Source organism: Gadus morhua, unplaced genomic scaffold (assembly GCF_902167405.1).
Source record: "Gadus morhua unplaced genomic scaffold, gadMor3.0, whole genome shotgun sequence".
Lineage (NCBI taxonomy): Eukaryota > Metazoa > Chordata > Actinopteri > Gadiformes > Gadidae > Gadus > Gadus morhua.
Genome location: NW_021964002.1, coordinates 1 through 62194, shown reverse-complemented (window position 1 = coordinate 62194; position 62194 = coordinate 1). Strand labels below are relative to the sequence as shown.

General features: G+C 53.4%; 3 protein-coding genes across 4 annotated transcripts; all 3 read right to left on the bottom strand.

Moving 5' to 3' along the window:
- Positions 1–315: 315 nt before the first annotated feature.
- rnf216 (ring finger protein 216) lies at positions 316–18796 on the bottom strand (the record flags this gene model as incomplete). Its single annotated transcript, XM_030350095.1, is given in 15 exon segments — positions 316–413; positions 6187–6265; positions 6572–6720; positions 6910–7047; positions 7983–8033; positions 8469–8602; positions 10005–10116; positions 10409–10527; positions 10530–10569; positions 10969–11071; positions 11176–11252; positions 12163–13512; positions 15042–15169; positions 16217–16355; positions 18629–18796. Coding segments are annotated over 14 exon segments (2651 nt in total), but the record flags the coding sequence as incomplete, so codon positions are not given.
- Positions 18797–23775: 4979 nt separating this feature from the next.
- smurf1 (SMAD specific E3 ubiquitin protein ligase 1) lies at positions 23776–54292 on the bottom strand. 2 transcript variants are annotated; one of them, XM_030350093.1, is made up of 18 exons: positions 54029–54292; positions 48567–48605; positions 48376–48484; positions 47990–48123; positions 44237–44302; positions 43961–44036; positions 42983–43194; positions 42324–42408; positions 38645–38791; positions 33226–33433; positions 29154–29257; positions 28903–29017; positions 28587–28765; positions 28365–28502; positions 27213–27333; positions 26860–27061; positions 25938–26022; positions 23776–25775 (listed from the first exon to the last, which is right to left on the bottom strand). In XM_030350093.1, exons 1-18 carry the CDS (start codon positions 54081–54083, stop codon positions 25676–25678), a joined length of 2175 nt encoding a protein of 724 aa, XP_030205953.1. In that variant the 5' UTR covers positions 54084–54292; the 3' UTR covers positions 23776–25675. The 2 variants fall into 2 exon arrangements, with proteins under 2 accessions (XP_030205953.1, XP_030205954.1); XM_030350094.1 differs by having other exon boundaries at positions 25938–26013.
- A 2470-nt stretch (positions 54293–56762) lies between these two features.
- On the bottom strand, positions 56763–58281 carry wipi2 (WD repeat domain, phosphoinositide interacting 2; the record flags this gene model as incomplete). Its single annotated transcript, XM_030350096.1, is given in 4 exon segments — positions 56763–57389; positions 57470–57567; positions 57867–57974; positions 58117–58281. Coding segments are annotated over 4 exon segments (484 nt in total), but the record flags the coding sequence as incomplete, so codon positions are not given.
- Between the last annotated feature and the right edge of the window lie 3913 nt (positions 58282–62194).

The window sequence follows — 62194 nt, the reverse complement described above, 5'->3', positions numbered from 1 at the left end:
GCGGGCTGTCCCGATGCCTGGGCTGAACCCTGCTGAGGGGCAGGAAGTGGATCTCTTCCACTTCCTGCCTCTCAGCACCAGGAAGTGAGAAGACCGGCGGACCGCTCACAACAGGAAGCGCCGCCGGCCACGGGACGCAGGAAGCAGCCGGCAGCGCTGCTTCCTGGCCCGTTGTCCGGGGAACCGAAGAGTTCACAATAAGAAGGGGGGGGGGGAGACCACACCGAGGGTAGGGTCAACAGGGAGCGGGGGTCAACAGGGAGGGGGGGTCAGGTTGCGGGTGGGTGCGTGCGTGCGTGCGTGCGTGCGTCTTACAACAGCACCCTCATACGGATCTCATCCCTCTCCAGGACCTGGTCACATGTCTTCCCCACGTGTTGTTTCCACTGAACATGGCACTTCCTGCAGCTCTCCTACACACACACAGAGAGACACACACACACACACACACACGCACACAGAGACACGCGCACAGAGACACACACATGATTCATTAAATGGGGCAGGGTTAGTGTACGTCCATGCCCCCCCCCGCCGCCCCCCCTGCAGGCTGTCTGGCTGCTGCAGGATAAACCACGCTCTCGTCTGGGTGTGGCTCTCAGCGCTCACTGCAGAGAGCAACGCGCGCTCCGTTGCCTAGTAACAGCAACTCAATGCCACAACACCCCCCCCCCCCCCCCCCAAGTCTGTGAAGGACATCTGGGTCACAGTCTAACACACACACACACACACACACACACACACACACACACACACACACACACACACCTTTCTTAGAGCAGCATCTGAAGGCGTGTGGCGGTCTGAGTGCCCCCCACTCTCCGCATGCTAAACCTTAGCTAAGTGGCGCCGCCATGAATATTTGAGGCGCTCATCCAGTATTGACTACGGTGGCCCATGGCGCTGGAAGCAGCGCTCCATCATCCATGTCACCATGGCAACCTGCTGACCTGGGCAGGAAGTGCCATGGAGCCATCTTCTTCCTCAGGAGAAGCACGCCATCTTCCCCTTTCGTGCGTGCGTGCGTGTGTGTACACAGCAGCACGTTAACAGGAGTCAATGGAACCTTTCCACATAAAACATGTAAAAGCTGTTTGTGTCCCCCCCACCCCCCCCCCATGAACTGGTCAGCCGGCCCCTCCTCAGGGCACTCGGCCCGGCGATACACAAGGGGCGAGCAGGAGAGAGGGCGCCGGAGGGAGAGAACAGCGTGGCTGAGGTCGCCCCCTGCTGGTGAACCAGAGCAGCAGGCGTCAGCCAGCGACCGCCACACAGCCTCACTGACAACCTCTTATAGTGCGGCCAGAAATACACCGCGCCAGGCCACGCCCACTTTCAAATGCACCTGTGCTGGGTGTGGGCGTGGCCTGGGCAGGGCGTGTTTGACATGCGAGGGCTTTAACAATGCTCTGACTCAGGCAGCGATGGTCCGTAGTGGATCTGATAGACAACAACTCAACCATGGAAGGTATACCCTACCCCCTGCTATGAGAACAACCTACCCCTACCCCCCGCTATGAGAACAACCTACCCCTACCCCCCGCTATGAGAACAACCTACCCCCGCTATGAGAACAACCTACCCCCTGCTATGAGAACAACCTACCCCTACCCCCCGCTATGAGAACAACCTACCCCCTGCTATGAGAACAACCTACCCACCGCTATGAGAACAACCTACCCCTACCCCCCGCTATGAGAACAACCTACCCCCCGCTATGAGAACAACCTACCCCCTGCTATGAGAACAACCTACCCCTACCCCCCGCTATGAGAACAACCTACCCCCCGCTATGAGAACAACCTACCCTTACCCCCTGCTATGAGAACAACCTACCCCCCGCTATGAGAACAACCTACCCCTACCCCCCGCTATGAGAACAACCTACCCTACCCCCTGCTATGAGAACAACCTACCCCTACCCCCCGCTATGAGAACAACCTACCCCCCGCTATGAGAACAACCTACCCCCTGCTATGAGAACAACCTACCCCTACCCCCCGCTATGAGAACAACCTACCCCCTGCTATGAGAACAACCTACCCCCCGCTATGAGAACAACCTACCCCTACCCCCCCGCTATGAGAACAACCTACCCCCCGCTATGAGAACAACCTACCCCCGCTATGAGAACAACCTACCCCCCGCTATGAGAACAACCTACCCCCCCGCTATGAGAACAACCTACCCCTACCCCCCCGCTATGAGAACAACCTACCCTACCCCCGCTATGAGAACAACCTACCCCCCCCGCTATGAGAACAACCTACCCCTACCCCCCGCTATGAGAACAACCTACCCCTACCCCCCGCTATGAGAACAACCTACCCCTACCCCCCGCTATGAGAACAACCTACCCCTACCCCCGCTATGAGAACAACCTACCCCTACCCCCCGCTATGAGAACAACCTACCCCCCGCTATGAGAACAACCTACCCCCCGCTATGAGAACAACCTACCCCCCGCTATGAGAACAACCTACCCCCCGCTATGAGAACAACCTACCCTACCCCCCGCTATGAGAACAACCTACCCTACCCCCCCGCTATGAGAACAACCTACCCCTACCCCCCGCTATGAGAACAACCTACCCCTACCCCCCGCTATGAGAACAACCTACCCCTACCCCCCGCTATGAGAACAACCTACCCTACCCCCCGCTATGAGAACAACCTACCCTACCCCCCGCTATGAGAACACCCTACCCCTAACCCCCGCTATGAGAACACCCTACCCTACCCCCCGCTATGAGAACACCCTACCCCTAACCCCCGCTATGAGAACACCCTACCCTACCCCCCGCTATGAGAACACCCTACCCCTACCCCCCGCTATGAGAACACCCTACCCCTACCCCCCGCTATGAGAACAACCTACCCTACCCCCCGCTATGAGACAAACCTACCCCTACCCCCCGCTATGAGAACAACCTACCCCACCCCCCGCTATGAGAACAACCTACCCCTACCCCCCGCTATGAGAACAACCTACCCCTACCCCCCGCTATGAGAACAACCTACCCCTACCCCCCGCTATGAGAACAACCTACCCCCCGCTATGAGAACAACCTACCCCCCGCTATGAGAACAACCTACCCCCCGCTATGAGAACAACCTACCCCCCGCTATGAGAACAACCTACCCCCCGCTATGAGAACAACCTACCCCCCGCTATGAGAACAACCTACCCCCCGCTATGAGAACAACCTACCCCCCGCTATGAGAACAACCTACCCCCCGCTATGAGAACAACCTACCCCCCGCTATGAGAACAACCTACCCCTCCCCCCCGCTATGAGAACAACCTACCCTACCCCCCGCTATGAGAACAACCTACCCTACCCCCCGCTATGAGAACAACCTACCCTACCCCCCGCTATGAGAACACCCTTCATACAGTGGTCCCCTTAATGCTCTGATACATTCTGGATAAACCCCATCGCCGTCGTTACTGTACTGCCCGTCCCACCTCCTGGCATCCTCCATGACACACGCTTCCTGTTCCCCCCCCCCCCCCCCGCCTCTCTCTCTCCCCCCCCCCCCCCCTCCTTCTCCCCATCCCTTCTGCAGCAGCCCTTATTTGGCAGCACCAGACCGGAGCGGCCGTTCTGATTGGGAGGCTGCAGTGAGTGCATTGTGTGCGTGCATGCGGTCGTGTGTGCGTGCATGCGGTCGTGTGTGCGTGCATGCGGTTGCGTGTGTGTATGCAGTCGTGTGTGCGTGCATGCGTTCGTGTGTGCGTGCATGCGGTCGTGCACATTTGTGTGTGTGTGCAGCATGGTAACGTAAGAGGTAAGAGGGGGGGGGAGGGGGAGAGATGTCTAGAAAAGAAAGATGAGAGCAGAAAAGAGTGAAACGACTGGGCGCTCCGCCCGACGTCCCCAGAGCCCTGCAGACGCCCCCAGAGCCCCGCAGACGCCCCCAGAGCCCCGCAGACGCCCCCAGAGCCCCGCAGACGCCCCCAGAGCCCCGCAGACGCCCCCAGAGCCCCACAGACGCCCCCAGAGCCCCACAGACGCCCCCAGAGCCCCACAGACGCCCCCAGAGCCCCACAGACGCCCCCAGAGCCCCACAGACGCCCCCATAGCCCTACAGACACCCCACAGACGCCCCCAGAGCCCTACAGACGCCCCCAGAGCCCCGCAGACGCCCCCAGAGCCCCGCAGACGCCCCCAGAGCCCCGCAGACGCCCCCAGAGCCCCACAGACGCCCCCAGAGCCCTACAGACGCCCCACAGACACCCCCAGAGCCCTACAGACGCCCCCAGAGCCCTACAGACACCCCACAGACGCCCCCAGAGCCCTACAGACGCCCCCAGAGCCCCACAGACGCCCCCAGAGCCCTACAGACGCCCCACAGACGCCCCCAGAGCCCTACAGACGCCCCCAGAGCCCTACAGACGCCCCACAGACGCCCCCAGAGCCCTACAGACGCCCCACAGACGCCCCCAGAGCCCTACAGACGCCCCCAGAGCCCTACAGACGCCCCCAGAGCCCTACAGACGCCCCCAGAGCCCTACAGACACCCCCAGAGCCCTACACACCCCAGTGCAGCGCTCAGACCGGCAGCGTGGCCACAGAGCATGGCGGCTCCAATGGCAGACACTCTAAAGCCTTCACAGCTAGGAGGAACACACGCATAATGAAATCCACATGTGTTATTTTTCTGTGTGTGTGTGTGTGTGTGTGTGTGTGTGTGTGTGTGTGTGTGTGTGTGTATGTGTGTGTGTGTGTGTGTGTGTGTGTGTAAAAAGGGGAGAGAAAAGAGAAACTGGGTCAAATGATCTAAAGCACATTTGAAATGGAGAGAGGGGGGGGGCGGTGGGACTGAGCTAGACCAATCACAAGCCGGGCAAAGACAACGGTGGAATGCAGGTCCTACCAATGTCCAAGGAGCGCGGGCAGAAGGTGGGCGGCTTCCAGGAAGTGTGTCAGTTACATAATGTAGTCCCGCCCCTCCCTGTTCTGGCAACCAACCAGCTGCATGGAATTACAGTACTACAACTGGAGAGAGAGAGAGAGAGAGAGAGAGACAGAGAGACAGAGAGACAGAGAGAGAGAGAGAGAGAGAGAGAGAGAGAGAGAGAGAGAGAGAGAGAGAGAGAGAGAGAGAGAGAGAGAGAGAGAGAGAGAGAGAGAGAGAGAGAGAGAGAGAGAGAGAGAGAGAGAGAGAGAGAGAGAGAGAGAGAGAGAGAGAGAGAGAGAGGCGCCCTCCTCTAATACCAGCTCTGCTCCCTGGGGGGGGGGGGACCACCTCAGGAAGGACAGATTACCTCCAACTAAAACCAAAGACATCTGGATGCTTCTCACTCTGTGTGCCTCCTCCTTTCATTCCAAGTATGGGCGTGTGACTGTTACAAAGCACTGCAGCCATGCAGGTTCACTGGTGGAGCCCTGAGGGTGAACCTCTGGCGCCACCTACAGGCCAAAGGCACCCAGAGAGTCGCACATGGGCAGAAGGCAGGAGGCCTGCACATGGGCAGAAGGCAGGAGGCCTGCACATGGGCAGAAGGCAGGAGGCCTGCACATGGGCAGAAGGCTGGAGGCCTGCACATGGGCAGAAGGCTGGAGGCCTGCACATGGGCAGAAGGCCTGCACATGGGCAGAAGGCAGGAGGCCTGCACATGGGCAGAAGGCTGGGGTCTGCACATGGGCAGAAGGCTGGAGATTGGGGAATTTAAATTTTTTACATCTGTAGAAAATGTTACTGAAAGATTCAGAAAGGCTTCATATTTTGTTGCTGAATGTTTGCATGTTGTTTAAACCACTGTGGATGCCATCTTGGGAAGGGCACCCTCTAAAATGACCTGGATTAATAAAGGATTAGTATTATTAGTGCTACTAATACGGTCAAAGTTAGCCCACAGTTCTCTCCCTTTGGTTTCCCCGTTCTGTGAACTCAGCTCCCTGAAATTACAAGATAAGGAGCACTTTAAAACGCTGATGGCAGATCTGGGATCAGTGATGAAGAACAGATCTGGGAGTGTTCCTCCCTCCATACATTCCTCAGACATGGGGAGGACAGGTTAGGAGGGGGGCCGCAGAGGGGGGGCGCCCATCTCCCCTCTGAACGCTGCCGTCCCTATGAAGGTAGCGTCGTCACGGGAACCCCTCATCAACAGAGTCAGTCAGTCAGTCAGTCAGTCAGTCAGTCAGTCAGTCAGTGAGTGAGTGAGTGAGAGTGTACCTTGCGACAACGGGGGTTGGGGCAGCTGAACAGAGACATGGCCTTGTCCAACAGGGCAGGGAAGTTGCAGAAGGGACACCTGCAGAGAGAAGGAGGGGAGGGAGGAGGAGACGGGTGAAGGAACATCAACAGATCCGTGAAGGCTTTGAATGGACACCGTGGTTAAGGCCTCTACAAATCAGAGGGACACGGAAACCAGTGGTCCAGTGCTGGGATCATCCCAGTCCCCCCATCACCCAGCGGTGCAGTGCCTGGATCATCCCAGTCCCCCCCCCCCCCCCCCCCCTGGGTGGTCTCCTGCCGTCATAGTGAGGTCAAAGGGCACCATGGAGTCTCCTCCAATAGAAGGCTGCGTCCACGCCAGAGGACGCAGCCTCGTCCTTACCGTACGAGCTCATCGGCGCAGGTGGCGGCCACGGCCTCCTCAGCCTGCCTCTCGTAGTACTTGATCAGGATGTTCTCCGGCAGAACCTTCTCCAGCTCACACACCGGGTAGGAGCAGGGACACCCCCCCGACATGCAGCTGAGCTCCGACTGCGCACACGCACACACACACACACACACACACACACACACACACACACACACACACACACACACACACACACACACCTTATGACAGCAGAACTAGATATCTGCGTCCCAGCAGCGTGTTCCCAACGGGTGCTTCTGAGGAACGTGTAGTGCGTGTAGGTGCGTGTATGTGTAGTGGTAAAGGCCTACCTGTCCAGAGCCGAACACGGCCTCCTGAGCGTATTTGACCAGGCACTCTTGGCAGAAGAGGTGGCCGTCGGAGCACTGAGTCATCTTCTCGAAGGCAAACTCCCCGAAGCAGCAGCCGCACTCGATGAGCTGTCCGTCCTGGGGGCAGGTCAGAGTCAGCCGCGGGCCAGAGGTATGGAGGGGGGGTGAGGGACCTTAAAGCCTGCATGCACGTTGCGCAGAGATGCTCCACATTACAGCTCAGGCCTATCCCTGTAGGGGCTAGGTGGATCGCTAATCCGATGCGTCAGCCCGATCTTCATACATGTGGAACAACAGATGTCTGGCCCTGCCTCCTCTCTCCGATAGGCAGTAAACATCAACCTCACAGGAGCCGCCGTCACGTGACTGCCACCTAGTGTCAGCTCCCAACCTCACAGCCACGAGACTGAGGGCAGCAGCTCCCCGCACCGGCACCAGTACAGGCACCAGTACAGGCACCAGTACCGTACCAGTACAGGCACCAGTACTGTACAGGCACCAGTACAGGCACCAGTCCTGTACCAGTACTGTACCAGTCCTGTACCAGTACAGGTACCAGTCCAGGTACCAGTACTGTACCAGTCCAGGTACCAGTACAGGTACCAGTACAGGTACCAGTACAGGTACCAGTACAGGTACCAGTAACCATATGTTGTTTCTTACGACACATGTCGACATTGAAAGTCGCTCTGGATGAAAGCGTCTGCTACATGCCCTCAATGTAAAGGTAAAGGTAGGTCCAGCTGAATGGAGCTGCACCGATCACTGAGCCTGATGAAGCGTCCGCTACATGCCCTCAATGTAAAGGTAAAGGTAGGTCCAGCTGAATGGAGCTGAACCGATCACTGAGCCTGATGAAGCCCTGAGGCTACGATGCTGCCAATAGCCTCGTTATTGATACAGTTAGGGTATGAATACAGTTGGTTTCTTTATGTGATATCTAGGTATACATATGGACATGTAAGGCCTTCCAGAGAGTCGGCTGAGAGGGAGCATACAGTAATACAGCGTGCACCTCACAGAGCAGCCAGCCATGGTCAACCCATCCTCACCATCTTGTACTCGTCCTCGTTGACCTGCAGAGCCAGCAGGAAGTCCTCATGCTGTGAGGAGAAGAACCACAATCAGACCGCCATCAGGAAGGACAGGAACACAGTGCTGGGAGACCAGGGGGACACCAGAGAGAGACCAGGGAGAGACCAGGGGGGGACCAGGGAGAGACCAGGGGGGGACCAGGGAGAGACCAGGGAGACACCAGAGAGACACCAGGGAGAGACCCGAGGGAGAGACCAGAGAGACCAGGAGGGACCAGAGAGAGACCAGGGAGAGACCAGGGGGACACCAGAGAGAGACCAGGGAGTGCCCCCAGGGAGAGACCAGAGAGTGACCAGGGGGAGACAGGAGAGAGTGAGGGAGTGAGGGAGAGAGAGAGTGAGTGAGTGAGGGAGAGAGAGAGAGAGTGGGAGTGAGTGGAAGTGAGTGTGAGTGTGAGTGAGTGGGAGTGTGAGGGAGGGAGGGAGGGAGGGAGCTGGGGTCACCTCGGCGGACTCCTTGGCCCTCCGCTGGTAGAAGGCCAGCTCGGCCTGCAGCGAGGGCTCCAGCGTCCCGTAGGTCCGGAAGTACCGCCGGTCGTTCTCCAGGAAGTACATCCTCTTTTCCAACTTCACATTGCCTGGGGAGAGACACAAGGAGGGTGAGACAGGTGGAGAGACACGTGGAGGGTGAGACAGGTGGAGAGACACGAGGAGGGTGAGACAGGTGGAGAGACACGTGGAGGGTGAGACAGGTGGAGAGACACGAGGAGGATGAGACAGGTGGAGAGACACGTGGAGGGTGAGACAGGTGGAGAGACACGTGGAGGGTGAGACAGGTGGAGAGACACGTGGAGGGTGAGACACGTTGAGGAGAGAGACAAGTGGAGGGGAGAGACGGGTGGAGAGGAGAGACAGGTGGAGAGACAGGTGGAGAGGAGAGACAGGTGGAGAGACAGGTGGAGGGGAGAGACCGGTGGAGAGACAGGTGGAGGGGAGAGATAGGTGGAGAGACAGGTGGAGGGGAGAGACAGTTGGAGGGTGAGACAGGTGGAGAGACAGTTGGAGAGACAGGTGGAGACACGTGGGGGGGAGACAGTTGGAGGGTGAGACAGGTGGAGGGAGGGGGAGAGACAGGTGGAGGGTGAGACAGTTGGAGGGTGAGACAGTTGGAGGGGAGAGACAGTTGGAGGGGAGAGACAGTTGGAGAGGAGAGACAGGTGGAGAGACAGTTGGAGAGGAGAGACAGGTGGAGGGGAGAGACAGGTGGAGAGACAGGTGGAGAGACAGTTGGAGAGGAGAGACAGGTGGAGAGGAGAGACAGGTGGAAAGACAGGTGGAGGGGAGAGACAGTTGGAGAGACAGGTGGAGAGACAGATGGAGGGGAGAGACAGGTGGAGGGGAGAGACAGGTGGAGGGGAGAGACAGTTGGAGGGTGAGACAGCAGGAGGGAGGGGGAGAGACAGGTGGAGGGAGGAGGAGAGACAGGTGGAGAGACAGGTGGAGGGTGAGACAGTTGGAGGGTGAGACAGTTGGAGGGGAGAGACAGTTGGAGAGGAGAGACAGGTGGAGAGACAGTTGGAGAGGAGAGACAGGTGGAGAGACAGGTGGAGGGGAGAGACAGGTGGAGAGACAGTTGGAGAGGAGAGACAGGTGGAGAGGAGAGACAGGTGGAAAGACAGGTGGAGGGGAGAGACAGTTGGAGAGACAGGTGGAGAGACAGATGGAGGGGAGAGACAGGTGGAGGGGAGAGACAGTTGGAGGGTGAGACAGCAGGAGGGAGGTGGAGAGACAGGTGGAGGGAGGGGTACAGACAGGTGGAGGGAGGGGTAGAGACAGGTGGAGGGAGGGGTACAGACAGGTGGAGGGAGGGGTAGACAGGTGGAGGGAGGGGTAGAGACAGGTGGAGAGTGAGACAGGTGGAGAGTGAGACAGGTGTAGGTGAAGCAGCAGCTCAGCACCCTGGTTCAGTACCCCCCAGTGGCTGCTGTACCCCCGTCCCCTGAGGTGACCCCCTCCCGAGATACTGCTGCTGTACTGCACCGTGCTCAAACTGGAGGTCCACGTAGCAGCGCTCTGACGCCATCCTACTCCGCCGTCTCTTCCCCGGGGGGTCTCCAGAGTCCTGCCACTTCTTCAGAGCTCCACATAAGGCCTGGGGGACAGGGGGGCAGGGTCAGGACAGAGTCTCCAGAGGTACCCCGGGTCCACAGAGACCCAGACATCCCCAATAGGTAACAGGCAGCCAGGGAGAACCTGGTCCAGCACTGTGGACTAGGTGGTGGACCAGGTGGTGGACCAGGTGGTGGACCAGGTGGTGCCCCATCCCAACCCCTGGGGGAGCAGGGGAGAGCTCCACAGAGACAGGCCACTGCTCATGTAAAGGACAGGTCACCCACTGTCTGCAGGCCTCAGCAGCGCCCCCTGGGGCGTGGCGAGCCGCGTACCTTGCGTGTGATTGCATAGTGTCCCTTGAGTGCGTTGAGGACCCACTTGAGGTCCTGGCAGCTGAGCATCCTGAAGTCGGCCATCAGCAGGTCAGTGGCCTGCATCAGGGCCTCAGGGGAACGACGCCAAGACGGCTGAGGTCGAACAGGTCCTCCGTCACCTAGCGGCACACGCACCATCAGCTACCTACAGGCCTCCACCCTCCCAGCCCTACCACACCATCAGCTACCTACAGGCCTCCACCCTCCCAGCCCTACCACACCATCAGCTACCTACAGGCCTCCACCCTCCCAGCACTACCACACCATCAGCTACCTACAGGCCTCCACCCTCCCAGCCCTACCACACCATCAGCTACCTACAGGCCTCCACCCTCCCAGCCCTACCACACCATCAGCTACCTACAGGCCTCCACCCTCCCAGCCCTACCACACCATCAGCTACCTACAGGCCTCCACCCTCCAAACACTACACGCACCATCAGCTACCTACAGGCCTCCACCCTCCCAGCCCTACCACACCATCAGCTACCTACAGGCCTCCACCCTCCCAGCCCTACCTCAGCCTCCTGCTCTCCAGACTCCAGCAGGATGCTGGTGGGGGCGGGGGGAGCAGCCTGTCTCCTGGGATAGGCTGGGTTCTCCAGCAGCATGTTACAGATCCTGATGGGATAGGGACAGGGTCAGTACACACACACACACACACACACACACACACACACACCCCCACCCGTTACCCATAGCAGCGCTGCAGAAGTCATCCTTACACATTCAGGTCGGTGACGTTGTTCTGCTGGATGAGTTGAGCCACATGGTCGCTCTGCACATCAGGGAAGAGATCCAGCTGGAGAGGACAGGATTACTGACACCATGTACACCACCAGGTTCACCCACTGCACCCCACCCCCTGGACACACCCAGTGGGCGTGGCCCCCGGTCCACTAACCCTCTGAAGGGCCCCTCTGGTCCACTAACCCTCTGAAGGGGGTCCACTAACCCCCTGAAGGGCCCCTCTGGTCCACTAACCCTCTGAAGGGCCCCTCTGGTCCACTAACCCCCTGAAGGGCCCCTCAGGTCCACTAACCCCCTGAAGGGCCCCTCTGGTCCACTAACCCCCTGAAGGGCCCCTCTGGTCCACTAACCCCCTGAAGGGCCCCTCTGGTCCACTAACCCTCTGAAGGGCCCCTCTGGTCCACTAACCCTCTGAAGGGCCCCTCTGGTCCACTAACCCCCTGAAGGGCCCCTCTGGTCCACTAACCCCCTGAAGGGCCCCTCTGGTCCACTAACCCCCTGAAGGGCCCCTCTGGTCCACTAACCCTCTGAAGGGCCCCTCTGGTCCACTAACCCTCTGAAGGGCCCCTCTGGTCCACTAACCCTCTGAAGGGTCAGAGGGGCCCCCTCTGAAGGGCCCCTCTGGTCCACTAACCCCCTGAAGGGCCCCTCTGGTCCACTAACCCCCTGAAGGGCCCCTCTGGTCCACTAACCCTCTGAAGGGCCCCTCTGGTCCACTAACCCTCTGAAGGGCCAGAGGGGCCCCCTCTGAAGGGCCCCTCTGGTCCACTAACCCCCTGAAGGGCCCCTCTGGTCCACTAACCCCCTGAAGGGCCCCTCTGGTCCACTAACCCTCTGAAGGGCCCCTCTGGTCCACTAACCCCCTGAAGGGCCCCTCTGGTCCACTAACCCCCTGAAGGGCCCCTCTGGTCCACTAACCCCCTGAAGGGCCCCTCTGGTCCTTCTGGCCTGCTGCTACTCACCACTCCGGCCATCAGGGCTCTGACGTGGGGTGGAAGCTCGGGTCGGGCCCCCCCGGGTCCGTCCTGCGGCGCCGAGGGGCCCGGCCTGGCCTCCTCCAGCCTGGGAATGTCTGCTGGGGCCGGCACCGGGGGGGCCGGCAACACGGGGGCCGCTGGAGCCCTGGCTGGGGTCGGGTTTGCAGCCGGAGCCAGAATGAAATGCGCCTGCCTGAGGATGGGGGGTCTGGGGCGGACCAGGGCGGCGAGGGGGGCCCCGGCCTGGGGGGGGGCACTGGGGGCCCCGGCCTGGGGGGGGGGGTTGAGCTGGGCCTCTCCGGGGGCCTGGCTCCCCAGCCTGATACGGTGGCCCACCTCAGGGGGGCCCAGTCTCTCTGGGGCGGCGGCTATCAGCACCGCCGGGGGGGCCGCAGGTCTGACCTGGGGGGCGCGTGGGGCCGGGGCCTGGGCTGGGGCCTGGGGTGGGGCCTGGGGTGGGGCAAATGTGTGCACTGTCGCCACAATGTGGATAGGGCCCCCCCCGCGGGGCTGGGGCAGGGCAGCCTGGGGCCCCGTGGGGGGGCCGGGCACAGCGGGGCCCTGCAGCATCCCGGGCTGCGGGGCGGCGGCCGGCTGGCCCTGGGCCCCTCCCATCTGGATCCGCTGGGTCTGGGTGGAGGCGCTAGTGCTAGCGGTGCTAGTGCTAGCCTGAGGGCTGTGGCGAGCGGCGCTAGTGCTAGCGGTGCTAGTGCTAGCCTGAGGGCTGTGGCGAGCGGCGCTAGTGCTAGCGGTGCTAGTGCTAGCCTGAGGGCTGTGGCGAGCGGCGCTAGTGCTAGCGGTGCTAGTGATAGCCTGAGGGCTGTGGCTAGCGGCGCTAGTGCTAGCGGTGCTAGTGCTAGCCCGAGGCCTGTGGCTAGCGGCGCTAGTGCTAGCGGTGCTAGTGCTAGCCCGAGGCCTGTGGCTAGCGGTGCTAGTGCTAGCGGTGCTAGTGCTGGCCTGAGGGCTGTGGTGAGCGGTGCTAGTGCTAGCGGCGCTAGTGCTAGCGGCGCTAGTGCTGGCCTGAGGGCTGTGGCGTGGCTCCGTGTGTTCTATGGAGTCATGGCGGGTCCGAGGGCCGGGCGGCCGTTGGGGGGCCCCCGAGGTGCCCGAGGTGCTTGGAAGGCGGGCGTCATCCCAGATGCTGGAGGTAGAGGGGGTGACCGGCGTAGGGGGCGGGGCCTCCACCTTAATGAGGCGGGCGGTGACGGCACGCGAGCCGGAAGGGCCCGGCTGCTCCGCCGAGGCCGGGTTAGGGCCTCGCACCGGGTGGAGAGGGAGGTCGCCGCACCAGGGGGCGGCCGGGCGGATCAGGTGTCTTCGTGACGGAGTCAGAGACTGTTCAGAGAGTCACAGGGAGACAGAGGGAGTCACAGGGAGACAGAGGGAGACAGAGGGAGTCACAGGGAGACAGAGGGAGTCACAGGGAGACAGAGGGAGACAGAGGGAGTCACAGGGAGACAGAGGGAGACAGAGGGAGTCACAGGGAGACAGAGGGAGTCACAGGGAGACAGAGGGAGTCACAGGGAGACAGAGGGAGTCACAGGGAGACAGAGGGAGACAGAGGGAGACAGAGGGAGACAGAGGGAGTCACAGAGAGACAGAGGGAGACAGAGGGAGACACAGGGAGACAGAGGGAGTCACAGGGAGACAGAGGGAGACAGAGGGAGACAGAGGGAGACAGAGGGAGTCACGGGGAGACAGAGGGAGTCACGGGGAGACAGAGGGAGTCACAGGGAGACAGAGGGAGACAGAGGGAGTCACAGGGAGACAGAGGGAGTTACGGGGAGACAGAGGGAGTCACGGGGAGACAGAGGGAGTCACGGGGAGACAGAGGGAGTCACAGGGAGACAGAGGGAGACAGAGGGAGTCACAGGGAGACAGAGGGAGTCACAGGGAGACAGAGGGAGACAGAGGGAGTCACAGGGAGACAGAGGGAGACAGAGGGAGTCACAGGGAGTCACAGGGAGACAGAGGGAGTCACAGGGAGACAGAGGGAGACAGAGGGAGTCACAGGGAGACAGAGGGAGTCACAGGGAGACAGAGGGAGTCACAGGGAGACAGAGGGAGTCACAGGGAGACAGAGGGAGACAGAGGGAGTCAGAGGGAGTCACAGGGAGACAGAGGGAGTCACAGGGAGACACAGGGAGACAGAGGGAGTCACAGGGAGACAGAGGGAGTCACAGGGAGACAGAGGGAGACAGAGGGAGACAGAGGGAGTCACAGGGAGACAGAGGGAGTCACAGGGAGACAGAGGGAGACAGAGGGAGTCACAGGGAGACAGAGGGAGACAGAGGGAGACACAGGGAGACAGAGGGAGACACAGGGAGACAGAGGGAGACAGAGGGAGACAGAGGGAGACAGAGGGAGTCACAGGGAGACAGAGGGAGTCACAGGGAGACAGAGGGAGACAGAGGGAGACAGAGGGAGACAGAGGGAGACAGAGGGAGTCACAGGGAGACATAGGGAGTCACAGGGAGACAGAGGGAGTCACAGGGAGACAGAGGGAGTCACAGAGAGTCACAGGGAGACAGAGGGAGACAGAGGGAGACAGAGGGAGTCACAGGGAGACAGAGGGAGTCACAGGGAGACACAGGGAGACAGAGGGAGTCACAGGGAGACAGAGGGAGACAGAGGGAGACACAGGGAGAGAGAGGGAGACAGAGGGAGACAGAGGGAGACAGAGGGAGACAGAGGGAGACACAGGGAGAGAGAGGGAGAGAGGGGGAGACACAGGGGGAGACAGGGAGTCAGGGGGAGGGACCTCACACTGGGATTCTATTGGACCATTATGTGACCGAAGAACCAAAGAGGCAGATGACTGATAGAAGGGTTAGGGTTAGGGTTCCTCAGAGAGAAGGACCTACCTCCAGGATGCGGACGTCGTCGTCTGCGTCGTCGGGGATCAGCGCGGGGCGGCCCAAGACCAGGTTGAGCGGCTCGTCGTCCGAGTCGTCAGAGATGGTGATGAACTCCTTCCTCCGCAAGCGCCGGCCTGGGGAGGAACAAGGAGGTCATCCTGAATGTTAAACAGCGGGTATTGGTTAAGGCATGAGGCCCAGGCCTAACTAATGCCGCTTTTCCACCGGCGGGTAGGCTTCGGACCCAGCGCGCCTCAGCCCAGTAGTGAGGGCGCGGTATAGCCCAGCTCAGTTACGGCTCGTGGCTCTACAGCCGACAGTACCCTGGTGGTAGGGCGGGGTTTAGGCCGGATGGCGATAGCCGCGGCAGCTACGTAAGCATCATGACCTCATAGCGACCTGACACAGTGTAGCCTGCTAAAAAATCCAAGGAAAAATAATAATGCGCACAATGAACAAAGAGCAACAATGTAGGACGTTCAAGAAGGTCATCAAACTTTTGTGCGACATTTCCTTTAATAAACTAAGCTTTCTCCGTTGTCCAGAAATACCCTGAGGTTACTGTGAATGTTTGTTTTTATCCCCGTCACACGGAAGTGCAATTCTGTTGACCAATCAACGGACGGCAAGCGTAGCTCGAACTTGTCGGCACCCTTTCAGGCGTCTCAGTACCCCAACGGAGGAGTACTGCGAGACGAATACGCTCAATATGGCTCAGTCCGGATCACGCCCACTTTTGGCGGTGGAAACACGACCCGTGCCGCACCTTTGCAGACTGAACCGAACCCTCCGGTGGAAATGGGCCATAAACGGTCTTGTACTGTAAACAGTGTTTATGACATCTTCAGACACTACTCAAATCTGAAGTCTGCTCGGATCAAGCCCAGTTGTTAGAGTAGGACAGGTAAACATAGTTTAAATAATAGTAGATAACACAACTAAATGGAGAAAGTATCAGCAGTGCCTTTCCAAATGTCGTCAAATCTTAAAACGTCAGCCCTCTCACAGTAAAGCAATAAACTAAATGATACCCCAAGGTTTAGATGAACGAGCATAACAACAATGTATCCAAAGTGATGTCAGTCACCACGCTACACCTTCTATTGGCCAATAAGGTACGGTAGGGTATGGTAGGATTAGGTTAAGTGTTGGAAGAGGCGGCCTTCCCCTTAAGCGCTCACCTTGACTGCGGTGGACGTTGAAGCTCGCCAGGTGAATGACGTCGTCATCCCCTCCGCCTGCTCCGTCAGCCATGGGGTGAAGTGAGGGACGTGTTCCTGATGCGGCTCACACAGCTCGTCTCCACAGCTCAGTCACCATCTGCCCGCATTAGACCCATGTGAGCCGTTAAACATACTGGCCCTCAATTATCAAACGAGCGTACGACAGAAAACGTGCGTAAAATGGACGTACGCTCATTTCAACGTTGAGCTTGGCATTAATCAATTTGAACGTGAGCGCAGGCTGCGATGAAATCTCACGTCAGGTCTGAGCTCGTGTACGCAAGTTTTTTGGCGCAACATACGGGTATTTCAATGATGAATAGTGCAGCACAAGTAGCCCATGTTCAACATCTGTATTAATTACTAAATAAATTGGAATTAGCCCAGCCGTTCAAACAATTACAATCAAGTCAGGCCTAATTAAAAACAGTATTGCTATGAAAATAATTAGAATGTTACAGGTGAAATGTTTATTCAGCTGTCTATATTAACAGGAGCTTTGCCAAATAGGTGGTCGTGTCTCAGCGATGGCAGATCTGGCTCTGTTAAGGACCTCAACGCACAGACGAGAGAGTTTTTCGAGACTGCGCCGATTTTTTTAAGGAGGGCGATGAATGGCTCTTGAGTCGTTTTCGTCTCCCAAGGCATCTCCTGATGGAGCTATGCAATGCTTTGGAGCCACAGTTAAGGCGAGAAACTAGGCGATCAAACGCAATACCTGTGCAGGTTTGCTCTACCTTGGGATTTTTGGCCACCGGGATCTTGCAGCGGGAGATCGGGGACAGGTCTGCTATTTCCCAGCCAAGTATTAGCCGAACCATGCCAGCAGTTTTGGCAGCTATAATGTCCCTCTCCGAACGTTATATTAAATTCCCATATAATAACGATCAGCAAACTGGAATCAAACGGGATTTTTATGCTATTGCTAGGTTTCCAAATGTGATTGGTGCGGTTGATTGTACCCATGTGCGTATGAACCATCTATTAATGATTACGCGTACATCAACCGCAAAAGCTACCATTCAGTTAATGTTCCGATTATTTGCGATGCCAGAATGTCAATCCTGAACATGGTAGCCCGATGGCCTGGGGGCACGCACGATTCTTTTATTTTCCAAAATTGCAACGTTGGGCATCGTCTACATCAGGGCGCACTACATGGTCAGAGTCATCTCGGTGAGTTACGCTGCAGTCGCACTGCACCGGCCTCCTCCCGTTTCTTGCTTGGCCGGCTTCACAGCCGCAACAAGTTTTTTGGTGCTGAGCTTCATGTCGGACCATTTTTCTTCACCTTATTCGGAATTAAATAACTTTAACGGAATGCAAACAATAGCATATATGTGAAATGTTTTAAGCTGGATAACAGAAGTTGTACATTTAATTTATTATTTAATTAATTTAATTAACAAACCTCTTCCGTAGCCCGACGAACATTGGAAACACTATTCACTGCAACAGTTATTTCCTTCCATATAGCATTCTTTTGCTGGCCTTTAATGCCAGCTATAGGCTACCAAATAAAACCAGACGGTTCGCATCCACCAGTGACCCGAGCGTCTCCATTTGGGTCTCGGAAAAATTCCTCTATTTTACCGTTGGCCGTTTTTCCATGTCGTAAAAGTTAGGGGCGGGACTTCTGAAGACGTGCTTTTATATGGGCGTGTTACGTTAATTACGATCGATCTCAGCCGCCGTATTTATCAACACCAAGATCCTTCGTACGCTGGGATTGGTGTGATACGAAGGTTTCGTAAATCTCACGTGGGTCCTATCGTAAGATGAATCATGCGTTCAGATTTGCGCTCATTTCTACGTTTGTTTGATAAATGAGGGCCACTGAGACTATCGCCCCATACATTTCCTTTTAATGGTCTGGTAACACCAACTGCCTACTTTATGGTAGTACTGGAAAACCTTTTGTTTCACTTACCGTTAACAGTCGTACTTGGTACAAGGATAATTATTTTACTTATAAGGAACCCATCCTAGCCTGGTTACAGACAGACGGCTCAGTTTAAAGTGTATAAAGTTAGTCTCCTTGGTGACAGTCGCTAGACTCACAGATAAAGCTTAAACTTGTGCGTCTTTCCTCTCCCTGATGACGGCTAAAGTAAACCCACACGCTCAGAGACTTCAGAGGGGAGCTAACGCTACCTGGCGAGCTAACGTGAGCATGCAAACCGAAAGCTATCTCTGGAGAAGCTCGTGGGCGGAAAGGGAGAATGAATTCATGCTCACGTCGATACAATAAATGGATGGTACTTTCCAGAAGAGTTTAGTATAGATTTGGACAGACGCGGAAACGAAAACAAACTCCCCAAGCGCTAGCATCACAGGCTACCGTACAGCTAGCATCACAGGCTACCGTACAGCAGAGTCGTCGGCTCCGAGGCTTCACGTCTCGAGCGGTGTCTGTCTGGCGCTAATTGGACGCGCGGGTTCTATGGTGCGTTCCAGGCAACCCGTTTCCCGTGTTTTCACAACCTTCTACCCGTGAAAGTGCCTTGGAACGGCAGTCAAACCGGCAACTCACTAGCCGTGAACTCGTACCAGATCGATGTTCTCCCAGTTCCTGCTCGTAACTGACGGGCTAAAAGTGTCCCTGGAACGCAGCATTAAATTCATCGGTTGAATCCACCTGACCTCCGATCACCTGAGTTCAAGTGACGCCAGCTCACCGTTCACCACGGACAGTAACAATAATAACACCGGCGGAATGCCAGATTAACCCGTGGACCGTGGTGTAAACATTACATGTCACTCACCGTCACGACCGGAATAAAAGCACCTTTCACCTGATTAATCAGGTGATTAATCGGGTGAATGATTGGGTGATTAATCAGGAGCTCTAATGTGCTCAGAGCCAGAGATTAGAGCTCTTGTTTTTACCTCAGCTGATCACAGCGAGGAGCTGCCAGCTCAGGGTGAAGGAAACTCCACCGACGGACCCCTGCCTTTATATACTGAGACTAACTAACTACTAACTATACAACATGTACATTACCTTGGTTTACAATACCGGACAGCCAATGCGCCAAAGAGCCTCACGTCTACATTCTTCGGAAAGGGAAACAAACTGCCAAAACAGAGTTGTTGGCCGCGTCACCGGAACCCCGAGGGCCGCTGGGAGATGTAGTCCAACGGCTCTCAGTAGAGTGCGTTAGCGCAGTGGCTCTCAACTGGAGTTACGCGTACCCCTAGGGGTTATTTAGAGTACTGCAGGGGTTAGGCTTGGGGTTTAAATTCTGAAAGCTAGACAAAAGAAAATCTAGAAAATGGAGTTGTTGAAATGTAAATCTGAATACAGAGACGAGAATCTGTGAAAAAGAAAAGTGCATCCAGAAACACAAAAATGTCCTCAGTTTAGGAGGAATATATTAGACTGTGATGCACCTCTACCTGCTCTGACCCTGGAGGGGGTCCCCTCTACCTGCTCTGACCCTGGAGGGGGTCCCCTCGACCTGCTCTGACCCTGGAGGGGGTCCCCTCTACCTGCTCTGACCCTGGAGGGGGTCCCCTCTACCTGCTCTGACCCTCCCTGGAGGGGGTCCCCTCTACCTGCTCTGACCCTGGAGGGGGTCCCCTCTACCTGCTCTGACCCTGGAGGGGGTCCCCTCTACCTGCTCTGAACCTCCCTGGAGGGGGTCCCCTCTACCTGCTCTGACCCTGGAGGGGGTCCCCTCTACCTGCCCTGACCCTCCCTGGAGGGGGTCCCCTCTACCTGCCCTGACCCTCCCTGGAGGGGGTCCCCTCTACCTGCTCTGACCCTCCCTGGAGGGGGTCCCCTCTACCTGCTCTGACCCTGGAGGGGGTCCCCTCTACCTGCTCTGACCCTCCCTGGAGGGGGTCCCCTCTACCTGCTCTGACCCTGGAGGGGGTCCCCTCTACCTGCTCTGACCCTCCCTGGAGGGGGTCCCCTCTACCTGCCCTGACCCTCCCTGGAGGGGGTCCCCTCTACCTGCTCTGACCCTCCCTGGAGGGGGTCCCCTCTACCTGCTCTGACCCTGGAGGGGGTCCCCTCGACCTGCTCTGACCCTGGAGGGGGTCCCCTCTACCTGCTCTGACCCTCCCTGGAGGGGGTCCCCTCTACCTGCTCTGACCCTGGAGGGGGTCCCCTCTACCTGCTCTGACCCTGGAGGGGGTCCCCTCTACCTGCCCTGACCCTCCCTGGAGGGGGTCCCCTCTACCTGCTGTGACCCTGGAGGGGGTCCCCTCTACCTGCCCTGACCCTCCCTGGAGGGGGTCCCCTCTACCTGCTCTGACCCTCCCTGGAGGGGGTCCCCTCTACCTGCTCTGACCCTGGAGGGAGTCCCCTCTACCTGCTCTGACCCTCCCTGGAGGGGGTCCCCTCTACCTGCTCTGACCCTCCCTGGAGGGGGTCCCCTCTACCTGTTCTGACCCTCCCCTGGCGTTTGGCTTCTGTGGGGAGGAATTAGCCATCAGTTGCATGAAGCACAGGCCCATGTTTCTCACTAAATGTTCATGTTTACACTTCCAAATAGACTGCTGTTACGGTGTCCAATATACATCAAATCAGCAGCCTTTGGACAACCCAACATAAAGACAGACGACAGGGTTTTTGGGGAAAAACAATGTTTTATGGTTGACAGTGATCTTAAGGTTCCGCAAAAGTGAAACAAGTAACAACGGTGGGTTGAGTGGCTTCACGATGAGGCCAGAGTGTTACTCTTCATCCGCTCGAAGATAATCCTCTCATCTGCTCAAAGATAATCCTCTCATCTGCTCAATGATAATCCTCTCATCTGCTCAAAGATAATCATCTCATCTTCTCAAAGATAATCCTCTCTTCTGCTCATCATCTCATTTGCTCAAAGATAATCCTCTCATCTGCTCAAAGATAATCCTCTCATCTGCTCAAAGATAATCCTCTCATCTGCTCACTGATTATCATCTCATCTGCTCAAGGATAATCCTCTCATCTGCTCAAAGATAATCCTCTCATCTCAACAACCCTGAATCCCTGCCCGTGAATTCTGACCCCGATTGGCTCATCTGAACCCCCTCCAGGGCGCTCCCCTACTGGTTCCACTCCTCCTCCAGCCCTGTGGCCGGGAGGTTGTTACCCAGCTGCAGCAGCAGCAGTGAGGGTCCCAGGGCTGACCTCTGACCTGGAGAACCCATGCATCAATCAGGGGAATGGATATAGAACATAACTCTGCACCCAATCTCCTGAATGTATCCTGCCAATAGTCTGTTTAATCTTCTCCACTCTGGAAAGCGGTACAGGGCTATTATGTCCAAATCATCAATCACCTCCACAGTTTTCTCCCCCAAGCAATAGCCCTCCTAAATAACTCTTAAACTTGGACACCATTGCACTTTAATTTTATTTAACACTGTACTATCTCCATTCCTATTAATTTATTGCTAATATTGGTACTGTTTGTCCTTGTATTGTGTTTGTCTTTTTGTTTTACTGTGTGTTGCCTGCATGGAGACCAAATCAAATTCTTAGTATCTGCTTACATGGCAAAATAAAGTTGAATTGAATTGTATCAAATGGTGGAGCTCTGGTTGGACGAGGAATGTCCAGTTCAGCTCGTGGTTCTCCCGGCTCCTGTGCAGAAGGGACCTGGTATCTGGGTTAGGGTTGGACCTGGTATCTGGGTTAGGGTTGGACCTGGTGTCTGGGTTAGGGTTGGACCTGGTGTCTGGGTTAGGGTTGGACCTGGTGTCTGGGTTAGGGTTGGACCTGGTGTCTGGGTTAGGGTTGGACCTGGTATCTGGGTTAGGGTTGGACCTGGTGTCTGGGTTAGGGTTGGACCTGGTATCTGGGTTAGGGTTGGACCTGGTGTCTGGGTTAGGTTTGGACCTGGTATCTGGGTTAGGGTTGGACCTGGTATCTGGGTTAGGGTTGGACCTGGTATCTGAGTTAGGGTTGGACCTGGTATCTGGGTTAGGGTTGGATCTGGTGTCTGGGTTAGGGTTGGACCTGGTGTCTGGGTTAGGGTTGGACCTGGTGTCTGGGTTAGGGTTGGACCTGGTGTCTGGGTTAGGGTTGGACCTGGTGTCTGGGTTAGGGTTGGACCTGGTGTCTGGGTTAGGGTTGGACCTGGTATCTGGGTTAGGGTTGGACCTGGTATCTGGGTTAGACCTGGTATCTGGGTTAGGGTTGGACCTGGTGTCTGGGTTAGGGTTGGACCTGGTGTCTGGGTTAGGGTTGGACCTGGTATCTGGGTTAGGGTTGGACCTGGTGTCTGGGTTAGGGTTGGACCTGGTATCTGGGTTAGGGTTGGACCTGGTATCTGGGTTAGGGTTGGACCTGGTATCTGAGTTAGGGTTGGACCTGGTATCTGGGTTAGGGTTGGACCTGGTGTCTGGGTTAGGGTTGGACCTGGTATCTGGGTTAGGGTTGGACCTGGTGTCTGGGTTAGGGTTGGACCTGGTGTCTGGGTTAGGGTTGGACCTGGTGTCTGGGTTTGGGTTGGACCTTGTATCTGGGTTAGGGTTGGACCTGGTGTCTGGGTTAGGGTTGGACCTGGTGTCTGGGTTAGGGTTGGACCTGGTATCTGGGTTAGGGTTGGACCTGGTATCTGGGTTAGGGTTGGACCTGGTGTCTGGGTTAGGGTTGGACCTGGTATCTGGGTTAGGGTTGGACCTGGTATCTGGTTTAGGGTTGGACCTGGTATCTGGGTTAGGGTTGGACCTGGTATCTGGGTTAGGGTTGGACCTGGTATCTGGGTTAGGGTTGGACCTGGTATCTGGGTTAGCGTTGGACCTGGTATCTGGGTTAGGGTTGGACCTGGTGCTGGGTTAGGGTTGGACCTGGTGTCTGGGTTAGGGTTGGACCTTGTATCTGGGTTAGGGTTGGACCTGGTGTCTGGGTTAGGGTTGGACCTGGTGTCTGGGTTAGGGTTGGACCTGGTGTCTGGGTTAGGGTTGGACCTGGTGTCTGGGTTAGGGTTGGACCTGGTGTCTGGGTTAGGGTTGGACCTGGTATCTGGGTTAGGGTTGGACCTGGTATCTTGTTTAGGGTTGGACCTGGTATCTGGGTTAGGGTTGGACCTGGTATCTGGGTTAGGGTTGGACCTGGTATCTGGGTTAGGGTTGGACCCAGCGCGGGCTACATGCTACAGGGCTAGGGTTGGACCCAGCGCGGGCTAGATGCTACAGGGTCGGTGTGGGGAATGAGCCTGGGGCCGGTTGGGGATCAGTCAACGGGTAGGGCGCCGGCAGGCAGGTGAGCCAAACCATGGCTGGTTTATTACCGGCCCCAACCCTAACCCCACAGCAGAGCATTTTCATTTGATAAAAATGAATGTCACTAAATTGCAATCACACACACACACACTGCCTTAATTTAATGAGTGTGTAATGACCTTGTTAAAGTGTCGTCACTCCCACCATAGCAATGCTTCAACAAAAATACTTTACTAATAATTTAGATTAATAAATATTGCAGTATTCAAATTATTTAACTCAGATTGTTATGATTGTAAATTTTACAAGAGAACCAGATTGTTGAATACAAAATGAAAAGCCAAACTCAAGCACCGTTTTCTATTTAGTTTCTTTTAATATAATCTTATTTACATTGTATTTTCCATAAATGTTTAGTACATAGTAAGTTACAATACTCTTGCATCCATTACACAATGAATTCAGAACCTAGAAAATGCAGATTGTGATGGTACTGCAAGTCATTTTCAATCTTCAAAAAACATCCTGACTATTTCCACAGCATTCGCTCAACATGTCGACGTTTGTCCGTCTCCAGGGCGGCCATTTTGTTCATCCATTTTGTTCATTGATTTTTCTCCTCAACCGACCGACAAGAGGAACCTCTTCCACCAAAGGTATCGAATAATTACAAAAAGAAATGTCTAGAAACAATCTTTAGAGTAACAAAGAATATAATATGATGGTAATAAGAGGGTGGAGAAATGAAAGGCCTTTGAGATTTTATTGCATATTTCATACACATATTAAAATCCACGCCTCCTATGGCGGCCGGCAGCAGGACGGGCAGCTGCGCCACAGCTCCACAGGGGGGCGTCGGTAAGCTCTTATAAAAAAACAATAAGGGGTTAGCTCAGGCTACACGTTAGCGTCGGATCAGGCTACACGTTAGCGTCGGATCAGGCTACACGTTAGCGTCGGATCAGGCTACACGTTAGCATTGGATCAGGCTACACGTTAGCGTCGGATCAGGCTACACGTTAGCGTCGGACCCGACTACACGTTAGCATCGGACCAGACTACACGATAGCAACGGATAAGGCTACACGTTAGCATCGGATAAGGCTACACGTTAGCATCGGATCAGGCTACACGTTAGCATAGGATCAGGCTACACGTTAGCATAGGGGCTGGCCTTGCCTTCCACTCATTTGAAAAAGGTTTCAAAACAACCCAACAGGAGCGCCAATTCTGGCGTGGAAACGTTCGCTTTCCGCTCAAACACAGACTGGTTGTGGCTAGAGATACTGGGAGTTTGAACTGGGAGTGAGCGGAGCCAGCAACCCCTGGTGGTGGCTTGAGGAAGAGCACTAGGATGGGAAGGAGCGGATGAAGAGGTTAGTGGGGGCTCTCACAAGAGCACATAGCAGCATGTTATCACTTCGTAATAAATAATAAAAATCTGAAATTAAAAGATTGCCATCAAGAGTGTGTTTCAGAGTGGTTGCAAAAAAAATAAAAACTACAAAGACAAAATTTAACAAAACAGGAGCAGGCTCATTGGATCAACGTTATACTAGGAATACAGACACGCACGCAGACACGCACGCACACACGCACCACACGCACCACACTCATACACACTCTCTGATAAACGACAGTGGTTAAACATAAAGCATGATGTCAGAGTGGGACCACCCCTCGCCGCCTCTGGTCTTCGTCGGTTTCTCCTCTCAACTGTCCGCCTCATAGTTCGTGGGCTTGAATGCGATTGGCCGATGCATGATTGACAGACCTGCCAATGAGTCGCGCGGTACTGCAGGCGCTCCGAAGAAAGACATCAACAGCTCGTTAAAACGGAATCGTAAAAATGCTTCTTCAAAACAGCTGGAAAATTCTAAAATACTTTTGTTGTTTCTTCTTTTGCCCCCCCCCCCGGAGTCTCCAGGCTCTGATCGCCCGAGAGAGAGAGGGGGGAGGGCACAAACGCTCCGTACGCAAGAGCTCTCTCTCTATGTGTGTGTGTGTGTCTCTGTGTGTGTGTGTGTGTGTGTGTGTGTGTGTGTGTGTGTGTGTGTGTGTGTGTGTGTGTGTGTGTGTGTGTGTGTGTGTGTGTGTGTGTGTGTGTGTGTGTGTGTGTGTGTATAAAAATTGCCAAGTGGTGTGCCTCGGTGACAGGGTGAGTCTGTGTTCTGAGTTTCATTGAAACGTTTCCTTGGTCACTCCTCCTGCTGGTCTCTCCTCCTGCTGGTCTCTCCTCCTGCTGGTCTCTCCTCTCTACTCCACAGCGAAGCCACAGGTCTCGTCCACGGCGGTCAGCAGCTTCTCGTAGAGCTTCTCATACGACTCATAGGGTGGCACGTCTATCCTGTTGAAACTACACACACACACACACTTTGAGCAGTGGGAACGTGTACTCAGAATCTACAACAGACACTGGAACCCAAACGGTACATTCTGTGTTTCTCGGTGTGTGAGCCAGGCACCACGTGCGTGCGTGCGTGCGTGCGTGCTGGTCGGGTGCGGGGCTTCTCCTTACCAGGTGTGGGCCTTGGGCAGGTTGTCCGTGTTGGCGTCTATTAAGTGAATGGTGAACAGCCTTGGTCCTGCAGAACCTGTAGAACCTTACACACACACATTCTAGTTATCACTGCTCTACGCTCAGGTGGATCAGCACACATTCTAGTTATCACTGCTCTACGCTCTGGTGGATCAGCACACATTCTAGTTATCACTGCTCTACGCTCAGGTGGATCAGCACACATTCTAGTTATCACTGCTCTACGCTCTGGTGGATCAGCACACATTCTAGTTATCACTGCTCTACGCTCTGGTGGATCAGCACACATTCTAGTTATCACTGTGTGTGTTGTAGTGGTGTGCGTGGTGGTGTGGTGGTGTGGTGGTGTGGTGGTGGTGTGTGTGGTGTGAGGGCCTGGTGGTGTGAGGGCGTGGTGGTGTGAGGGCGTGGTGGTGTGTGCGTGGTGGTGTGAGGGCGTGGTGGTGTGTGCGTGGTGGTGTGAGGGCGTGGTGGTGTAGGGCGTGGTGGTGTGGTGGTGGTGTGAGGGCGTGGTGGTGTGAGGGCGTGGTGGTGTAGGGCGTGGTGGTGTGGTGGTGGTGTGAGGGCGTGGTGGTGTGAGGGCGTGGTGGTGTGTGTGCGTGGTGGTGTGTGTGTGGTGGTGTGTGCGTGGTGGTGTGTGTGTGGTGGTGTGAGGGGGTGGTGGTGTGGTGGTGTGAGGGCGTGGTGGTGTAGGGCGTGGTGGTGTAGGGCGTGGTGGTGTAGGGCGTGGTGGTGTAGGGCGTGGTGGTGTGAGGGCGTGGTGGTGTGAGGGCGTGGTGGTGTGAGGGCGTGGTGGTGTGAGGGGTGGTGGTGTGAGGGCGTGGTGGTGTGAGGGCGTGGTGGTGTAGGGCGTGGTGGTGTAGGGCGTGGTGGTGTAGGGCGTGCTGTGTGTGGGACCCACCCTGGAGGGCCTTGAACCCCTGCAGGGGGACCCGGGTGGAGCCGGTGACGAACTGCAGCAGGCGTCCGCGGCGCTCCTCGCTGAAGGCCTCGGCCGCCTGCCAGAACCAGCGCACCACGGGGCTGTCGGCCGCGCAGTGCTTCAGCCGCGTGTTGGCCCGCCAGTCCGCCAGGTCGATCTTACCCAGACCCCCGATGATCAGCTGGGGGGGACAGGGGGTCACATGGGGCCCGGCCACCACGGGGGGGGGACGGGCTCCAGCAGGGGGGGGAGGGGGGGCGTAGGGAGGGAGGGGGGGGGGGGGGGGGGGGCGCAGGGAGGAGTGGGGGAGGGAGGGGGAGGGAGGGGCCTACCTCCAGCTCCTTGTGGTCGAAGGGCTTCAGGAGGTGCTGGGGGATGAGCTCCCCGAAGCCCTTCTGCAGAGCCAGGAACTGGGCCTCCATGCCCCGCATGAACCGCCAGGTCACGTACAGCCTGAGGCAGGGCAGACGAGCGTTAGACGTAGCATGGTGACGTAGCGTGGTGACGTAGCGTTAGACGAGCGTTAGACGTAGCGTGGTGATGTAGCTTTAGACAAGCGTTAGACGTAGCGTGGTGACGTAGCGTTAGACGTAGCGTGTTGATGTGGCGGTAGATGTAGCATGTTGACGTAGCGTGGTGACGTAACGTGGTGACTGTAACGCTGTAGCGTAGTGCTGTAGCGTAGTGCTGTAGCGTAGCGCTGTAGCACTGTAGCATAGCGCTGTAGCATAGCGCCTTAGTGTAGCACTGTAGCGTCGCGCTGTAGCACTGTAGCGTAGCACTGTAGTGTAGCGCAGTAGCATAGCGCCTTATTGTAGCGCTGTAGCGTAGCATAGCGCTGTAGCGTAGCGCTGTAGCATAGCGCTGTAGCATAGCGCTGTAGCATAGCGCCTTAGTGTAGCGCTGTAGCGTAGCGCCATAGCGTAGCACCTTAGTGTAGCGCTGTAGTGTTGCGCTGTAGCGTAGCGCCTTAGTGTAGCGCTGTAGCGTAGCGCCTTAGGGTATCGCTATAGCATAGCGCTGTAGCACTGTAGCGTAGCGCTGTAGCACTGTAGCATAGCGCCTTAGTGTAGCGCTGTAGCATAGCGCCGTAGCGTAGCGCTGTAGCATAGCGCCGTAGCGTAGCGCCTTAGTGTAGCGCCTTAGTGTAGCGCTGTAGCGTAGCGCCGTAGCGCCTTAGTGTAGCATAGCGCTGTAGCGTAGCGCCTTAGTGTAGCGCTGTAACGTAGCTCCTTAGGGTAGCGCTGTAGCATAGCGCCTTAGTGTAGCGCCTTAGTGTAGCGCCTTAGTGTAACGCTGTAGCGTAGCGCTGTAGCACTGTAGCACTGTAGCGTAGCGCCTTAGTGTAGCGCTGTAACGTAGCTCCTTAGGGTAGCGCTGTAGCATAGCGCCTTAGTGTAGCGCCTTAGTGTAGCGCCTTAGTGTAACGCTGTAGCGTAGCGCTGTAGCACTGTAGCGTAGCGCTGTAGCGTGTGGAGGCTCACCGGACGTATTCCTTCTTGTTGTCCTCGGTGACGGCGATGTTGCGGCCGTTGGGCTTCAGCTCGTGCTGGAGGAACTTCCCGAAGGCGCTGTGCTCCACGCAGAAGGTGTGGTCCAGCACCGACGTGATGTCGTTCTCCCTGGAGACGGAGGGACAGTCAGCAGGGGACAGACACACCGCGGCGGGCTGGGGGGTGGGTAGGGGTCTGCGGGGGGCTACTCACAGGATCCAGACCAGGCTCTTGTGCAGCTCGGGGTCGGTGGTCTCAAGGTCCCCCAGCTGGATGGGCTTCCCCAGCAGCTGCTTGTAGAAGGGCAGAGTGAAGCTGCCGTTGATGTAGTGACTGTGGAACACGGCCAGCCCCATCACACGGCCCACGAAGTGGAAGTACGACAGGTGGTCCTGAACCAGACAGACAGACAGACAGTCAGTCAGTCAGACAGTCAGGAGGGTATTATGAGGGGAGGATCTGGGAGGGTCCATGGGAGGCCTGGGGACATTAAGGATGGTTCTGTGGCTGTCGGTGTGAGGGTGCTCACAGGGTTGATGGAGGAGTCGGGGTTGATCTGCAGGGTGTAGATGTTGTCCGTGGAGTACTGGAAGAGGCCGTAGTACGGGTTCAGCATCTCGTGGCAGAGCAGGTACAGCCACTCCCTGGGGGCAAAGCCACGGTCAACATACACCGGGGAGGGTGTGTGTGTGTGTGTGTGTGTGTGTGTGTGTGTGTGTGTGTGTGTGTGTGTGTGTGTGTGTGTGTGTGTGTGTGTGTGTGTGTGTGTGTGTGTGTTACCTGGCCACGCCCCCGTAGTCCAGGCCCTCCTCGCCCCTGAACTTCACCATCAGCCTCTTCTTCAGGTCCTTGGGCCTCATCTTCATGATCTGCCGGTACGACTCCTGGAGACAGAGACACACACAGTCAGCCACGAGTGGTCCAGAGCCCCCCACAGGCACCCAGAGACACACACAGTCAGCCACGAGTGGTCCAGAGCCCCCCACAGGCACCCAGAGACACACACAGTCCCCCAGAGACCCCCCCAAGTGGACCAGAGTCCCCCAGAGACCAGTCCCCCAGAGATCCAGAGTAGTCCCCCCTGGAGAACAGGCCCCTCCCCCCTTGAGAACAGGCTCCTCCCACCTATGGAGAACAGGCTCCTCCCACCTATGGAGAACAGGCCCCTCCCCCCTAGGGAGAACAGGCCCCTCCCCCCTAGGGAGAACAGGCTCCTCCCCCCTAGGGAGAACAGGCTCCTCCCACCTATGGAGAACAGGCCCCTCCCACCTATGGAGAACAGGCCCCTCCCCCCTAGGGAGAACAGGCTCCTCCCCCCTAGGGAGAACAGGCCCCTCCCCCTTTCGAGAACAGGCCCCTCCCCTATGAGGAACAGGCTCCTCCCCTATGAGGAACAGGCTCCTCCCCTATGAGGAACAGGTTCCTCCCCACTATGGAGAACAGGCTCATCCCCCTAGGGCGAACAGGCTCATCCCCCTAGGGAGAACAGGCTCATCCCCCTAGGGAGAACAGGCTCATCCCCCTAGGGAGAACAGGCTCATCCCCCTAGGGAGAACAGGCTCATCCCCCTATGGAGAACAGGCCCCTCCCCTATGGAGAACAGGCTCCTCCCATATGGAGAACAGGCTCCTCCCCCTATGAGAACAGGCTCCTCTGAAACACGGACCTCTCCTCAGTTCAACGGCCGTTTCTCAATACTAAGCACGCGTACTACGGACTCGATGACTTGCAAGTACGTACTTGGCAAGTCCGTACTTCAAGCACAGACTTGCGAACACACGAGTACGTACCTGCAATTGGAACAGCAGCGGACTCGATGACGTCACCACCTCTGCTCGTCCGTTAACTGTGCTACGGCCTCATTTAGGCATATACTACTGAACAATATATGATACAAATGATATTAAACAAAATCCCAGCCTCTTTCATTTTCAAATAGTATGTAAATATTCTGAACGAATAAAAATTGAAAAGATATGCGTGTCCTGTCATGTGTATAAGCTATACACACACGCACAACTTATATATATATATATATATATATATATATATATATATATATATATATATATATATATATATATATATATATATATATATATATATATATACATATATATATATACATATATATATATACATATATATATATATATATATATACATATATATATATACATATATATACATATATATATATATATATATATATATATACATACATATATATATATATATATATATACACATATATATACATATATATATACATACATATATATATATATATATATATACATATATATACAGGTGCTGGTCATATTATTAGAATATCATGAAAAAGTTGATTTATTTCATTAATTCCATTTAGAAAGTCAAACCTGTAGAATGTATACGTTCATTCCAAACAGACTGATACATTATAAGTGTTTTTTGCCAAAAAGAATATGATTATAGCTGACAACCAATGAAAACCCTAAATTCAACATCTCAGAAAATTAGAATATGGTGAAAAGGTCAGATATTGAAGACACCTGGTGCCACACTCTAATTAGCTAACTAACTCAAAACACCTGGAAAAGCCTTTAAATGGTCTCTCGTTTTGATTCTGTATGACACACAATCATGGGGAAGACTGCTGACTTGACAACTGTCCAAAAGATGACCATTGATACTTTAAAGAAGGAGGGCAAGACACAAAAGGTCATTGCCAAAGAGGTTGGATGTTCCCAGAGCTCTGTGTCCAAGCACATTAATAGAGAGGCGAAGGGAAGAAAAAGATGTGGTAGAAAAGAGTGTACAAGCAAGAGGGATAAACGCGCCCTGGAGAGGATTGTCAAACAAAACCGATTCAAAAATGTGGGGGAGATCCACAAAGAGTGGACTGTAGCTGGAGTCAGTGCTTCAAGAAGCACCACACACCGACGTATGCAAGATATGGGCTTCAGCTGTCGCATTCCTCGTGTAAAGCCACTCTTGAATAAGAGACAACGTCAAAAGCGTCTCGCCTGGGCTCAAGACAAAAAGGACTGGACTGCTGCTGAGTGGTCCAAAGTTATGTTTTCAGATGAAAGTAAATTTTGTATCTCCTTTGGAAATCAAGGTCCCAGAGTCTGGAGGAAGACAGGAGAGGCACAGAATCCACGTTGCCTGAAGTCCAGTGTAAAATTTCCACAGTCAGTAATGGTCTGGGGTGCCATGTCATCTGCTGCTGTTGGTCCACTGTGTTTCCTGAGGTCCAGGGTCAATGCAGCAGTCTACCAGGAAGTTTTAGAACACTTTATGCTGCCTGCCGCGGACCAACTTTATGGAGGTGACGATTTCATTTTCCAACATGACTTGGCACCTGCACACAGTGCCAAATCTACCAGTACCTGGTTTAAGGACCATGGTATCCCTCTTCTTGATTGGCCTGCAAACTCACCTGACCTTAACCCCATAGAAAACCTATGGGGTATTGTGAAGCGGAAGATGCGAGATGCCAGACCCAACAATGCTGAAGAGCTGAAGGCCACTATTAAAGCAACCTGGGCTCTCATAACACCTGAGGAGTGCAACAGACTGGTCGACTCCATGCCACGCCGTATTGCTGCAGCAATTCAGGCAAAAGGAGCTGCAACTAAGTATTGATTGCCATACATGCTGAAACTTTCCATGTTCATACTTTTCAGTTGGCCCACATTTCTAAAAAATCATTTTTTGTACTAGTCGTAACTAATATTCTAATTTTCTGAGATACTGAATTTGGGATTTTCAGTAATTGTCAGTACTAATCATCCAAATTAAAAGAAATAAACATTTCAAATATATCACTCTGTGTGTAATGAATTGATATAATATGTAAGTTTCACGTTCTGAATATAATTACTGAAATAAATCAACTTTTTCATGATATTCTAATAATTTGACCAGCACCTGTATATATATATATATATATATATATATATGTTATCTTATATTATTATTATTATATTATATATATTATATAAATATATATAAGTTAAGAGTAACTTAAGCTACAGTTGTGCGTCTTCTCCATATTGTCCGCCATCGTACTGCTGCGAGTGCGAAATGCATCCTGGGATTTATAGCGGTTGCAAGTACACACGAGCCACCTCCGATGCATGCTCGGTGAAACGGCGAGATCGAGCACGCATCAAGAACACCTCCGGGTTTTACGACAGTACTCGCTTGATGCGTACTTCGAATTGGAATTGAGAAACGGCTAACGTCCTTTCCAGCCAACATCCTACTCAGTAACAGAATGAAGGTCAGCTGACAGTCCTGATACCGCCTCTCTCAGCAGCAGCAGCCATCTTTCCACATCACCATATTGTCATTTAACTTCCGAAAAAGGGAGACAGTGAGTTATCCTCACATGATGATTAGTCACACGGTGTATGGCACTGGACTCTAAACTACCAGCTAGGTTGGTAACCACAACACAGAGTCACACTCTGCTCCAGCAAACCGTTTTAAACATGTCCTACCCCAACTACCTACGCAATCCTCATTATGTGTACATTAACTAATTACACCATCCTCATTATGTGTACATTAACTAATTACACCATCCACATTATGTATACATTAACTAATTACACCATCCACATTATGTGTACATTAATTAATTACACCATCCACATTATGTGTACATTAATTAATTACACCATCCACATTAATTAATTTCACCATCCTCATTAGGTGGAGCCAGGTGTGTGTGTGTGTGTGTGTGTGTGTGTGTGTGTGTGTGTGTGTGTGTGTGTGTGTGTGTGTGTGTGTGTGTGTGTGTGTGTGTGTGTGTGTGTGTGTGTGTGTGTGTGTGTGCGGGGCCTGCCCCCCCGGCCCCCACCTCAAAGATCTCGTCCCGGGACACCTCGATGCGACAGTGGCCTGCCTGGGGCTGCTGCAGGCTCAGCTCGTGGCGGAGCAGCTTCAGCTTGTGCACCAGGTCGCGCTCGTAGCGCACCGCCATCTCCCCCTCGCCCCCCGGGCCCTCCTCGCCCGCCACCACCTCCATCGGGGGCGCCTGCGACGACTCCTTGGCCTGGGAGTGCTGGCTGTAGGGGGAGGGGGGGGGAGGAGAGAGGGAGAGTCAAAGTAACAGAGTGAGTGAGACAGAAGGATTTTGTGTGAGAGAGCAGACGGACAAACCAACGATGTGACCCTGAGTGGCGCTCAGCGCGGAGTTAGCTGGGAGATGGAGTAAATGGAGTAAATGGAGTAAATGGAGTAAATGCGCAGAATGGGAGATGGAAACACACTTTTGGTAACAGCTGTGACGTAGTGAACATTGAACCCACAGGACTGACGACGGCCTTCTGATTTCCTTCGGACCGGCCATAGCAACCCTGCCGGCATCAACTTTTAGCGTCAATATATATAAATTTGTAAGCGTTTGTATACATAGACCCCCTATATCATATATACAGGGGTTGACACTAAGGTTTCAAAAGCACTTGCCCATCGGGCAAGTACAGGTCAGGTTCAACTTGCCCGAATGTAATGTTCACTTGCCCAAATTATAATCAGAATCGTGAACGGGCCTCTTTTTGCCAGGCACCCGGCCTGGTTTTGGGGGGGCTCAGAAAAATTCTCCTAGCTCAGACTGAAGCTGAATGTTAGCTTCAGCACATAAAAAATAACAAACTTCTCTTTGTTTACTTATTTATCGAGCGCTCACATCGTGCCATGAAGTGATTTCAGTCCACCGTTCCAACCTATTAAAGCTATCGCCAAGTTATATGTAGACCTGCATGATTTTATGCAAATGTACATGACTAAATGTCAGAGGTAGTAGCAAAGATATGTCTTTTTAACTTTTAAGTTTCTTGTAGCTCTAACTGAATAATCACAATCGCGTTTCTAGTAGGGTTGTCAGTCACGATACTGGATTTTCTAACTTCAATACTATTCCTGGAAAAAGATCGATATTCTATACCATTTTTGATATCAGGGGAAAAGTTTTGTTCAGGAAAGAACATAACAAAAGTAAATAGATTATATCTCCACAACTGCAAGGGCGATAATGTCATCTTTGGGCCAAAAGAAAGATTGTTGTGCAAGTGAAATATTCAATGGGGATAATACTTGGTTAAAGTGAATAAAGCCATGGAACACAGCATAAGTGGAAGATAACATTTCCACCTGAAATAATTATCAGTATCAGTTGGTCGTTATCAGTTGGGAGCGCTGTCTTACTATGAGACACAAATAAAGGTAGATATCTTACAATTTTGACACTTGACACCTCTATTTAAAGTTCAGGGCAATTGAATGCACCAAGCCAAACACTCGCAAATAAATATATGGCCACTAGATTGCGCTGAAGAATATGTTTTCTGATTGAAGGCAATTTACCTATTTCCTAAGAAACCTTCTCTTATTCATTGATTGAAAACACCATGTTAAGTTGCAAAATTTGGCCCAGATACTGGATAATCTGTTTATGGTGGTTTTATTAGATCAGAATCAACTTTGTGGACAAAAATCACAAAGGTAATACTTCATTTTTGGTTGTTAAAAGAAAAGGGGACGTTTCTTCTTAAGTTGTTATTTGCGAGTTTTAGTCACAGAATGATATGGTTTGGACTGTTGGAATAAGTGGAGGCTCAGCTTTCATGTAATATATAGTTTGTGAGGGTCCAATTTCGTGAAAAAGATCGCTATTGCTGTGTGCATGTGCACAGTTATGAAACCCAAAACCGTGTTCTTGACTTTCCTTGATAATTTGCCTCAATCCAAAGTACTTCCAAACTGCACTCCTCCATCACTACTCCATTTAACTTCTACCTAAACCGTTCGCGGAGGTGCTGCACTTGAGATGCTAGCTGTGTTGGCTAACCTTTAGCGAATCACTGCCAGAGACCGCACTGCGAGTGAGTGACAGAAGGCGGGGCTATATTCGCACTGAAGCGATGCGTGTCTGTTAACTCGCTTTTCCGAGAGAAGAGAAGACAGCGCGCTGATCAATTGCAAATACTTCTATTTTGTGTGGTTTTGAGGAACAAAAGGTTGTTCTGCCGTTTCTAAAAACATTTGAATAAATAGCTTTTATATTAACATCCACCCAAAATCCACTTGCCCGTTCGGGCAACCAGAAAAAATCTCAACTTGCCCAAACATTTTTTTTACTTGCCCCGGGCAAGCGGGCAACCGTTAGTGTCAACCCCTGTATGTATATATATATATATATATATATATATATATATATATATATATATATATACATGATATAGGGTGTCTATGTTTGCATATCCTTTAATTATACCGTGTCCATTAATCCCTGATATATGGACACCTACTAAGTAATTCCAGTTAAATAGTCTGTACAGCCTTCAAAACGAGAGCTGGTACATTGTGGAAAATGCATTAAACTGTAATCAGTCAACGCGGTTATATGCTATAGACAGACACTGGAGTATCTGTGGTATAAAGGCTGCGACGAATTTCAAATTATAAATATATCCTTTAAATACGTCCATGGAACAAATGGCCAATGTGAATAATAGATACTGTACCTGATGATGGTGTGTGTGTGTGTGTACCTGATGATGGTGTGTGTCTGTGTGTCTGTACCTGATGATGGTGTGTGTGTGTGTGTACCTGATGATGGTGTGTGTGTGTGTGTCTGATGATGGTGTGTGTGTGTGTGTGTGTGTCTGATGATGGTGTGTGTGTGTGTGTGTGTGTGTGTGTGTGTGTGTGTGTGTGTGTGTGTGTGTGTGTGTGTGTGTGTGTGTGTGTGTGTGTGTGTGTGTGTCTGATGATGTTGTGTGTGTGTGTGTGTGTGTGTGTGTGTGTGTGTGTCTGATGATGGTGTGTGTGTGTGTGTGTGTGTGTGTGTGTGTGTGTGTGTGTGTGTCTGATGATGGTGTGTGTGTGTGTGTGTGTGTCTGATGATGGTGTGTGTGTGTGTGTGTGTGTGTCTGATGATGGTGTGTGTGTGTGTCTGATGATGGTGTGTGTGTGTGTGTGTGTGTCTGATGATGGTGTGTGTGTGTGTGTGTGTCTGATGATGGTGTGTGTGTGTGTGTGTGTGTGTGTGTGTGTGTGTGTGTGTGTGTGTGTGTGTGTGTGTGTGTGTGTTTGTGTACCTGATGATGGTGTGTGTCTGTGTGTGTGTACCTGATGATGGTGTGTGTCTGTGTGTGTGTACCTGATGATGGTGTGTGTCTGTGTGTGTGTACCTGATGATGGTGTGTGTCTGTGTGTGTGTACCTGATGATGGTGTGTGTCTGTGTGTGTGTGTACCTGATGATGGTTGTGTGTGTGTGTGTGTGTATACCTGATGATGGTTGTGTGTGTGTGTGTGTGTGTGTACCTGATGATGGTTGTGTGTGTGTACCTGATGATGGTTGTGTGTGTGTACCTGATGATGGTTGTGTGTGTGTGTGTGTGTGTGTGTGTGTGTACCTGATGATGGTGTGTGTGTGTGTGTGTGTGTGTGTGTGTGTGTTTACCTGATGATGATGGTGTGTGTGTGTGTGTGTGTGTGCCTGATGATGATGGTGTGTGTGTGTGTACCTGATGATGATGGTGTGTGTCTGTGTGTGTACCTGATGATGGTGTGTGTGTGTACCTGATAATGGTGTGTGTGTGTACCTGATGATGGTGTGTGTACCTGATGATGGTGTGTGTGTGTGTACCTGATGATGGTGTGTGTACCTGATGATGGTGTGTGTACCTGATGATGGTGTGTGTGTGTGTGTGTGTGTGTGTGTGTGTGTGTGTGTGTGTCTGTGTACCTGATGATGGTGTGTGTGTCTGTACCTGATGATGGTGTGTGTACCTGATGATGGTGTGTGTACCTGATGATGGTGTGTGTACCTGATGATGGTGTGTGTACCTGATGATGGTGTGTGTACCTGATGATGGTGTGTGTACCTGATGATGGTGTGTGTGTGTGTGTGTGTGTGTGTGTGTGTGTGTGTGTGTGTGTGTGTGTGTGTGTGTGTGTGTCTGATGATGATGGTGTGTGTGTGTGTGTGTACCTGATGATGATGGTGTGTGTGTGTGTGTACCTGATGATGATGGTGTGTGTGTTTACCTGATGATGATGGTGTGTGTGTGTGTGTGTACCTGATGATGGTGGTGTGTGTGTGTTTACCTGATGATGATGGTGTGTGTGTGTGTGTACCTGATGATGGTGGTGTGTGTGTGTGTGTGTACCTGATGATGATGGTGTGTGTGTGTACCTGATGATGGTGTGTGTGTGTGTGTGTACCTGATGATGGTGTGTGTGTGTGTGTGTGTGTGTGTGTGTGTGTGTGTGTGTGTGTGTGTGTGTGTGTGTGTGTGTGTGTGTGTGTGTGTGTGTGTGTGTGTGTGTGTGTGTGTACCTGATGATGGTGTGTGTGTGTGTGTGTGTGTGTGTGTGTGTGTGTGTGTGTGTGTGTGTGTGTGTGTGTGTGTGTGTGTGTGTGTGTGTGTGTGTGTGTGTGTGTGTACCTGATGATGGTGTGTGTACCTGATCATGGTGTGTGTGTGTCTGTACCTGATGATGGTGTGTGTGTGTGTGTGTGTGTGTCTGATGATGGTGTGTGTGTGTGTGTGTGCCTGATGATGGTGTGTGTGTCTGTGTGTGTACCTGATGATGGTGTGTGTGTCTGTGTGTGTACCTGATGATGGTGTGTGTGTGTCTGTGTGTGTACCTAATGATGGTGTGTGTGTGTCTGTGTGTGTACCTGATGATGGTGTGTGTGTCTGTGTGTGTACCTGATGATGGTGTGTGTGTCTGTGTGTGTACCTGATGATGGTGTGTGTGTCTGTGTGTGTACCTAATGATGGTGTGTGTGTGTCTGTGTGTGTACCTAATGATGGTGTGTGTGTGTGTCTGTGTGTGTACCTGATGATGGTGTGTGTGTCTGTGTGTGTACCTGATGATGGTGTGTGTGTCTGTGTGTGTACCTGATGATGGTGTGTGTGTCTGTGTGTGTGTGTACCTGATGATGGTGTGTGTGTGTCTGTGTGTGTACCTGATGATGGTGTGTGTGTGTCTACCTGATGATGGTGTGTGTGTGTACCTGATGATGGTGTGTGTGTGTGTGTGTGTGTGTACCTGATGATGGTGTGTGTGTGTGTCTGTGTGTGTACCTGATGATGGTGTGTGTGTCTGTGTGTGTACCTGATGATGGTGTGTGTGTCTGTGTGTGTACCTGATGATGGTGTGTGTGTGTCTGTGTGTGTACCTGATGATGGTGTGTGTGTGTCTACCTGATGATGGTGTGTGTGTGTACCTGATGATGGTGTGTGTGTGTCTGTGTGTGTACCTGATGATGGTGTGCAGGCGGGGGTCAGTGAACTGCGTTGTGCGGTTGTTGTGGTCCACAAAATAGATGCGTCCCGACACGGTGCTGCGGACCTCCCAGCCCACCGGCAGCGGACCCAGCTCCTCACAGCTCACACTCGTCAGGTCCCTGCGCACACGCACACACACACACACACACACACACACACACACAGTTAATGATGATAATAATAACTCATCAATAATCACTCCCGCCCCCTTCTGTCTGAACACGCTACAGCGGATTACCCTCCGGTGCACACGGTCCTCTGATAGGCCGGGAGAGGCCCTCCCCATCGCTACCCTCTGATAGGCAGAGAGAGGCCCTCCCCATCGCTACCCTCTGATAGGCCGGGAGAGGCCCTCCCCATCGCTACCCTCTGATAGGCCGGGAGAGGCCCTCCCCATCGCTACCCTCTGATAGGCAGAGAGAGGCCCTCCCCATCGCTACCCTCTGATAGGCAGGGAGAGGCCCTCCCCATCGCTACCCTCTGATAGGCCGGGAGAGGCCCTCCCCATCGCTACCCTCTGATAGGCCGGGAGAGGCCCTCCCCATCACTACCCTCTGATAGGCCGGGAGAGGCCCTCCCCATCGCTACCCTCTGATAGGCCGGGAGAGGCCCTCCCCATCGCTACCCTCTGATAGGCAGGGAGAGGCCCTCCCCATCGCTACCCTCTGATAGGCCGGGAGAGGCCCTCCCCATCGCTACCCTCTGATAGGCCGGGAGGGGGCCGACCCAGAGGTACAGCGTTACTACGGTTATAAAAGGAGGGGAGGGGGTCTGGACCGGTCCCCAACAGGACGGACCAGACCCCAACACGATAGACCAGACCCCAACACGATGGACCCGAACCCAACACGATGGACCCGAACCCAACACGATGGACAGACCCCAACACGATGGACCAGACCCCAACACGATGGACCAGACCCCAACACGATGGACCCGAACCCAACACGATGGACAGACCCCAACACGATGGACCAGACCCCAACACGATGGACCCGAACCCAACACGATGGACAGACCCCAACACGATGGACCCGAACCCAACAGGACGGACCAGACCCCAACACGATGGACCAGACCCCAACACGATGGACCCGAACCCAAAACGATGGACCAGACCCCAACAGGACAATAACTTATTTCAGGGTTATGTTTCCCTGCAGCGTTTCTCAAAGAGCTGTGTGTAAGCATCTGAAATGGATGCAAACTGATAAAGTCACAGCTTACTCCTCAATCCCCATAACTACTGAGGCACCATCACGCTGTCTCTACTAGTGAGGTTCGTCAGGAGGACCTATCTCTAACCCTAACCCATAACTACTGAGGCACCATCACGCTGTCTCTACTAGTGAGGTTCGTCAGGAGGACCTATCTCTAACCCTAACCCATAACTACTGAGGCACCATCACGCTGTCTCTACTAGTGAGGTTCGTCAGGAGGACCTATCTCTAACCCTAACCCATAACTACTGAGGCACCATCACGCTGTCTCTACTAGTGAGGTTCGTCAGGAGGACCTATCTCTAACCCTAACCCATAACTACTGAGGCACCATCACGCTGTCTCTACTAGTGAGGTTCGTCAGGAGGACCTATCTCTAACCCTAACCCATAACTACTGAGGCACCATCACGCTGTCTCTACTAGTGAGGTTCGTCAGGAGGACCTATCTCTAACCCTAACCCATAACTACTGAGGCACCATCACGCTGTCTCTACTAGTGAGGTTCGTCAGGAGGACCTATCTCTAACCCTAACCCATAACTACTGAGGCACCATCACGCTGTCTCTACTAGTGAGGTTCGTCAGGAGGACCTATCTCTAACCCTAACCCATAACTACTGAGGCACCATCACGCTGTCTCTACTAGTGAGGTTCGTCAGGAGGACCTATCTCTAACCCTAACCCATAACTACTGAGGCACCATCACGCTGTCTCTACTAGTGAGGTTCGTCAGGAGGAGGACCTATCTCTAACCCTAACCCATAACTACTGAGGCACCATCACGCTATCTCTACTAGTGAGGTTCGTCAGGAGGACCTATCTCTAACCCTAACCCATAACTACTGAGGCACCATCACGCTGTCTCTACTAGTGAGGTTCGTCAGGAGGACCTATCTCTAACCCTAACCCATAACTACTGAGGCACCATCACGCTGTCTCTACTAGTGAGGTTCGTCAGGAGGACCTATCTCTAACCCTAACCCATAACTACTGAGGCACCATCACGCTGTCTCTACTAGTGAGGTTCGTCAGGAGGAGGACCTATCTCTAACCCTAACCCATAACTACTGAGGCACCATCACGCTATCTCTACTAGTGAGGTTCGTCAGGAGGACCTATCTCTAACCCTAACCCATAACTACTGAGGCACCATCACGCTGTCTCTACTAGTGAGGTCCGTCAGGAGGACCTATCTCGTTCCAAGGCCGATGAGATGGGAGACCGGGCCAGCGAGTGAGCGTGGTGCTGACCCTCTCCTCGCCCTTTGAGTCCGCTCGCCTTGACATCGACTCCTGGCCCCGCCCCCCCACCCCATCTCTCCGGCTCACTGATTAATTAGCTGGAATTTGCATTTTAATGGCGGCTCCGCCTACATTAGAGATATCAACGGCCCTGACGTGGTGCAGCGGGCGCTCTGAATGAATGGCGGCTTTCACTGATGGATGAGTCAGTCCCTCTGATGCGTGGGAGCGAGGCCAACAAAAGGCCTCTTTAAAGGGGCCTCCATCCTGCCCTCCCCAGCCCTCCCCAGCCTCCTGCTCCCTGCTCCTTCTCACTCCAGCATCGCTGGCTCCTTTCTGAGGAGGGCTAGGTCAGTCCCTCTACTGTCCGAGGAGGAGGAGGAGACAGAGGAGGAGGAGGAGGAAGAGGGAGAGGAGGAGGAGACGGAGGAGGAGGAGGAGACAGAGGAGGAGGAGGAGACAGAGGAGGAGACAGAGGAGGAGGAGACAGAGGAGGAGGAGGAGACAGAGGAGGAGACAGGATTTGACAGAGGAGGAGGAGGAGGAGGAGACAGGAGGAGGAGGAGGAGGAGGAAGAGAAGACAGAGGAGGAGGAGGAGGAGGAGGAGGAGGAGGAGGAGGAGACGGAGGGAGACAGGAGGAGGAGGAGGAGGCAGGAGGAGACGGAGGGAGACAGGAGGAGGAGCAGGAGACAGGAGGAGGAGGAGGAGGAGAGGGAGGGAAGAGGAGGAGGAGACAGAGGAGGAGGAGACAGAGGAGCCGGAGGAGGAGGAGGAGACAGAGGATGAGGAGGAGACAGAGGAGGAGGAGGAGGAGGAGGAGAGGGAGGGAGGGAGGAGGAGGAGGAGGAGGAGGAGACAGAGGAGACAGAGGAGGAGGAGGAGACAGAGGAGGAGGAGACAGAGGAGGAGGAGCCAGAGGAGGAGCCAGAGGAGGAGACTGAGGAGGAGGAGGAGGAGGAGGAGGAGACAGAGGAGGAGGAGACAGAGGAGGAGGAGGAGGAGGAGGAGGAGGAGGAGGAGGAGGTGGAGGAGGAGGAGACAGAGGAGGAGGAGGAGACAGAGGAGAAGGAGGAGGAGGAGACAGAGGAGGAGACAGAGGAGGAGAAGGAGACAGAGGAGGAGGAGGAGGGTTAGGGCGAGGGGGTACCTGGGTTAGGGCTAGGGTTGGGGTTAGGGCGAGGGGGTACCTGGGTATCCGGGGGTCGTGCCAGGTGCTGACTCCGGTCTGCGTGTGGAGGAAGTAGACTTGGCCCTGCACCGTGGTCCGTTGTTCTGTGGGAGCCAGGGTCAGCAGGTCAAAGGTTACAGCACAGGGTCAGCAGGTCAAAGGTTACAGCACAGGGTCAGTAGGTCAAAGGTTACAGCACAGAGTCACAGGGGGGCTGAGGGTTCTCTAGGGGGCCTGAGGGTTCTCTAGGGGGGGGGCTGAGGGTTCTCTAGGGGGCCTGAGGGTTCTCTAGGGGGGGGGCTGAGGGTTCTCTAGGGGGGGGCTGAGGATTCTCTAGGGGGGGGCTGAGGGTTCTCTAGGGGGGGGGGCTGAGGGTTCTCTAGGGGGGGGCTGAGGGTTCTCTAGGGGGGGGCTGAGGGTTCTCTAGGGGGGGGGCTGAGGGTTCTCTAGGGGGGGGCTGAGGGTTCTCCAGGGGGGGGGCTGAGGGTTCTCTAGGGGGGGGGCTGAGGGTTCTCCAGGGGGGGGGCTGAGGGTTCTCTAGGGGGGGGGCTGAGGGTTCTCCAGGGGGGGGGCTGAGGGTTCTCTAGGGGGGGGGCTGAGGGTTCTCCGGGGGGGGGGCTGAGGGTTCTCCGAGGGGAACTGAACACATCACACAGAAGGTTCAGAACAGAGCGGTACCGTATCCCTCGGGCAGGTCCGGGGACTGGGGGCCGTGCGGCCGGGTCTGGGGGGTCAGCCCGTGGCCCCTGGAGTCCTGGCCTCGGATCCGGACCGCCTGGAGCCGGTTCTCCTGGCTGGGCGAGTCCAGGCGGCAGGTCCCGCCCCCGGCCGCGCCCGTCGGGTCCGAGTAGGGCAGCGGCTCCTCGCTGAAGCAGCCCTCAAACACCAGCCTAGAGAGAGGGAGGGGGGGGGGGGGGGAAGAGGGGGGGGGAAGAGAGAGAGAGAGAGAGAGAGAGAGAGAGAGAGAGAGAGAGAGAGAGAGAGAGAGAGAGAGAGAGAGAGAGAGAGAGAGAGAGAGAGAGAGAGAGAGAGAGAGAGAGAGAGAGAGAGAGAGAGAGAGAGAGAGAGAGAGAGAGAGAGAGAGAGAGAGAGAGAGAGAGACATTAGCGGCCGAACTCAGCGGGGCTGGGAGGGTTAAACAGACCAATGGCCCCTGCCTCCACCCTGCTCTCCCAGTGCTCCACCCTGCTCTCCCAGTGCTCCACCCTGCTCTCCCAGTGCTCCACCCTGCTCTCCCAGTGCTCCACCCTGCTCTCCCAGTGGCCGGTGCTCTGCTAATGAGTAACCAGCAGATTAGAGTTCTATTGAACCAGAGTTAATCCACCCAGGGAGAGATCAGCATCTGGGGTAATGTGTACTGAAGGGCGGTGCTAATAAACCTCCACAGCGAGCCCAGGGTCAGCTCTGAGCGGGGCGCTGAGCGAGAGCCGCTCACTAGGGGAGCGGCTCCACAGCGAGCCCAGGGTCAGCTCTGAGCGGGGCGCTGAGCGAGAGCCGCTCACTAGGGGAGCGGCTCCACAGCGAGCCCAGGGTCAGCTCTGAGCGGGGCGCTGAGCGAGAGCCGCTCACTAGGGGAGCGGCTCCACAGCGAGCCCAGGGTCAGCTCTGAGCGGGGCGCTGAGCGAGAGCCGCTCCGCAGCAACGGATCAGACTCACCCTTCGTTCTCCAGCAGCCCCCGGCAGTCCACCACCGGGCCCCCGCTGCCGATGCGGTCCCGCGTCTGCAGGCTCACTGGACACACACACACACACACACACACACACACACACACACACACACACACACACACACACACACACACACACACACACACACACACACACACACACACACACACACACACACACGTCAGCATTGGAGGCGGAAGGAAGGGCTCCCCGAGGGGAGGGGAGATGGAAGAGAGAGGGACGGACGGACAGACGGACTCTTACCCACTATCTGACCCCTCACTGCATCGCTGTCCGACGGGTTCAGCTTACACAGGTCCAACCGCTGGTCTGAGAGACAGAGGGACAGGAAGAGGAGGGACAGGAAGAGGAGGGTCAGGATGAGTGGGCGTCGCCGGGGACTGAGCTGTCACTCAGCTCCGAGGGAGACAGACCTGTCTGTCCTGGGCCCTATTCTGTTCAGCATCTACATAAAGGACCTGCCATCAGTGTGCACCGGATGTGAGATTCAGATGTATGCTGATGATACAGTCATATATGTTCATGCAAAAACTAAAGCCCAAGCTGCTGCCAGGCTCAGCAACACAATGGTACATGTACGTCAACGGCTTACATGCTCACGGCTGAATCTCAATGTTAAGAAGACAGTCTGGATGTTTTTTTAGCAAATGCAAAACTGAATCTCACTGTGAACCCAATGTCTGTGTCTGGGGACGTCATTCAAACAGTTACACCGTTTAAGTATCTAGGCATTATTCTTGACTCTACTCTATCATTTAAACATCAAGTGAGAAAGGTAGTGCAAATAACCAAATATAACCGAGCGAACTTTAGGTATATAAGGAACTGTTTGACAACACCTGTAGCAAAGCTATACATGAATACTATGATAATCCCTCACCTAACATGTTGTACGACCAGCTGAACCCAGGCATGTAGCACAACATTAAGGCCTATTTCTTCACTTCACAAACAAGCACTTAAAGTCTTGGACAAAAAAACAAAACTTTACCACCACTGTAACATTCTTAACAAATATAACATACTCAGTTGGGAAAATATTTTAAAACACAGTGATGCATGGCTAATCTTTAAGATCATTAATGGGAAGGCTCCACCACTCTGCACTTTCATACAGCAGAAGTCATCCAGCAGCAGAACCACACGGTCTGCCTTAAGAGGGGACTGTGTAGTCCCTCTTGGGTCCAGTTCCTTTGGCCAATTATGCTTTTCTGTGAGAGCCTCTAAACTATGGAACCAATTGCCAGTGGACATTAGAAACTCCACTTCACACCATACATTCACGCACCATCTTAAAGGTTGAATCAGCGATTCTGGTTGCCCTGACTTCACGCACCATCTTAAAGGTTGAATCAGCGATTCTGGTTGCCCTGACTTCACGCACCATCTTAAAGGTTGAATCAGCGATTCTGGTTGCCCTGACTTCACGCACCATCTTAAAGGTTGAATCAGCGATTCTGGTTGCCCTGACTTCACGCACCATCTTAAAGGTTGAATCAGCGATTCTGGTTGCCCTGACTTCACGCACCATCTTAAAGGTTGAATCAGCGATTCTGGTTGCCCTGACTTCACGCACCATCTTAAAGGTTGAATCAGCGATTCTGGTTGCCCTGACTTCACGCACCATCTTAAAGGTTGAATCAGCGATTCTGGTTGCCCTGACTTCACGCACCATCTTAAAGGTTGAATCAGCGATTCTGGTTGCCCTGACTTCACGCACCATCTTAAAGGTTGAATCAGCGATTCTGGTTGCCCTGACTTCAAGCACCATCTTAAAGGTTGAATCAGCGATTCTGGTTACCCTGACTTCACGCACCATCTTAAAGGTTGAATCAGCGATTCTGGTTACCCTGACTTCACGCACCATCTTAAAGGTTGAATCAGCGATTCTGGTTGCCCTGACTTCACGCACCATCTTAAAGGTTGAATCAGCGATTCTGGTTGCCCTGACTTCCGTTGCGAGATTCCAAACAAACAGAGCCAGCTAGCCCCTCCCTCCCGTGTTTTGAAAATGATCATGGACGTGCATTTTCATGAACGTGCATGACCATGAAAGCGCAACACATACGACACTCGAAGGGTCGCTTAGCCCAGGCACGAGCGCGAAACACCACAACACCCACCCCTTGTCTGTGATTGGTTGGAACACTCTTTATTTTGATTTTGAGGTGTTGGTAGCACCATTTGTTTTTGTGTGAGATCTCGGAGCCTAGGCTGCCTAGAGAGACGCGGCTCTTTGACTGCCTGCTTATGGGACGGGGAGCTAGCGGATCGTGAGGAAAAAGCTGATGAACGTGATACTTTATGTTTCAATCAGAATCGCTGATACAACCTTGAAGGGCTGGCTTTTGACCATACAAAAATGTGAGCACCTCTCATAATACATTAATGTTTGTCTAGCGCTATACTTTAGCTGTCCTGTAGTGAGATGGACAGTTGTTTACTTTATTGATCCCCTAAGGGTTGTGTGGCTGTATGGTTATGTGTCTTATGTTTTAATGTTTTAATGGAGCCAGTCTTAAAGAGTTAAGACGAGTTAAGACGAACATGGGTCCTTTTTTTATGTTAGAACTATTCTTTGGAACAAGTTACCTGGCCCACTCAAATCAGTCAGAAGCATAAGCCGTTTTAAACAAAACTTGAAAAAATGGTTTAGACGTTGGCCTTTTTGTATTTGTCATGTATATTTGAAACTAATTTATGTTTTTATGTGTCTTATGAATGATGCATGTTTGATGCATGTATGATATGCTGCTACTGGCCCCCGTCTCCTGCCCTATAAGGACCGCCATGGGATAAGCCTCAGGGCTTTATTGTGTCATCCCTGACTATCTTTATTGATATAATGTATAGCACAGGTTGGGTTTCATATTTTTGTGTCAAGAATGGTCAAATAAAAATCAATCAATCAACAGGGGGTGTAGTAACAGTGGGTGGAGTAAAGGCGTTGGGTGTAGTTGGGTGAGGTTGGGTGTAGTAACAGGGGGTGGAGTAAAGGCGTTGGGTGTAGTAACAGACAGTGTGTGTAGTAAAGGCGTTGGGTGTGGTTGGGTGTGGTTGGGTGTAGTAACAGACAGTGTGTGTAGTAAAGGCGTTGGGTGTAGTTGAGTGAGGTTGGGTGTAGTAACAGGGGGTGGAGTAAAGGCGTTGGGTGTAGTTGGGTGAGGTTGGGTGTAGTAACAGACAGTGTGTGTAGTAAAGGCGTTGGGTGTAGTTGAGTGAGGTTGGGTGTAGTAACATTGGGTGTGGTTGGGTGTAGTAACAGTGGGTGTGGTTGGGTGTAGTAACATTGGGTGTGGTTGGGTGTAGTAACAGTGGGTGTGGTTGGGTGTAGTAACAGTGGGTGTGGTTGGGTGTAGTAACATTGGGTGTGGTTGGGTGTAGTAACAGTGGGTGTGGTTGGGTGTAGTAACATTGGGTGTGGTTGGGTGTAGTAATAGTGGGTGTGGTTGGGTGTAGTAACAGTGGGTGTGGTTGGGTGTAGTAACAGTGGGTGTAGTTGGGTGTGGTTGGGTGTAGTAACAGGGGGTGGAGTAAAGGCGTTGGGTGTAGTTGGGTGAGGTTGGGTGTAGTAACAGACAGTGTGTGTAGTAAAGGCGTTGGGTGTGGTTGGGTGTAGTAACAGGGGGTGTGGTTGGGTGAGGTTGGGTGTAGTAACAGGGGGTGGAGTAAAGGCGTTGGGTGTTGTTGGGTGTGGTTGGGTGTAGTAACAGTGGGTGTGGTTGGGTGTAGTAACAGTGGGTGTGGTTGGGTGTAGTAACAGTGGGTGTGGTTGGGTGTAGTAACAGTGGGTGTGGTTGGGTGTAGTAACAGTGGGTGTGGTTGGGTGTAGTAACAGTGGGTGTGGTTGGGTGTAGTAACAGTGGGTGTGGTTGGGTGTAGTAACATTGGGTGTGGTTGGGTGTAGTAACAGTGGGTGTGGTTGGGTGTAGTAACAGTGGGTGTGGTTGGGTGTAGTAACAGTGGGTGTGGTTGGGTGTAGTAACAGGTCCTTACAGCCCGTGTCTTTTAGCCTGCTGATGGCGTTGGACAGCAGGCGGATGCAGCCCAGGAACCCCGCCCCCTGGCGCTTGTGGATCTTCTTGTGGTTCCACACACTGATGGTGATGGAGTCCGTCTTCCCAATGTAGCTGAGGAACACACACACACACACACACACACACACACACACACACACACACACACACACACACACACACACACACACACACACACACACACACACACACACACACACACACACACACTCTAACTGCCGTTCGAGGTCTAACTGAACCCTGGGTGAGACAGGCACGAGTCAGAAAGCTCTGCTCGCTAGAGCGGCGTTCTGAGGCTACTGTGTGTGTGTGTCTGTGTCTGTGTGTGTGTGTGTGTGCGCTCACAGGTCATAGTGCTGGTTCCACTTGGGGTCCAGCGTGCTCTTCACGGTGTCCGTGGAGTGGCACTGCCCCGAGCCGTCCACCACCACCTTGGCGAAGGGGTCGGGGAGCCCTGGGGAGACAGAGGTTAACCTCAGGAACCCCACACACACGCTGGGGGAACGTACAACTGAGCAGCGCCACGGGAAACTTACGGAAGAAGTCTTTCTTTGCGAGGTTCTTGGCACATAATACTGAAAGAGAAAATAGCATTAGCCTCAGTGAGTGGACAGAGTGATGTGACCGCAGGGAGGGAGGGAGGGAGGGAGGGAGCTTGATGAGGTGACTGGGGATCCAGAATGACTCATTCTGAGAGGAGGTCCTCTCTGGTCTGGAGGACCAGGTCCAAGGGGCTGGTAGAGGAGGTCCCCTCTGGTCTGGAGGACCAGGTCCCAGGGGGCTGGTAGAGGAGGTCCCCTCTGGTCTGGAGGACCAGGTCCCAGGGGGCTGGTAGAGGACCTCCTCTCTGGTCTGGAGGACCAGGTCCCAGGGGGCTGGTAGAGGAGGTCCCCTCTGGTCTGGAGGACCAGGTCCAAGGGGCTGGTAGAGGAGGTCCCCTCTGGTCTGGAGGACCAGGTCCCAGGGGGCTGGTAGAGGAGGTCCCCTCTGGTCTGGAGGACCAGGTCCCAGGGAGCTGGTAGAGGAGCTCCTCTCTGGTCTGGAGGACCAGGTCCCAGGGGGCTGGTAGAGGAGGTCCCCTCTGGTCTGGAGGACCAGGTCCAAGGGGGCTGGTAGAGGACCAACTCTCTGGTCTGGAGGACCAGGTCCCAGGGGGCTAGTAGAGGACCAACTCTCTGGTCTGGAGGACCAGGTCCCAGGGGGCTGGTAGAGGACCTCTTCTCTGGTCTGGTACATATATATGTATAATAAACATGTATATCAATATATGGTGCATATAGTGGCCCAGAACCAATAAAACACTGGAGGTAGTGTGGAAGTCCTTCCCCGTCTGGGGGGGGGGGTGACTGCTAAGACGAGCTGGCCAGGGTTTGCATTCCAAGCAGGACGAGGAGGGGGGGGGGGGGGGAATGGAATAAACAAATGGAGGCTATGTTCAAACACACAATCAAAACGTGGCGCTAATCCGTATGACTAAGCCAATCAGAGAGGCCCTTTACTAAGCCAATCAGAAAGGCTCTTGTTCCAGGACCCGCCCCCCCCAGCGCTGCAGAAAGCTGCGCACCAGCGGTTGGCTTTCCTCTTTAAACTACGCTGCATTTGCATATGCTAATGAGTCGCGCGGCTGACCAATGTGTTAAACGCTCTGGGCACTGGTACCATAGTAGAGCTCCTCTCCCAGTAGAGCTCCTCTCAAAGTAGAGCTCCTCTCCCAGTAGAGCTCCACTCCCAGTAGCCCTCTCCTCTCCTCTCCAGCTAGCCCTCTCCTCTCCTCTCCTCTCCTCTCCTCTCCCAGCTAGCCCTCTCCTCTCCAGCTAGCCCTCTCATCTCCTAGTAGCCCTCTCCTCTCCTCTCCTAGTAGCCCTCTCCTCTCCTCTCCTCTCCTCTCCTCTCCCAGTAGCCCTCTCCTCTCCTCTCCTAGTAGCCCTCTCCTCTCCTCTCCTCCTCTCCTCTCCTCTCCTCTCCCAGTAGCCCTCTCCTCTCCTCTCCCAGTAGCCCTCTCCTCTCCTCTCCTCTCCTCTCCTAGTAGCCCTCTCCTCTCCTCTCCTAGTAGCCCTCTCCTCTCCTCTCCTCTCCTCTCCTAGTAGCCCTCTCCTCTCCTCTCCTAGTAGCCCTCTCCTCTCCTCTCCAGCTAGCCCTCTCCTCTCCTAGTAGCCCTCTCCTCTCCTCTCCTAGTAGCCCTCTCCTCTCCTCTCCAGCTAGCCCTCTCCTCTCCTCTCCTCTCCTCTCCTCTCCTCTCCTAGTAGCCCTCTCCTCTCCTCTCCTCTCCTCTCCAGCTAGCCCTCTCCTCTCCAGCTAGCCCTCTCACTAGCCTCCCTACTAGGCACCAGGGAGTGGGGCCAGCCAGTGCGCTGGCGGGGGAGGATGTGGTGGCTGCGGGTGCCTGGTTGTGTCTGGCGAGGCCAGTTCTACTTCCTGTGATTAACCCGTGGAGAATGGCCCAGGATGTCCTCCGCTTCCAGTCGTGCTGCTTGTGACTCAAACATTCCTTGCTAGCATCTCATCGCCATGGCGCAGCGGGAGGAAGACGGAATATGAGAGGAGGAAGAGTCCCTCACATGCTCCTTCAAGACCCCCCCCCCCCCCTCTCTCTCTCTCTCTCTCTCTCTCTCTCTCTCCATGAGGACACCACCTCATCATCAGATACCTTCATCATCTGTCACAGCCTCAAGAGGCTCATAGAACACTTATATTTTAACTGTGTTTCACTTGTTGCCAACACTGTTGAATCATTTGTTTAACATTTTAATTACTCCCAACATATAATATATGGCCTGCGTTACGCATAATTCAACTTACTCCAGCAGTCGTTCAAATGCCACTTTTCTCTCCAAAACAATCCCGTCATTCTCTTGAGACGGGTTCGGGGAAAGGTCAGGATTAACGCATCTCAGCTGCTGCATAAACATGAGGGTCCTCTCCTCATGAACATCAAAACATCTGGAGTACGTCCGCTGATCAGGGCTGACGTGGGACGGACGCTATCCCAGCGGCAACGTACGCTACTCTGTTCATTCACCAGACCCAGGGCCGGACAGCGTGAGCCACATACCCACCTACTCAGTGACACACACACACACACACACACACACACACACACACACACACACACACACACACACACACACACACACACTTAAGGGGTTTGAGCACACAATGCAAGCCAAGCACTAAATGTAAGCCAACTTCCCAACCCCACCAAGCAAACATTACCGGTTAAGTTAGAGCCAAACCAAAAACAATGGCTGAACTATCTCCTGACGGTGTCCTTTTAATGAGTGACCGAAACACGTCACGTAGCGTCTGTGTTTGTATGGGGGCTCGTCACTGGGGGGGGGCACTAGCTAATTAAACAGAGCTAGTGCTACTTCACCAGTCCCTGATCTCCTCTGGTCAGGCAGCCCTCTCTCACTAGCGATCCTCTCTCCTCCACACCTGGACGTCACTTTCATTGCTATTTTTGTTATTATGATTATTTATTTTACTGTGTACTCAGAAACTCTACAAATACATAAAGACAGAGGACTCAGGATGAAGCCAGGGGGACCAAAAGGGCCTCAAACATGTTTTCATAAAGTTCTTCTGTCTCATACCAGACCTACCCACCACCAACTTAAACATATCATCACGCCCGGAATACGGACAGACAAAACAGCGCGTGTGTGGCTGTCAGACGACCACAGCGTCTGCTGCTCACAACAATGTGGGGCCTGCAGCCGTCTGGCTCTGAACGCCGGGCTGTCTGAACGCTGCCAACCAGCCCCGCTCTGACAGACTAAACACAAGGCGACGGGCACCAGCGACGCGCTCCCATTGGCTCATCCAACATTCCTCGTCCAATAAGAATTCCACTCCTACATGCAGAGGGGGAGGGGCTCTGCTCGGGGCGATAACCTCCGCCGCAGAGAGCAGGACTTAAAACGCACCGGTCTACGAAGCTAACCAACCACTGGGGATCCCACTGTGGACAACACACACAATACAACTCAAGATGACCCCCAGAGCAGCGGTCAGGAACGACTAATGTCCGTAATCTGATTTAAATCATAGGACGGACGGACACCTGTGCAACACAGAGCGCCAAACCTAAGAGCACGATCAGCACACAGTAAAACTCCACCCTCACAGTAACACACTCAACCCTCACCCTCACAGTAACACACTCCACCCTCACGGTTACACACTCCACCCTCACGGTAACACACTCCACCCTCACCGTAAAACTCCACTCTCACGGTAACACACTCAACCCTCACAGCAACACTCCACCCTCACGGTAACACACTCAGCCCTCACGGTAACACACTCAGCCCTCACCGTAAAACTCCACCCTCACGGTAACACACTCAGCCCTCACCGTAACACACTCAGCCCTCACCGTAACACACTCAGCCCTCACCGTAACACACTCAGCCCTCACGGTAACACACTCCACCCTCACGGTTACACACTCCACCCTCACGGTAACACACTCCACCCTCACCGTAAAACTCCACCCTCACGGTAACACACTCAACCCTCACCCTCACAGCAACACTCCACCCTCACGGTAACACACTCAGCCCTCACCGTAACACACTCAGCCCTCACCGTAACACACTCCGCCCTCACCGTAACACACTCCGCCCTCACCGTAACACACTCCGCCCTCACCGTAACACACTCAGCCCTCACCGTAAACCCTCACGGTAACACACTCAACCCTCAAAGTAACAGTCCATCCTTACAGTAACACTCATCGGCCTTCACGCACAACCAACCACTGCTAGGAATATGAAGCCGCGGTCCCGGGTATACTTTGTGTTCGCTGTGAACCTAGGGCGCAGCGGTCAAGGCGTCTGGCAAGTGGCGCTGTGGGGACATTTCCATCTGAATGGCGGCTCCTGAGGGCCCAGCGGGGTTACAACAGAGGCTACACTGGAAACCATTGTTCCAGCTGTGTACGGGTGTCTGTGTACCCCCTCCAGCTGTGTACGGGTGTCTGTGTACCCCCTCCAGCTGTGTCCGGGTGTCTGTGTACCCCCTCCATCTGTGTCCGGGTGTCTGTGTACCCCCTCCATCTGTGTCCGGGTGTCTGTGTACCCCCTCCATCTGTGTCCGGGTGTCTGTGTACCCCCTCCATCTGTGTCCGGGTGTCTGTGTACCCCACATCTGTGTCCGGGTGTCTGTGTACCCCCTCCATCTGTGTCCGGGTGTCTGTGTACCCCCTCCATCTGTGTCCGGGTGTCTGTGTACCCCCTCCATCTGTGTCCGGGTGTCTGTGTACCCCCTCCATCTGTGTACGGGTGTCTGTGAACCCCACAGCTGTGTCCAGGTGTCTGCGTACCCCTCATCTGTGTCCGGGTGTTTGTGTCCCCCCCCCCCCATCTGTGTCAGGGTGTCTGTGTACCCCCCCCCCCCTTCTTCCCCCTTTTCATCATCCAGGAGCGTCTGAGCGGATACACAACACGGTTCATGCTCTCTGGTTATAAGCCACCGGTGGCCCCGGTATGACACGGATCACTCAGACCACCATGTCAGATATCGCTCCTCAGAAAGGCCCGTGCTCAACAGTTGAGTTGACCAGATGAACCAGGCTTCACTCGAGCGGTCACTAAAGGTGTATAAAGAACGAGTACAAAGCAGCGAACCGGACTATGGAGCCCTGGATGAACGGGGACAAGGAACCGATCCTTGGCTCCGGTTGCTAACAGCTAGTTAGCACGCAGACAGGCTCACAGGAGGACCGGCAGCCTGGATGCCGTTAGCCCCGGCTCGTCCTCCAGGAGCCCCGGTCGGGAGCTAGCGCCGCCGCTAACTGCTAGCAGCTAACGGCTAGCAGCGCTACAGTGTTGGTGTTCAACAACCGGATGTTTAGCACCAGAGGATTCACAGACACCGCAGGAATGACCCCGGCGACCAGACACCCGCCGTGGGATCGTGTGGGGGAATACGTGTGATAATAGTGAACAATAAGTCGGACTTTAACCCGACCTGTGGGGTAACACGGGTATCTTACCTGTCAGACGGATCTTGATGCTGGACCCGGTCCTCCGGGTCCCGGGGTTGGACATCACTCCGGGAAACGAGACTAACTCCCCGGTAGCGGCGGTCGAAGACACGGTTTCCCAACTCAGTCGGAAGATAACTAACAACAATATAAAAATATATGGTTCACGCTCGTCTTATTCACGGGTATAAATGTGTTATTTCATCGCAATGTCGTCCGTTCCTTCGAAACCCAACAACACAGCCCAACATTTTCGGGCTGGCTCAAAACGTCATGACGTCACACGTTCTTACGGATATACGTGCTCGCCCACGGCGAGCGTGGGTGTGCCCGGAGAAATGTTTCTGTTTTCCACATTATTTTGCCCAGCATTGCAATTCCAGTCATTTATGACAATCGAAACGGACATAGAAAAGTTTCCTGATTGTGATCAAACAACACAAAACAATGATAAATCAATTCACATGGAATCCACGGATGTTATTCCGATGAGGCCTGGCTTCATGCATCCCTTTTACTCACCTTATCCTACAAACATAACCGTTAAAAAGAGAGTAAGGAGAGGAGCTCAGCGCTGAGAAGGGGGGCAGGGTCCAGGGGGGGGGGGGGGGGGGGGGCAGGGGGACAACGCCCCCCCCCCCAAGACCCCTGGGCAGACCCCCCAAGGACCCCCCCAGGACCCCTGAGCAGACCCCCCCAGCAGCCCCTCCACCCTAACTGGAACCCCCCCAGCAGACCCCCCACCCCCCCAGGACCCCCCAGCAGACCCCCCCAGGACCCACCCAGGGACGGCTCACTGCACTACAGGGATCTGTGTCCCCCGTCAGGCTCCCTAAAGGAGGGGCACTCCGTGTGTTCACTGTACAGGGACGAGGAGACGAGGAGACGAGGAGACTAGTGGACGACTTCCTGTGGGTTCCCAGCATGCCAAGCGTCTGGGCCTCTACCTGGTGTGTGTCCTACAGACAACAGCACAGGTGGAGGTGTGGAGGACGGCAAGGAAACACCAGAATGTGGTCTGGTGACTCTCTCACACACACACACACACACACACACACACACAGACACACGTGTGTATGTGTGTGTGTGTGTGTGTGTGTGTGTGTGTGTGTGTGTGTGTGTGTGTGTGTGTGTGTGTGTGTGTGTGTGTGTGTGACATTCATAAGTGCAGCAGGCACCCTTGGGACCCAGTGAGTGTGTTCACAGCTACTTAGAGAATTCCCATTATGGAGACAGACTTAGTATTTAATAATACCTCCAGGCACACACGAGCACACACACACGAGCACACACAACGCCCACGCACACGGAGCCCAAGAGAGGCCCAATTAAAAGGAGCAGTTTGAATTCAGTTGATTGCAATCTGCAGCCTCACCACTGGGGGCCACTATAACCCACACGCTGCACTTTAGGGATGGCCAATTATACAGAACGCTACCTGAGTTTATTTTACACTGAATAATTCAGATGGATTCGAAAGATGATAAGACAAGTATTAGGGTGAAGAATAAAGGTGAGCAATGATAGTTTATTAAATCTTCGCAAGACAAACTAATCTCACAAAATGAAAATATACCGGAATCATTAAAAGCTGAAGGAAGTGGGAATGCAGAAGATAAAATGTTTTATTCATGACAATTTTAACCATGAGATCTACATCTGTGTGTGTGGTTGTGTTCCTGCTGAGCGTTCCTAAACAATGCGTACAGTTGAAGCTCCTGGTTGGTTTGAATCAGAGTCTCAACCCGTCCTACGTAGGGCGTTGTGCATACAGATTCCTCATCTCGCATCAGGGCCGGCGCTGGCCGTTTCGGTGCCCTACGCGACTCGACATAAAATTTTGACCTGGACAGGACTACCGAGCAGCGGGGGGGGGGGGGGGGTGGCGCCGATAATTAAGAAAAAACAATGGTGGGCCTCTTCATAACTAATTTATATATTTTTGTAGTTCAATAATGTAATAATTTCTTTTGTTTTTTAGAACACAAACGACTCAGAGGCCACAGTCCACATGGATTTGGATTTTATTTTCCTTTATACTTTTGGATGGACATTTCACATTGTTTTGTACAAAATCATTAGAAAACATCACTTCTCCAGTCCGCTGCTCCTCCTCCTAAGACTCCACCCCCCACACATGACCAGGAGCTTCATAGGAAGGTTCTGGAACCTTCTGGCCCCCATGTGCGTTTCCCTCAAAGCACAGGCAAAAGAAAACTGCACTTGATGTCCCAGAATGCATCTGGGAGATGAACCCCTTCAGGGCGGAGGGGAGGAGCTCTCTGCTCTCGCTGCTGCCGCTTATAGTTTAGCTCAGCACCGGAGAGCTGTTCTCCGCCCTCATTGGCCAGCTTCCCCCACCTCGCCATCACCCCCACCTGACCGTCCTCCATGCAGGTTTCCTCTGCTTCACTTCTGCTAATGCGTGACATATGATTGGTTAACAGTTGGTTATGGTCATTAAGAAAAACGATGGGCACGGTCAGCATTGACCAATGAGAATGCAGCTCCCGGGAGGGGGGGGGGTCCATAATGAACGAGTGAAATGTATTAATGAGTTTCCTAGATGTTTTGCTAATGTACATGCTGAAGACACACACACACACACACACACACACACACACACACACACACACACACACACACACACACACACACACACACACACACACACACACACACACACACACACACACACACACACACACACACACACACCTCTTCTAGGGGGGAGGAGGGGGAGGAGGGGGGGGGGAGGGTTTGCCCGACCGCTCTAAAAACAAAACGCTCGTTAGGATTAAAAACAGGAGAAAAAAAACAGCGTTTATTTTAGCCAATGGGCGGGGGGAACAGCCCCTCCCTCAAATCAGTGAAACCATGGCAACAGGGCAGAGGCACTTGGACGCTCTTCCGGGACGGGGAACATGTGACGCGTCTGAGAGGGGGGGGGGGGTCGCTCCCCACTGGGGGGGGGGGGGGGTCGCTCCCCACTGGGGGGGGGTCGCTCCCTGGGGGATCAGCAGCGGTTGGCACATGTACATGCAAAGCTTCAGGGTCACCTGCGCAGGCGACCCTGAGGGGGGGGGGGGGGACATGGATGTGGCAGGGGGGGGGGATGGGATTACAGCCTCTTGAATGCATGGTGTTGAGATGCCCCCCCCCTCCCAGGAGGGCTGTGACCGGACCCCCCCCCCGTGAGTCCATGTGTTCGCGGCAGCACCAGAGGGAGCCCTCTGATTGGTGGCTGCGGCCGCCGCTCAGTCCGTCTCCAGGATCAGCGGCGGCTGCTCGTTCTCCTCGTCCAATCGCAGGTCGTTGAGGTCGTCGTCCAGCCCCGCCCCTCCGACCGCGCCCGGCTCATCGCAGTAACCTTGGAAACCAGAGTTCAGGGTCAAGGGAGGGAGACGGTACTGTGGAGGCGGGCCTTGTCCCAGGTGTGGGTGTGGTTACCTTTAGAGACCGCCCCGCTGTAGGTCTGGCACGCCAGAGGCCGGTCATGTGACCCCTGCTCCAGGATCTCATTGGATGGCTCAGTACTGCCGTCTAGACTGAAACCAGAGGGGGTGAGGGCAGCGGGTCAGACCCTGATGGTAACGCCCCCCGCCAGATACACAGAGGGGGTGAGGGCAGCGGGTCAGACCCTGATGGTAACGCCCCCCGCCAGACAGACAGAGGGGGTGAGGGCAGCGGGTCACTGTCTGTAGGGGTGTGTGTGTCTGTCTGTCTGTAGGTGTCTGTAGGTGTGTGTCTGTAGGTGTCTGTAGGTGTGTGTGTGTAGGTGTGTGTGTGTGTGTAGGTGTGCGTGTGTGTGTGTGTGTGTGTGTGTGTGTGTGTGTGTGTGTGTTACCGGTGCTGCTTCATCAGGGTGCACTCGCCCCCCTCCTGGGGGTCCAGGTTGTAGAGGTACAGGTAGCCGTCCGCCGCCGCCACCAACAGCCGCGGGATCTTCTGGATGCTACGGACACACACAGTCAGACGCACACGCACACACACACACACACACACACAGTCAGGGCTCTGGACGGCACCGCGTGTGCGTTTGTGTGTGTGTGCATGTGTGTGTGTGCATGTGTGCGCGTGCGTGTGCGTGCACTCACACGGCCAGGGCGCAGATGTTCTTGTGTCCGGAGAAGGGCAGCCTCACGGTGGCGAAGGCTCGGCCCTGGGTGAACATCTCCGTCACCTGGGCGGGCAGGTAGGTGGTGGAGGCCATCAGCACCTTGCCCAGGTAGCCCCCCCAGGTGGTGGGCTCCTCCGCTGGCCTGGGGGGGGGGGGAACGACGCTGTTAGGATCACATTCTACTGCCTCTGTCCCAAACAAAGACGTGGTTCACAGACAATACAACGGACTGAACAACACAACACACAACAGACTGAACAACACAACACACACAGACTGAACAACACACACAGACTGAACAACACAACAGACAACAGACTGAACAACACAACGGACTGAACAACACAACACACAACAGACTGAACAACACACAACGGACTGAACAACACAACACACAACAGACTGAACAACACAACACACAACAGACTGAACAACACAACACACACAGACTGAACAACACAACACACACAGACTGAACAACACAACACACACAGACTGAACAACACACACAGACTGAACAACACAACAGACAACAGACTGAACAACACAACGGACTGAACAACACAACACACAACAGACTGAACAACACACAACAGACTGAACAACACAACACACAACAGACTGAACAACACAACACACAACAGACTGAACAACACAACACACAACAGACTGAACAACACAACACACACAGACTGAACAACACACACAGACTGAACAACACACACAGACTGAACAACACAACAGACTGAACAACACAACGGACTGAACAACACAACACACAACAGACTGAACAACACACAACAGACTGAACAACACAACAAACAACAGACTGAACAACACAACACACAACAGACTGAACAACACACAACTATGGCGTCACATTAGTGCCATAATTCACTAATGTGATAAAAGATGCATTCGGGCGTATTACATTATTCCACACGCGTAGATATTAACTGCGAGCGCGCAAATGATCTCTGCGCGCGCAAAACAGCCTCTCGCGCGCGCAAATTACCTCAGCGCATTCAAAACAGCCTCTCGCGCGCGCAAATTACCTCAGCGCGCGCAAAACCTCTCGCGAAAGATGTTTTTACGCTCTCGCTCGAATTTAATTTTGGCAGTATGGGGGAGGGAACCAAGGCAGGGCGATATGTGAAACGGCCAAACGTGATTGGCCGTTTCTGAAGCGCGATATTTGATTGACAGCCCTCCTCACATTCAATTCTGAATTGTACAGTAAATGGCTGAACGTATTGTAACTCCAGATTCTATGAGCATAGGCGCAGCCTTTGAAGTGTCGGCCTCATTGTCCTTTAAATAGCTGAAGAAAAGCTGTTTATTGGGAGCAGAACGTCCGCCGGCGCCCGGCTATATCTGCGAAATGCGGACGTCGTTGAGGCACGCCGCACGCGGACGTTATTGAGGCCCACGCTGTTGGTGGGGGGATTACAAATTTTCAGTGCTACGGCTCACGCCTAGGGATAACCCAATATCGATAGCCTTAAAAGGCTGCCCCTATACTCATAGAATCTAGAGTTACAATAAGTAACTATCGTTTCAGCCATTAACTGTACAATTCAGAATTGAATGAGAGGAGAGCTGAGGAGGGCTGTCAATCAAATATCGCGCTTCAGAAACAGCCAATCATAGGAAAGCCCGCCCTGCCTTGGTTCCCTCCCCCATAGTGCCAAAATTAAATTCGAGCGAGAGCGTAAAAACATCTTTCGCGAGAGGTTTTGCGCGCGCTGAGGTAATTTGCGCGTGCGAGAGGCTGTTTGCGCGCGCTGAGGTAATTTGCGCGCGCAAGAGGCTGTTTTGCGCGCGCAGAGATCATTTGCGCGCTCGCAGTTAATATCTACGCGTGTGGAATAATGTAATACGCCCGAATGCATCTTTGATCACATTAGTGAATTATGGCACTAATGTGACGCCATACACAACAGACTGAACAACACAACAGACACAGACTGAACAACACACAACAGACTGAACAACACAACACACACAGACTGAACAACACAACAGACAACAGACTGAACAACACAACGGACTGAACAACACAACACACAACAGACTGAACACCACAACAGACTGAACAACACAACACACACAGACTGAACAACACAACACACAACAGACTGAACAACACACAACAGACTGAACACCACACAACAGACTGAACAACACACAACAGACTGAACAACACAACAGACTGAACAACACAACACACAACAGACTGAACACCACAACAGACTGAACAACACAACACACAACAGACTGAACAACACACAACAGACTGAACACCACACAACAGACTGAACAACACAACACACAACAGACTGAACACCACAACAGACTGAACAACACAACACACAACAGACTGAACACCACACACAGACTGAACAACACAACAGACTGAACAACACACAACAGACTGAACAACACAACAGACTGAACAACACACAACAGACTGAACAACACACAACAGACTGAACAACACTAATACCGACGCTACACAACACAGACTGAACAACACAACACAGACTGAACAACACTAATACAGACTGAACAACACTAACACAGACTGAACAACACTAATACCGACGCTACACAACACAGACTGAACAACACAACACAGACTGAACAACACTAATACAGACTGAACAACACTAATACAGACTGAACAACACAACACAGACTGAACAACACTAATACAGACTGAACAACACTAATACAGACTGAACAACACTAATACAGACTGAACACCACTAATACAGACTGAACACCACTAATACAGACTGAACAACACTAATACAGACTGAACAACACTAATACAGACTGAACAACACTAATACAGACTGAACAACACTAATACCTACGCTACACAACACACAACAGACTGAACAACACTAATACAGACTGAACACCACTAATACAGACTGAACACCACTAATACAGACTGAACAACACTAATACAGACTGAACAACACTAATACAGACTGAACAACACTAATACCTACGCTACACAACACACAACAGACTGAACAACACTAATACAGACTGAACAACACTAATACCGACGCTACACAACACACAACAGACTGAACAACACTAATACCGACGCTACACAACACACAACAGACTGAACAACACTAATACCGACGCTACACAACACACACCAGACTGAACAACACTAATACCGACTGAACAACACTAATACCGACGCTACACAACACACAACAGACTGAACAACACTAATACCGACGCTACACAACACACAACAGACTGAACAACACTAATACAGACTGAACAACACTAATACCGACGCTACACAACACACAACAGACTGAACAACACTAATACCGACGCTACACAACAGACTGAACAACACTAATACCGACGCTACACAACACACAACAGACTGAACAACACTAATACCGACGCTACACAACACAGTGGGTTCCTACAGGACGGCCCAGGGCAGAGCAGTGAGCTATCAGCTGAGATCATCTACAGCGTGGAAGGGCAGCTAACTGCTACGGCTACCAGTCCTCTAACCAGCACTAACCAGCACTAACCAGCACTATCACCCAGAGCAGCTGGAGGGTCCAGCAGGAGCCCTGGCCCACCGGGGGGCGGTACCAGCTGTATGCTAGTTATAGACTAGTTATTCACCAGCTGTATGCTAGTTATAGACTAGTTATACACCAGCTGTATGCTAGTTATAGACTAGTTATAAACCAGCTGTATGCTAGTTATAGACTAGTTATACACCAGCTGTATGCTAGTTATAGACTAGTTATACACCAGCTGTATGCTAGTTATAGACTAGTTATACACCAGCTGTATGCTAGTTATAGACTAGTTATACACCAGCTGTATGCTAGTTATAGACTAGTTATACACCAGCTGTATGCTAGTTATAGACTAGTTATACACCAGCTGTATGCTAGTTATAGACTAGTTATACATCAGCTGTATGCTAGTTATATACCAGCAGCTGTATACTAGTTATATACCAGCAGCTGTATACTACTTATATACTAGCAGCTGTA

Coding starts and splice junctions, on each gene's coding strand:
- smurf1 (XM_030350093.1), bottom strand. CDS start 54,083: ATGTCCAACCCCGGGACCCGGAGGACCGGGTCCAGCATCAAGATCCGT. Junction 48,606..54,028: donor CATCAAGATCCGTCTGACAG/GTAAGATACCCG, acceptor TTTCTCTTTCAG/TATTATGTGCCAAGAACCTC. Junction 25,776..25,937: donor CTGCCCAAGGCCCACACCTG/GTAAGGAGAAGC, acceptor GTGTGTGTGTAG/TTTCAACAGGATAGACGTGC.